Raw genomic sequence first — 72089 nt, forward strand, 5'->3', positions numbered from 1 at the left:
AAAGAAAGGATGAAATTACCTACCTGGGCTCCATCTTGGAGGCAAACCTCTCTGGTAACAAAAACGCCGAAAAAGTGATCAAAAATGTCAACCAAACAACACGCTATTTGTGGAGGATTGATCGTCTAGTCAGTAAGAATACTCTGAAGATTCTTGCAGGGGCCCTCATTCAAGGTCATTATGATTATGCATGCACTCACATATATATCACAACACCTCCAAGGCCTTAAAAACAAGGCTCCAAACATCCCAAAACAAACTTGTAAGGCTACTTCTTGGCCTTAATCACAAAACCCATCTAACCCCTGCTCATTTTGCTAGGATTGGATGGCTTAGGGTTGAGGACAGAGTACAGCAACTTGCTATGGGCCTGGTCTTCAAGATACACCACAACATTGGGATCCCCCTGTATTTGTCAAAATACTTCCAAAATGTTAATGAAGTCCATGATCATAACACCAGAGGCAGCTTCACAAATCATGTTCAACCCAGATTTGGCTCAACTAAGGGAATGAACTCGTTCTCATGCTATTCATCAAAAATGTGGAATGCCCTACCAAAAGGAGCAAAGGAGTGTAAAACCCTACTCACTTTCAAAACTGCCCTAAAGATACACCTTCAGGAGGCTGCAATTCGAAAATGGCCCCTGTCTAAGTCTTAACCTACCCCCCCCTACCCCCCCCCCCTCTTTCAGTTTCTTCTTTTGTATATATTTTTTTCTCTCTTCATACCAGTAACCTGGAAGCTGATTGTATGACATGCTGTATAGTAGTGTGTATATCTGTCTGTCTCTTATATATCATCATGATTTGTGTGCATGGGGTTCTCATCTTAAACAAGCTGCGTGCTTAACTGAGTCTTCCAGTTTAGTAGACCTTGTATTGTGAATTTGTACTTCCATGTACTGTGATTCTCATGTCTTACTAAATAAAAGTACATCAATCAATCAATCAGGTTTTGCTCTGGCCTCCAGGGAGTGTGTATGCACAGTTTGACGCTGATCTGTCCAACATTGCACGCACGCACGCACGCACGCACGCACGCACGCACGCACGCACGCACGCACGCACGCACGCACGCACGCACGCACGCACGCACGCACGCACACGGACAGGGATGACATAGTCTCGGCCAAGCCTTCGGCCTGGCGGAGCCAATTAATTTTGCAGAATAAAAGGTTTATTATTAAAACAGTATGAGTCTCCCCCCAGTAATCATATCAGTGATACTACTGTGTGATATATTATCACCATAATGTATACAATATGGTCATTGGATGATGTTTAGAGCATTGTAAAAGAGGAGGGAACAAAAGGCTTTTTAACTGCTACAACAAAAAATGCATTTACTATTGTAGGTCACTAGTGCCCCTAAAAGGCAGAATATCATCCATATAGACCTGCATGTTAGAATCAGAATCAGCTTTGTCACATTGTTTCATAATAGTTGGGGAGAAAGAGACACTCATGACGTTATGTTCCAGGCTGTGAATGTGATATGAATTTACAGTAAGCTTTCACAATTCTCTTCATTTGTGGTGTAAGGATATGGGGGCGTGGGAGTTGTGAGCTTGAATGCCTCCTTCATAGGGAACATGAACATTAATATAACGTTTCTAGTCAAATAGGACTAATGCAACATGTAGGACTACTGGGGAAATGCCACTGTACCTACTCGGATCTAAACATTGTCTACTGATGGGCGTTCATGTCATGGTTCATGTGGGAGGCTGCATTACCCCCTACAGACTCACTGACTTAAACGCACATTCATGTGAAGTCCGCGAGGGATTAGGGCTGTCAAATTAGATTAGATTACATTGTCAAAGTGCGTGAAGGCTCTGGTAGAACCCTTTATGCACCCTTTCCGCCTGCATAGGTGCAGAACATTGATGCCGACTTTGCGGGAATTAAGTATTTCTATTAGTATTTTTTATGAATCAGGCATAAGTATATCGTGGGAAATTATATTCAGATTAAGCCTAAATGAAAGAACATTTGTATGAATGACATCTATCATTGTGTTCATATTGATATAGCTTATTGGGTAACATAAATCATTATTCTTACTCTGACCTTAACTGGTGTAGTTGTATATTGACATGTACAGTATATAATTTTGAAACCTTATTGTTCGTGTGTGTGTGTGTGTGTGTGTGTGTGTGTGTGTGTGTGTGTGTGTGTGTGTGTGTGTGTGTGTGAGACACAGCATGTACAGGAAATAGGACAGCAATACAAGCAAGCGTTTGGTCTTCTTGGTGGCAATGTCATTCATTTGTATATCTTCAACAAACCATAAAATATATGCAGGTATATAATTTAGTAGCCTGGCTCCAGGCCAGAATATTGGCAATTAAAACAAAATGAGAAGAGCAACGTTGAAATGTGTTTTTTTATTATCAGTTCTACATGGGTAGCTACCTTCTGCCAGCACAGTTTCTGCAGGAGAGGGAACTAGATTATTTATTTCCCATGACACAAAACAACCTAAGGACCCTAGGGATAAAACTAATTCCCTAAAATACAGTAGGAGATACATTTCTTTTACTAAAACATGAAAACTGAAAGGTTTTGTCTTTGGACAAAAAAAATCATGCTTATTTTTGTTGAGCCTGTACAAAGCAGCTGTTAAATGACCCAATGACCCAAATGTATAAATTAGCTACTAACTCCCACCCCAATTTAGTGTTTAAAGAAAAATATTAAATGATTTAAAAATAGAAATAAATTATGAAGTAAATAAAACGTGTGACTGAATGTAAAAATTCTAATCTTACGAAGAACATTTAGCTGAGGAACAGCTTATAAATGGTTTGGTTTCTGCATTAAAATAAAAGACCATACCATAACCATACAGTATATAAACAGCAACCATGAAAAACATATCTGTAAAAAAAAAAAATTACGAACATAAATGTGAATACTTGATCATACCTACATTTTTATATATTAAATCAAATGTAATTAACAAGCTAATGTAAATGGTCATGTAGTCCAACATAAGCAAGTATTTTATGTTTGTACTCAAACTCCCTCATGTGTCTTAACTTTTATTGGCTAATCATGTATCTTGTACACTGTCAAAGTTGTCTGTGACCACTTTATTTAACACCTGTCCAGCTAACAGACGAGCCATCGGCTACAGTACACATTTGAACAATATACGGGCACGGTCACACATGCGCTTCATACACATCAGAAGTGTTGGCTCGCTTCCTTTCTAAGGGAGCAAAGGGATGGAGTGTCCCGTTGCGGTGCGTTGGCAGCATTGAAGCGAGTTAAGAATAATGCGTGTGAAGCTAAGAGTTCAACATTGGTGAACTTTGACCGGGCGCCAACCAAAAGGAAAGAAGCGCCATTGGCAGTCATTTCACCTGTAGTTTTCTTTCAGTGAGCCAACCACTCTAACGAAAGTCAAACGAACTACACACCAGAAAAGCGGCACTCTTGCCGACACTGCCCACAAATCTGCAAGACAACATTGTGAATTGACGCCTTAAGTCTCAAGTCTCAGCTTGCGTTGGCTACGACGCGTATCAAGCTCATGTGTGACCGTGCCCTAAATCGTGCACGTGCCATAGTGTTTAAGGGCCAGATCATCATCCAGGCAGAGACGGATGTAATGTCAGCAGTTCTCCACTAGAGGGCTCAGAATCCCACCCAGTCAGACAGCATTTTGGAGCTGCAAGGACATCTCCAGATTCGTCCATTAAGGCACTGGGCTTCTCTCACTGACCTCTTCAAATGGGTCTCCTCCGCTCTTTCAAAGGGTCTCCGTCTATTCTGGTGACTATAAACTCACCTTTCCAGAAGCCGTTTCCTTCTTTTGTTCCGTAAACCACATTCAAACCAGTTTTCTTTTTTCCTGAAACATGCTGTAAATTCTGTTCTGTTGAATAGAGACCGAGTATACTGCATATCGTCTTATAGTGTGGCAAAAAAAAAAAAAAAAAAAAAATATTCAACCATTCATTGGTTGAAATCCGAAAAAAATGTTGCTTGTGAAATGTTGAGTGGCATTGATCACTGCCAATCACTGAGCTCATCCTAGTTTCATGTAGGGGCTACATGTTGGCGGTAAGCATGTTGCGACTGGTCCTGGCATCAAGAGTCTTGAGTACCATTGGCTGGGTTGAGCAGAGGCGTGCGAGTCATCAGGAAGTGACAACTTGGACGTAGTTGGCAGGGTAGAGGCCCACCTGGCCATTGCTGAGCTGTCCTTTACACCAGCCCTGATCATCCTCCTCTCCCATCTTCAATAGCTCCTCTCCTGGACATAGGACGAGGGGAGAGAGAAGAAAAGAGAGATTTTTGAGAAGAGGGATAGGAGTCCAAGAGAGATGAGAAGAAAGGGGGGGATAAGACATGAGGATAATATAGTGCCATTTAACCCATTCAATCCGGGAACGCACCTACAAATGTCTTCTAAATCCTAACAGTTTTCCGAAAACCGTACGCATGTTGCTATATCAGTGGCGTGCAAACGTTTTCATGTCAAGGACCCCCAAAATTATATGTATTTGGCCGCGGACCCCCATCTGAAAATATTTTGTTCCAGGGACCCCCAGAAGCAAAGATTTGAGTCAACCCTTATATAATGTTCAAGATTTTTCTTGCCGGGCTATGAGCGTGTATATATCTGCTATTTTTTAGTATAAAACATGGATAAAGTGGTTACACAGATGCTTTCCCGGGTTGAATGGATTAACTCATTCACTGCCTGAATTATTTCTGGCCGCGTTTGCCCACTGCCAGAGATTTTTAATTGAAAAAAATAAAGTACTCAGGAGCCGAGATACAGAATTTTTAAGTTTTAAGTTAACAAGGAAGTGGATGGGAGTCTAGATCTTCGAAAAATCATATCTCCTTGGTCTTTGGGTCAAAAAATAAATAAAAAAATTGAAGCAATTAAAATTACGTTTTTTACGTCCTAGGCAGGTTTGGTAATTGGAAAAAAATACGTTTTTTACGTCCTAGGCAGGGAATGAGTTAATAATAGATTGCAAGTGTGAAACAATGATTCTTAAATAATGACCAAAGTGAGAACTGAGCTGGTTAACTTACTACTGTGCAACATCAAGACTGATATGGGCCTGTGAATGTGCTAAAATACACAAGGCCTGTAAACATCTCACTCTTCCTTTGAAAGAACAACAAAAGGTCACTATTGGGATGACTAAACTGAAAATGTAGTTTCTTTAAAAAAAAATATATCCCATGATTTTGTAACCCTTTTTCACCCGGTGCCAATTTTCTAAGTGATCCTGGGCGCTACACTCCCCCCACCAGCCTAGGGAGCCCAGGGCCGAGCTCATGCCTCCTTCAATGCATGAGAGCCAACTAACCTTCTTGTCACCTGACAGGGGGGAGTTTCCCGGGTAGGACGTAGCACGTGGAAGGAACACGTTATTCCAACCAGTTCCCTTCCCCTCCATCAGGCGCCCCGGCTGTCATGGGGGAGGCGGTATAGCGACCAGGATTACTGCATGTTTTTGTGAGGGTATTAACTACCCTGAGAGACACGGGGAGAACATGCAAACTCCACACAGAGTAGGCCCTTTCGCCAACCCCACCTAGGGTATGGGCACCGATGACGCGGAGGAGAAGACACGCCCCCAGCGTCCCCTGGGGGAAATGGAACCCAGGACCCTCTAGCTGTGAGGCGACAGCGCTACCGACTGCGCCACCGTGCCCCGAAAATGTAGTTTCTGATAACATTTTAGGTGAGAAATAGGCCTTAAGAGTAATCAAAAAATTTACAATTTGTATTGACAAACCACTTTTTGGAATAATAGTCTTTTCCTGTATGTTCACCATTGTGTATTTGACATACAGTACTGTAACCTCTATATTGTATATCTATTTACATAATTATATTTACATTCTTTCTTCAGTCTTTGCTCTATTGACTGTGGAGTTTGTATTTTCTTAAAGGCAAGCCTATAAATAGGTGAGTTGTGGTCCAGAGTGAGCTCAAGTAGCTCTAGTCAGCAGCCGTGCCCGACAGGAGAGCTCACAGGCGGGTAGGAGTGCAGATGTTGGTGTCCGTCTCTGATGGTTCTAATAGGTAAACACTTCTGCCCTCGGATTGTTCATTTCCTCGACTGTCTCTACTGTACTTGAAAGGTTTTGAATCACCTTTTTTTGTCACCGATTGCAGCAGTTTTGTTTTGTTCCTCAGTGTAGCCCAGCTACCATTGGAAATGAACGGCTGATGGCCACTTTATTGCTTAAAGAAATGCTCAAAATGGTAGGGTATCCTGCAAGAAAGTCATGATCTTATGAAGTGAAATTGTGAGTTATATCAATAATGATGGGATTGCAAAGCAAGTCATCCGTAAATTCTGACCTATTTGTGTGTGTGTGTGTGTGTGTGTGTGTGTGTGTGTGTGTGTGTTGCCATTTGGAATATACAGAAAATAGTGCTTTGAACATAAAATAAAGGTCATTTTTGGAGTGCATACTTCACCAAAAGACATTTGACAGAATGCATTAACCAACCAAAACTTTATAACGCCAGAGCCAACACTAAATGCTATTCACGAACCCAATTTTAGCCAATATGCCGATGAGCAATATGAGTTTGTAATCAGATTATCGTAAAATAATCAATAGTGTTAAGAAGAACTGCCAGAAAATACCATTTTGTCATTTAAAAATGGGTTTTGAATGTAAAAATATCCCCTAAATCAGGACGATAGACATTCAAAACAGATATAGATTCCAACAAGAACGCTCCTGGGCAAAGTTCCTCAGTGCGAGTGGTTGGAATTGACCAAACCTCTTATGAAGTTGATCCAATTTAAACTTGGAGCGAAATGGAATGGGGAAAAAAAGATGACTGAAATAAAAGCATTTTCCCAGAATAATTTCTTGTGAACTCAAGTGAGCATTCACTTGGCGACACCAAAAATTGGACTGGCCATTTGAAGCTGGAACCAAAATGCTTTTATTCTCAACTGAAACTAGTAGGCAACCACAAATATTGCCAAGTTGGTAATTCAACACACTTGGCTGGACTGTACAGTACAGTGCAAACAACTACAGTAGAGTTAAGAACTACACATGAGGGCCACATGCAAAGTCAGGCAGAATCTAGTGTGCGCTTATTGGATACAGTATTTTGTATGCTCAAAGATCAGATGTATTAAATTGACTGATTCATAGAAACACTGTCAAGAGTGTAAATATAAATCTATGTTCACACTCACTGACTTCATTTAAGTTTGGATGTTAACTAACCGTTTAACCTTTAACCGAAAATACAAATCTTGACCGATTAATCCGTTAAAATATAAAACTGAGTAAAAATATTAAAACAGTATACAAATGTCTCATCCCCGTGACACAGTCTACTTACTGTATAAACAAACCATCACCAAATTAGCACCATCATTATCTATCCACTATCAAGTAAATAAAATGTGATGGAAGTGATAAGAAAATGAATTGAGTCAATGTGAAACTTTTCACAAACATGAAACTTGACTAACATAGTAGTAAAAGAGTAAAAGTATGTGTGACTCTGAGGTGCATCACAGCAATGATTGACTATGAACGCAGGATTTTGTCTGCACAGATGGTGGAAAATGGTGATGGCTGTTGGACTTTTGACAGCGAGGATTCTTTTGTTTATTTGTATGACTTCAACGTGGTAAATTTTCGGCTACCGAGGGCCAGCTATCGGTCAGATCTTAAAAAAAAAAAAAAAGGTATCCTGAAAGAGTAGAAATATGCAGTGAGTGTGTGCTTACATGTGTGCAGGGTGTGGTTGAGTATTAAGCATTAGTATGGATTAATACCTCCTTTAAAGCTGAGCTCATCGGCCTCCTGGCCTGTGTAATCATACAGCGCACGGACGCGCACCGCCTCTACCTTCTCCTGCTCCTCCTCGTCATCCACGCCATTGACCGCCAACACCTTCTTGGGGCTGTCCTCGTCTGACCACTCTGAAGAATAGTCCTTCACCCTGGACAGAGACAACATACATAGAGAGGCATGAGGCCACAGACGAGTGCTCAGGGATTCAGCTCCATGTTTAAAGAGAAGTTGGTCAAAGTTTGTGGCCCCAGGATCCTTGAAGTGGTGAGATGAACGAACACACACACACACACACACACACACATACATACACACACAAACACACACCAGTGCCACCTCCCCCTTTTCTCATACTATGCAGTCATGCTTACTGTTTTAATTCAGTCTGCTTCTTGCAAGTCAGGGAGGTGTACAGCGTTGTAGCAATACAACTTTTTGCTCTAGTTGTTCTAGTTTGGATCCATACAGAGATATACTGGTTTAAAATACCATTTGTAGTTAAGGCACATCAATGCAAGGGAAATGTAATTTGAATAGCGCAAGGCAAATCAAAGCACACACAAGTCAGGTGTGTGTGGCAACTATGAATTAATTTCTAGTTTCTCTATGGAATGACAATGACCATGTTTAGGAAAATCAATATACAATAGATACAGTAAGATGTGTTATATTGCACATTCTAAAACAGATAGCTCCAGTGCTTGATTCTGATTGGCTGAGTTCTATGGTACAATACCATACTCAATATTCAACGTTACATTCTATGGATGCATTACCGTTCACAATTTAGCTTTTCACATTTGTCCGGTGTATATGCACGTTTTTACAAATCACTTTAAAATAAGGCAGATATACCGCGACGCATAACGCTTGGTGTGCTCCGGTACCTTCCATTAATTTGCAGTTTTGCACAACAACTTCCTGGTTTGTGCTGTCAGTCGCTGGGCTAGTTAGTCTTGTAGAGATGTTTTTATTTAAAACAGTTTTTTTCTCTTTCTCTGATGATCTTTTGCCACCAGCAGAGGGCAGCACCATGGCTGTTTACTGGGACATTATGGGACTTATTATTCACAAGAGCATGACAGGAGTTCTGCATTTGAAAAATCACACTTCTATTTTTCTCCACTGAGAGAAGAAAAATAATTAACTAATTTGGTGGCAAAAGCTTGTAATGAGCATTACAAGGAAATTGTATGTGATGCATGGCCAATAGCTACTAGACGACACACACACACACACACACACACACACACACACACACACACACACACACACACACACACACACACACACACACACACACACACACACACACACACACACACACACACACACACACACAGAGTGGGGGTACATTTTACTATTTATTGTAGCTGACATTTCTTTTGCTATAGTATGTGTAGTATTCATTAATTCCTCCACTGGGATTTTCAAACATTGCTGGTTTTTGGTCTCAATGCAGATGGAAACACTTGAGTTTAACTACTAGGCCTGGAATCTATCTGGATAATAAAAGAAGACAAAGCTGCTGGGTCATCAGTAGCCATGTTTTAAAGTGTATGTTGATGTACTGTATTGCACAGAAAGGTGAAGAGATGTAGATGAATAAAATGCTCAATAAATTATACTTAAACGAGAAAGGCGAAGATAAAGTATAATTTTAAAAATGTAGTGTACAAAATCCAAATGTAACTATACATTTGTACACTAAAGTTAAATTAACACTGCTGATTTTACTGTGTAAAGCCATACAGGAGAGCAGAGATCGCCACAGAAAAAGGTCAGTGACAAGCTGTGATGGTGGCTTGAGAGACGCTAATAGGATACCCATAAGGATGTGTTGGTAACTGTCTTAATTAATGGGACTCCATGGTACTGGGGAGGAAACTCTGTTAATGGGACTCTGTGGGACTGTGGAGGGAGGTGGCTCCATTTAGAAGCCCAGTTCAAATACAGTACACACACACACTCGCACGCACACAGTGAGGGAGACTTCCAAGGAGAGAACAGAGACATCTATATATCACACTGACTCTCACAATGCAAACACATATGCTGAGTTAACAATTTGGCCAGTAATTCAATGTGTACCATGCAAGGAACGGGATGTTAACTCCTCAGGGTGGCTGGGATAGAACAACAAGACTTAAATAGACACACACACACACACAGGCAGAAAAACACAAAAATACAGATAATTGTAGTCTACTATTTAGTCTGGCCTGAACAGCCCACGGGTGCATACTGTAAAATTAAAAGGAAAACAAGTGTGTGTGTGTGTGTGTGTGTGTGTGTGTGTGTGTGTGTGTGTGTGTGTGTGTGTGTGTGTGTGTGTGTGTGTGTGTGTGTGTGCGCATGCATGTGTGTGAGCGCATGCAAGGGTACTCTGGAGGTTCCATTTTCCCCCCTTTTACAGACAGACCCCCACAACGCCTGTCATGTGCAACTATGTCACTGCTCATGAAGACTCATCAGCAATGTCTTCAAGATCCAGTGAGGGTCTGGGTAAATTCATGATCTGATCTAGATCAGTGTTTTCCTAGTTGATCTAGATCAACTTTTTCAGCTCGAAACCCTAAAGATATATATTTCATATCTTCCCGTGACTCAAACTTACTAAAATACATAATGAATTAACCACTTAATTCAGGCAGGACATGCAGGACGAACCCAGAATAAGCATACAATGAGAACTCTTCCAGAACGTCTACAGTTTTCAGTTAATTGAGACCATCCTTTGACTGTGATAGACTGCTGCAGCTGTGCACTAAGGCTTGGCAATATATCAGTATTATATCAATATTGTGATATGAGACTAGATATTGTCTGGGATTTTGGATATCTTAATATCATGATATAGAAAAAGTGTTGTCTTCTCCTGGTTTTAATAGCTCTAGTATTATACTATTGTGATGAGCCTGTCTGTTATTTCTGCTATTTTTGAAAAGGTTTGAAAAATGTACGGTAATAGACATTATCACCACAATACGATATTCTCTTCAAAATATCCATATAGAGGGAATTGGCTAAAAAGTTTATATTCGATTGTGTCCATATCGCCCAGTCCTATTCTGCACATTCATTTGTAAAAGTGCAAAAGTGAATGAGAGCAAAAGTTGGCTTCAATAGATGGATGTGTGAGGTTGTACCTGACAGTGTCTTGGGTGGCAGGACTGGGAGGGGCCTCCTCTCCGGAGGAGACAATGTTGGTGAGGGTGACAACATTCTCCTCATCATGGCCGGCCTTCTCCTTCCTGCTGATAGAGTGGCTGGCCTCTGGAGACCACTCCTAGACACGCACATAATATAAAACAGTGATTCTCAACGTTTTTCATTTCATGGACCCAGTTTGATGTGCATCAGGCAACGGACCCCCATTTGCTAAAATGTTTTCTTTTCTCTTTTTTTTAAACCCTGGGACCCCAATCTACACAGTAAAATCTTCAGTGTTTATTTAACTCTGAGAGTAAGTACAAAACAGACCCAAAATTTTAAGCATAAACATATATTATGCAGATGATGGCTCTCTCTCTATGACCAGACTGTTTTACTGTAACGCAGTGTCCTGTGGTGTAAATAATCCAACAATCAATTCAGCCCACGAGACCACACCTAGACAAAACAAAGAGACAACCTTCCCTTCCCTCCATGCGTACACACCTCTGACATAATAACAGGGTGCTGACAGCACTAGCTGTGCCGGGATAGAGTTACCGCTTTGGCAGGGTCAGTCTGGAACACAAAGACATACAGGCCTGTGTGCGTGTGTGCGCGTGTGTGCGTGTGTGCGCGTGTGTGCGTGTGTGTGTGTGTGCGCGCGCGCGCGTGCGTGCGTGTGTGTGTGTGTGGGGAGGGGGGTGCCGGGACAATAGTTCTGTGTGTGCAACTGTGCATGTGAGGAGTGTTATGGGAATGCCAGGAGATTCCTAAGAGGACAGAGGAGATCTACTTCTCTCTGCCTGCCGCTCTTTAGAACTAAACTCCCCCCTCTCTCTCTCTTTTCAACTCTGTAGTCTCTCTTTTCAACTCTGTAGTCTCTCTTTTCAACTCTGTAGTCTTTCTATTTGTAACTCTGTAGTCTCTCTAGTCTTTCTATTTGTAACTCTGTAGTCTCTCTTTTCAACTCTGTAGTCTTTCTATTTGTAACTCTGTAGTCTTTCTATTTGTAACTCTGTAGTCTTTCTCTTTTCAACTCTGTAGTCTTTCTATTTGTAACTCTGTAGTCTTTCTATTTGTAACTCTGTAGTCTCTCTTTTTAACTCTGTAGTCTTTCTATCTGTAACTCTGTAGTCTCTCTTTTTAACTCTGTAGTCTTTCTATTTGTAACTCTGTAGTCTCTCTTTTTAACTCTGTAGTCTTTCTATTTGTAACTCTGTAGTCTCTCTTTTTAACTCTGTAGTCTTTCTATTTGTAACTATGCAGTCTCTCTTTTCAACTCTGTAGTCTTTCTCTTTGCAACTCTGTAGTCTCTGTAACTCTCTTTCATCTTGTAATTTGGCCTCTCTGTTACAGCCTTCTTTTGTTAACTCTCTAACAGCCTGCCCTTTTTGTAACCTCTTTTTATTATCTTTGTCTTTAAAACTGTGTGTTAAAAACTATTTTTCTTCTCTGCCAGTCTATTTCTGCCACACAGTGCATCTCTCTCCCTTGCTGTAATTATGTATATTATGTAAGTCACTCTTCTCTTCCTTGCCAGGCCTAATCAGCAGTTCCCATGGAGGCTGAGGTCTCCCTAAACAGGGACTGTCTGGTCCCCTGTGCAGCTCTAGCTACACACAAACATACATACAGTACTGTACATGCTTGCTTATGTCAGAACTTTTCAACTGGCTTCAACTGGAATTCAGGTTTGCAGTGTTCATGCATTCTGGATGCAATATACCGGTTATCAGTATTCTTTAATATTCTTCTTCTTCATATGTGAACCTACCAGGACATCTCAACACCCACTTTTATTCCCCAACCCACTGGATTGATAAACCACATGGAGGATAATTCCATGTTTGTTAATGGGAGGCTCCCATGGTTTGTGAACCAGAGCCAATGGTGGGACCCATGCAGATTAGAGTCATTAAAAGAAACCAGTGCATTGCTTTATCCTAAATGAACAAGTACTGTATGTTTCCCTGCTAAATCACAACAGTTTCCCCCAATGATATCATTATAAAAAACAATAACTAATGTCACTTTTCCATACATAGTCCCACTTCTCCACACCTAGTATACTTTACTCTGCTCAGTTTACTTTGGTTTTCCACTGCACTGGCCCCACTCACAGCACCCCCTCCTCCCGGAGGTGATCGTCATGTAGCAACAGCCCTTGAAAACTGCAGTGCATTTGAACAGTGCTAAAGCTATTGCAGTCTGGACACACATGACCACTTTAACTTTAATCTCTCAAGAACAGATTCAGACGCTCCGCTACTCAAATGCAAAAGTGAAAAAGGGGGTGTTTTTCCTTTTTATTTGACTTGGGATCCCAGATTGCTTTAACCTATACTGTACAACCTACATCTGGTACCTGACAGGAATGGAAAGTCAAAAAAGGAGGGTAGAGCCGTGGCGTGGCAAGCCGGGACTATGTAATGGAAAAGCGACATAAGTTGCGCTGTTGTACATGTTGTGTGAGTATTACAGAACCACCATACCAGCTGACTATCACCTGATCACTTAAAAACTGGAATGTTTCTTTCTTTAAGCCATCTCCACTAATGCGCTACTGTATATACCATAGTACATCAGTAAGTACTGCAACAGACATGCATTGATACTCTTTAGTTGTTCCAGTAGCTGCTGACCAGTTCTTCTTGGACTTTGTGAGACCCTGTCCCACTGAAAAGCCTTCAGACAGGGAACTCTAATTTTGAAATGTGTTAAAAGGCCAACCCACTTGCAGTACTACATCCTCTACTAACTTTAGTAGAGGATAAAAGTACTTTATGTACATAATGCTCTGACGTACAGTCTTACCTCAGTGATACATTTGGTCACCTTAATACTTAACACATTAACCGCCAAGAACGTAGTCCTACGGTCCGTTAAATCCAACTGTTAAGCGCCGAGACCGTAGCCCTACGGTCCACGGTCTTTTCGCGCAAAAAAAATCCGGGTGCACTTTCGGAATTTTTTTGATCCACTTCCGTTTCCGGTTTGATGACCGGAAACAGAATTATTTGGGATCCGGTTTTGACGATCACGTCCGCCCTCGTTCTACAGACGAAACTGAAACTCAATTCTCTTCCTGTAATTTTTTCTCCTCGCATATCACTGTTTAACGTAATCCGCTCTAACTACAACATGGATGCCCCGTTTGACACGTGGTTTTCACTGGGAGATACAGTGAGATGTCGCCGAAGTAAACAGACCGTGTACGGCTCAATCTTAAGGATTTTAACAAGATCTATGGCGACATGAAAAAAACAAAAAAACAACAATAACACCTTGGCACTGGTGAGTACATTATGAGATTAACCTCTGGCGGTCGATGTGTTAACACATTAACTGCCAGAATTATTTTCATATTTTTTTAGCCAGTGCCAGAGTTTTTCATTGGAAAAAAAAAAGTACTCAGGAGCCGAAATACAGCATTTTTAAGTTTTAAGTTAACAAGGAGGTGGATAGGAGTCTAGATCTTCAACTAATCATATCTCCTTGGTCTTTGGGTGAAATTGGAAAAAAAATACATTAAAAAAAGATCTACGCGATTGGCACGTGGCGGCTTTAAAGCGGTTCGCGTAGATCTACGTGATTGGCAGTCAATGTGTTGTTAACAGTGGTTCTCATTTAATTTCACATTGAATGAGAACCACTGAATATTTCCCTGACTGTGAAGATGGGTCGCAGTGTATTAAACAATATACTCCTCTATCATTCATCATCCCTGACCCAGTCAGAAAATCTTACACCCAACCCACTGATTCAGTAACGACTAAATTATCGTTGAGTATTGTGTGTCTGGCCTAGTCTAACTGTAATGTGAGGAGCATCATGTAATACCACAAGGCTCAACACACACACCTACAGCTTACCGTACTGCCCACCCACACTCATACACTCAAACAAAGCAACAGCTTGCCAGGCAAACAATACACATGATTGTATCTCTATTATGAGTCGACCATTCAGAGATCAGACATTTCTAGGACAAAAAGACACAATCCAGTGTTCAACAACATGATCCTGTTTCTTAGAGCTAGGTATCAGGAAGTGATGTGGGTGTGGAGATGCCTGCATGTAATCAGTGCCCGTGGAGCTCAACTGGACTTTTATTTAAATAGGTCTTTGCCTGAATAAAAAAAACATTCTCTGCATCTCTGCATCCCGCATCCTGATTCCAACGTGGGTATGAATTCATGATATATGGCCTTTGTTGCAAGAAATAGGCCCCACTCACACATTTGTGATGGCAATTACAGGCAAAGGGTATGGCTATGGAGTATCAATGGTCATTGTCACATGACTCATGAGAAAATGTGTGACTAATAATTCGGGAGCGTTCCCCGGGTTCTACTATGTTCCCCAGGTTCTATGTTCCCCGCTTACCTAAACCTAACCCTAGTGGGGGAAGATAGAACCCAGGGAACATAGGGATGACCCCAATAATTCTTCTCCCACAAACAGTGCCATTTGTGGCACCCCCTATGGGTGTAAGTGACATCATTTTTGTCTCTGCGTTGTTTAGAGGCCCCTCAATGTGCGATTCAAATTTGAGGCTGATTGGACGCTGCATGCTTGATTGGTGCCAGTATTTGCAAGCCGGGCCTCTCCCGCAAAACTTAATAGCCAATCGTAGCCAATCATAATGGAATATGAAACATCTGAATTATACATCTTGATCACATGATGTCAGAAATAATATGTTCTGATTTATGTGAGTTTTGGATCAAATCTGTAGGAGTAATAGCAAGAAGTGGGTTTTTAAGAAAAAGCAAAATATATATATATATGTGTTTTGCTGCTCACAGACAGATAAACCGAGAGACAGGGGCGAAAACACTGTCCCCGCCCCCAGCCACTCCAGCCTGGCGGAGATAAAAAGTAAAATATTTCAAAGAGTATGAAACATATCAGGGAGGTACTTCCTTTACCTACTGGCAGCATACACAAGAATTTTGGCACCGATCAATCGAATGGTTTGCGTTTGCGAGATTAGCCCCGGACAGATATACACACAGACACTCTTGTAGGGCGTCCGTAGATTTCCACTAGCAGCTAAACAAACCTTGCTGCTGTATGTGTATGAGTGTCTTTGGCTCATACTGTCATCAAACATTCCAGAGCCCACTGAGCTCTCCATTATACAACAGGGCATTCACTGGCAGCCTGTTTAAAATGCACTCCCTCGGTCTCTCATACGCAGACACACACCTCCTCCTCTGCTTGTTCAGTATTCCTGCACTTCATAGTACACGTGTAAATATGAATGAATTCATTTTTTGGAAAATCCCATTTGTGTATCAAAAACCCATATGGTGTTTGTAAGGATAAAACTAAGCCTGTGTTTTGTGTGTGTGTGTATGTGGGCATTTGACCGTACCTCAAACTGGGGCCAGTTCATGCTCATGCCAGGTCCGTGGGTGTTCCTCCACCACCTAAGGTCCTCCACATCATTGGCCAAATTGATCGTCTGACCCAGGTCTTGGTACAGGACCGTAAACCTATTGTACAAAGTCAATGTCAGTCATGAGGTGTGGTGCAATTCAGGTGTTATTATTTTCAACATCATAAACCTAACCCTTTAATTAACATTTGCAAACAATACAAGGAAAGAGAGGGTCCTACTACAGACGCTGTGCCATGCCAGATGCACTGTGGTGGATTCAAACCCCTAGACTCTGCAGTGGTGGAACAGCAGCAACACACTTTTAACCCTCAGAAGTTCACTTTGAAACAAAGGACTTTTGCCAATAGTGGTTCTATGGAATCAAACTAGCCACTGTTTTCTTTCAGAGGCATTCCTGAAGTAAAGTTCACATCAAAGACATTCCCATACATAAGCAGAGAACAGTAACTGTGCTAAAAGGCCAGTATCAAAGCGTGGGTAAATTCCACTTATTATTTGAACAGTGGTACTGCCATACCTTTCTGATCTGTGTTACCATGGTAACTATGAATTGTTTAAACAGCATGGGGGAGGACGAGAGGTCGATAGTTAATGGACAACGATACAAGTAGAACATTTACTTCTATGTACACACATTTATAGACACACAAGTTTGCACAAACGCATTGTGTTAGTGTATGCATGAGTACACAGACCCACACACACTTGATATGACATTTTTGAAAGCCTATGTCCTGACTCATAGCTAAATAGCTCACTCTCTCTCTTGTGTGTGTGTGTGTGTGTGTGTGTGTGTGTGTGTGTGTGCGCGTGTGTTTTAAATTTTATTAGAGATTTATTTTTTATATATATCGACGAGTAACCATTTAAGAGTTATTTTTTACTTCATCAAATAATGGTCGTGCAAAAATAGTGGAATAGCAGATTTACAAGCTCACATGCTGTTGCATCACGATGCGTTGTGAGCTTGTAGATCTACAATTTCAACAAAAAAAAACGATTTAGATTATTTATAATTTTTTGTCCTATGAACTGTTGCACCCCTAGTGTGTTTGTGTGTGTGTGCATGCGTCATATCCTGACACTCAGCCTGAATTTTCATTTTGTTTCACTCCATTATTCAGTCTGAAAGCCCTCTCAGTGCAGTTGTTTTCTGAGATGGGGGCGTGGCGAAAGTGGGACTATTTGGCGATTGGTTCATACTGGATTATCCCGATCGGATCGTTTAGATTTGCAAACGAGAAAACCCCGCCTTCTACAGCGTCACCAGACCCTGAATGCGAGGCTAGCGATTGCAGGGGCTTGAGCCAGGCTATTTTGGCCACAACTTTCAAGGACATGCCGAAAGTCGTCTACAAATGTCCTTCTAATATAGGACAAACAGTCCTCCCTAAAATGCCAGAATCCTCTTTTTTTTACTCAAATCCTCAAGGGCAATTACAGATGCACCCTTTGCGCACAATGCAATTTTACCACAAAGAGCCAGACTTTTGCGCACTCACTCACAGGTGTGATATACCTGCTTAAATACCCATGCGGTCTAGCATATGTTGGTAAAACCAACCAAGCGCTAAAAACGCGCATTTCGGAACACAGAAGCAGCATTCGCAACCAAGATCAAAAAAGCCCACACACATACACACACACATATCGAGTTTAGTTTGACCCGATGAAGAGCCTTGGCTCAAAACATTGTCATTAAATTACATTGGAGCAGATGAGTGTTCATAATTTTTCTTCATGATACTTTCCAACCCAGCACCTCAACCAAGTGATGTGCGTATTCTATTGGTTTTTGCGTGCGTCATACCCATCTTTGCAGGACAGGTCGATGTGCTTGTGGATGTCCAGGAGGACTTCTTTGAAGAAGCAGAGCCGCTTGCGCTCGGCCTCCTGGGTGAGGTCAAACACCTGCTCCATGTCCTCCATGTAGCGAGGATTACAGCGGTTCAACTCCTCCAGGGCCTTTTCATAGTTCTCCTTAGCCTGGAGCACACACACCCACACAGTAAACATCACCCCCACACACAGACATTAATGCTTATGCAAGAATGCACACAGATTCATGTGCAGGCAAACATAGACCCACAAACAGTCCTACTGTGTGTACAGGACTGTTGATTTTCATTGTGAGACTTGAGCACTATTCTGACAAGCAGTGGTGGACAAAGAACTTAAGTCAAAGATACTCTTGGTCGAATGTTACTCAACTGTGAAAGTTGCTCTGCCAAATTTGTACTTGAGTTAAAGCACTGGAGTAATTGAGTTAAAGCACTGGAGTAATTGCTTTTAAAATGACTTAAGTATTCAAAACTACATATTATTATTATTTTTTAAATCACTTACAGTACAGTACTCAAGTCAATGTATTTACGTTACTGTCCATCACTGCTGACAAGTTCCTAAATGGTGAATCAGTGTGCTGACAATCTTTTATTCTACATTTGCCACAGAGACAAAGGCAGAAGGGCACCCGACAAATAAAATGTCTCTATGAATGTTAGACCAGTGCTTTTAGTATTAAAAGGGGCAATTTTGTACCAGCAATCACAATAATGAAGCAGTAGAAAAAGGTCTGTTGAGGTGGAACTCAGAAAAAAACGAACATCTTGGAAGGAAGCAGAGAAGATCGGCCAACACCGAACCAGCTGGAGGAAATTCATAAATGACCTATGCTTCCCAAAGAGCAAAAGGGTTTAAGTCAATCACAATAATTTCACCTGAAAAAGTAATTTGTGATGATTAGTTTTTAATTTATTTTGAGTATACTAAATAAATACAAAATAGTATCTCAAGTGTTTGAGATCAGTTTCATAATTTGAAACCCATACTGGTTTCGTCACCTGAAGAAGTTTGTCAGCCCCCGCATTCTCAGACTGTACTACAACAGCTGCATTGCAAGCTGTCAGGCTGTGTTATTGCGTGGTACCGAAACTGTACTGCATGAGAAAAGAAAAATCTACAGCGGGCGGTGCGGTCGGCAGAGCGCATAATGCGAGGCGAGCTCCCCTCACTCCAGGAATTGTACAAGAAGAGTTGCATAGTCAAAGCTCAGCGCATCATCAAGGACAGGCACCACCCCAGCCACAATCTGTTCATACCCCTACAACAACTGCGGCCAGGCAAGGAGGCCTACTGTAGTATCAAGGTCAAGACCACCTAGCTACCATCAGACTGTTGAACAAGGCATGACCACCGCCTGTCATGAGGCTGGTCTTTGACTTTTGCTTTTCCTCATGGACCTACCTGTGGATTATACCAGTGAAAGTGACCTTTTGTGGACTATGTGGTTGAACTTGACACGAGTTGATACTCTGCACCTTATCTCATGTACAACGTGCGGCTACTCTTCTTGCACCTTCATGTCTATATCATGAACAGTATATACCAGCTGCTATGCTCATGCACCTTATCTCTAAACCTCATATACTGCACAAATGAATATGCAATGTGTAAATATGTAGATAACTTTTTTATTTTGATTATTTCTTTCTTTCTTTGCCCCCCCTTCTTTTAAAACTAATTTCACTGTGTTAAACCTTTTTGATTCTTTCTTTTTTTTTCCTTGCCCCCCCCCTTCTTTTAAAACTAATTTCACCCACTGTTTTACACCTGTAAACTTGACAATAAAGATGATTCGGATTTCTTCCTAGACGTGTCACTGAATCGAGCTTTTTTGTTTCCTTCTCAGGATATTTGTCTTTTTTTCATTATTTCACTGAGTTGTAGCAGTGACTAGCATCCTCTTCCTGTTGACAAACCTGGAAGAGCAAACTTAAAACCCTGATCAAATCTCTAGAACAGGAAGTAAATATAAGTGAAGTGACATGCATACAAGTTCATTGTTGCTGGAATGTACCTGAGATTATAAACTGAATCAGTTGTGTGTGTCAGTGAAATGCCTGTACAAGTGATTTTTTTCCCCTTCTATTTAGACCCTGCTGCTCTTTTGGATTTCACTGGCTGCACTGTAAAATCTTCAGTTTAACACTAATGAGAGTACAAATGTACTGTTGATGTTACTGTGTTTATTTGAGGAGCCCAGAGCAACTGCTGCTCCCAGTACTGACACGCCTGGTCATGTTGGGCCCATACTGGACCCACAGCACACAAGATGCTGGAAGTTAAGTAGGGTTAAGGTCACGCTCTGGGCTGTGTGTGTGCGTGTGTGGGTGTGTAAACTTGTGACCAAATAAGTGTGTCTGTGACATTAGCTATGGAAATTACAGGTTTGTGTGTGTGTGTGTGTGTGTGTGTACCTTCTCAGACTCCTGGTTGCAGCGCTCCACGCGTGTGGAGAACTTGCGGACCTCCTCCTGGGACTTGGAGGGGTCTGCTTTGGCATGCGTCTCCCTTGTAAGTGCCGTCCGCTCCTCCTTCCTGGCCTGATGATAGCTCTTCTTACTGGTCTCCACCTGAACACCACACACACACAGGTTTGTATAGTTTGTATAGCCATTAGCCAAAACCAATTTTTAATTAACAATTTTATTTTTTATATTTTTTTCTACCTTAAATCTAATACCAACCCCCAATCCAAATTATTATATTAACTCTCTCAGTGCCACGCCCCGAGATATCCCAAGTTTTTCCCGAGTACCCTCCGTGCCAGCACGAGAAATCCCGAGTTTTTACTTTTGACTGTAGTCGCTCTATTCTGTTTATTTTTCATGATCACTTTCGCTTCCTGACTCCTTCAGACTCATTGGGTTCCGGTTTCATAACGCAGATTCCGTTTCCGGTTCTCATTTTTTTCCCGCGGTCATTTTCGGCCAGAATAGGGAAAGTCACGGTTTTTCACACGGTATAAAAAACGAACGGAGAGGTCCACGTCTACTCTCTTTGGTCTGGGTGACGATCAGTCATCGTAGTCGTGTATCGCATCGTAATTTAGCCCGATCAACGATTGTCGAAAATGTCAACATCCGGTTATGACCGGATGTGATGTGAGCCTGTTTGGGAGGGGGCGAGTGAGCCAGCGAGGTCATCAATGTGTCGATTTGTTGCTCTCTACTGGTAGAACTGTATTATGGGTTTAAAAACCCAATCACATCATTTATTTGAATGAAAAATTACAAAACTGGGGGAGTACTTTATGAAAATACTCTTGGCACTGAGAGAGTTAATTAACTTGAGATCTAAAAATATTTCTAAGCAATTGAAATTTCCCTCATGGAGACCTGAGAAATGTCCCCATGAGGTCAGGGTTGTATGGTTTTACTATCCTTGTGGGTTCCCACGTGGATGTGCACGTGCACACACACACACACACACACACACACACACACACACACACACACACACACACACAACTAAATACAGCAAAAAAAAGCCTAAGGAAACCCAACACAACAAAACAAAGAAAGATCCATGAAGTTGGTTTATGACCCGTTTCAATCCTCTCCTTCCTGTCTCCCTCCACTGTCTAATAAAGCAGAAAGGCCCCTAAACACAGGTTTAAGGCATCCGGGAGGCTCAGACCACATAACATACATATGTCTTCCTCATAACCTGTGTCACCCCCCTGCACCGTCTTATCTCTCTCCCTCCACTGCACTGTCCAACAAATGTCAGAATAATTCAAATCATATTTTAGAATGCATTCAGACAGCGCTCACCTCCTTCAGCTTGCGGACCCAGGGTTTCTGGGCCTTGCGGAAGCCGTCGTCAGCGTCCTTGGTCTCCCTGAAGCCGCCCATCATCTGCTTGTGGAAGCCGTCCTTCTGCCAGGAGCGAATCTTGTCGCTGTCCTCCCCCGCCAGGCGCTCGCGCAGGTCCAGGTGCAGCTCGCTCAGACGCTCGGCTGCCTGCATAAAGGCGTGCCAGGCCTTCTCCAATGTGCCGTATTGAGGACCTGAGAAGAGGGGGGGGAATGGTAGTGAGCATGAAATTAATTTAAGGACCCCAACGGAAACAAGTCCGCAAGGGCTTTTTTGGTCGGACCTTTTAGACAAAAGTATTATAAATGTAACTGTGTTGTTTTACATTCTTTTGCCTAATAAAAATGTCAATCAATCAATCAATCAACCCAGAGAGTGGACGAATATAATTTGTACACTTTTCAATTAACAATGAGGATTTTACTGTGTGCGATGACAAGTGTCACTCTCCTACCCAATCCCTCCCAATCCCTACCTGTCACCAGCCTAACTTACAGTTGGGTGAATGACTTGTTATAAATTATATCACATTTTCCACTCAATGTGCATCCAAATATATTGCATGTTTTTATTACACATACATAAGATTACTACATATTGCGTGAAATGCCTATCAGCAAAATGCTAAAGTCAAACATAAATGGCAGAAAAACAACATACCATTTAATAGCTATAAAAATGTTTTAATGATCTGATTCTGGGGCACCCTAGTGACTCAGTAGCCTAATGTCCATACCCCAAAGGCAAAGATCTAATCAGGACACTCATGTTTTGTATTTAGCTCATGGACCTGTGTCCCATGCCATGTAATCCCCTCTCTGTACTCTATCTTCCCTGTCTATCTATTCCACAACTAATAAGCAGAAATACCACAAAAGGAAGACTCTGTATCCCTTCAGAGTCTGGACATATCAACAACCTGTGTGTGTGTTGATAATACCTTTCTCCACGGTGCTCCTCCATTTCTTGGCCCAGTCACTGAGTTGGACGGCGTAGCTCTTCTCTATCTTGGCTCTTTCCTGGAAGCAACTAACCAGCTCATTACACAGCCGGTGGCCGTCGTCCACTCGCTTCACTGTCCGTTTGTAGTTCCCAGGCTACACACACACACACACACACACACAATGTGAAAAAGAGAGAAATAAAAGAGAATTTGACACATATATACGAGATACGAGAGCAGAAATACTTGAAAGTTGAAACTACTATAAGGAGGGTCGGCTGTAAAGTGTGTGTGTGTGTGTGTGTGTGTGTGTGTGTGTGTGTGTGTGTGTGTGTGTGTGTGTGTGTGTGTGTGTGTGTGTGTGTGTGTGTGTGTGAAAGAGAGACAAACATGTGACTCGCAGACCACAGCGAGAAAAACAAAAAAAGGACTGTAATAAAAAGGTAGATGGAAATATTGACAAAGTGAAAAGAAACAAGAGAGGGAGAGAGAGAGGCTAAGAGTAAATGTGTAGTTTTTCAGCAGGGACTCATTACATGCAGGTGTATCTATTTATACACCACACTAAACCACATGACATACCAGAGTCTGCTTTATCCAAAAATACACTGTTTGCTTCTCCACCAAACACACTTCAGAAGTTCAACTTATTCCATTTTATTTGTTATAGGCCTTTGCGTGTGTGTGCATTCCTACCTCCCAGAAGCTTTCATGGCTCCCCAGATCGCTGAGGTCTCCATTAGAAGACATATTGGGGTCTGACTTACAGCACGGAATGGTGGCGGTTAAAGAAGAAGCTGCAGAGGGAGAGGAGGAGAAACATGGTAACACGAATTACAATGTATTCACACTATGACAAAAAATATATATATATATATATGTAAACAGAATAAACTTTTCACTGTCCACAAGCAGTCATTTGCCTTTGTCTGCACACTGTGCACAGCAGGAACAAATATATAATCCAGACACGGTACGATTAATAATCAAACACCAACACAATAAATAGGCTACTCTAAATATTTCCGGTCATATTAACTGTCCAAAACGTGCAACAGCTGACGGAGAAGTGGTAAAGATTCATGTTAGGAATGAAAAAACATGTCCAAAAGGCTGTTTGTCCGCCAGTAGTTTGCCAGCTTTCCAGCACACACACACACACACACACACACACACACGGGTCAGAGACAGACAAACAGCGCTGCACTGTCACACACATCCTCTCCATTACTAGAACAGGAATCCATGTCATCACGTCCTAGCCATACACAATGGCCTTCATTCATGTAACCAGACACACAAAATATTTGTACAGAGTCACTGATAATAACTCTTTTCATAACAAGCCAATAAAAACTGTAACTGCAATCTAGACAGTATTAAGTACGTATTGCATACTCTTGATTCCTTTATACTCCAAGTATAGACGGAGACAGAGAGACAGACAGAGACAGAGACAGAGACAGAGAGAGAGAGAGAGAGAGAGGGAGAGAGAGAGAGAGTAGTGTCCCCTAAGGCCTGACCCACTGGCTGAATGGATTGCAGCTCATTAACGTACATGAACAGACATCAACCAGATCCCTTCCTTCCTCCATAAACCATGCTTAGAAACGTAACCACATAATGAAGTCCTTGCCAGTAAGACACACATAGATATCCTGTGATAGCGAATCAACTAAATGAGTTAACTGTGGATTGTAGTAATTAGTTAGGGCATAAAGCGACACACCAAGTTCAACTAGGTTAGCTTATCTGTAGGTACTAGCTAAAGGCCAAGTCAAAGGGATGAAGCAGCTAAACCCTACAGACAGTGTGGCACTGTGAATGCCAGATACACTACCTGCCATGATGGGATAATTCAAAAGCATGCTCTGGAATGACTTACAACAGTGGTTCTCAAAGCGGGGTTCGGAGACCCCCAGTGGTCCTTGAGGGATTTCCAGGGGGTCCCCAGCTAAGTTGTTGATAGTTAGGATGAACAAAATGGACCTTTACAGATCTATAACTCAGAGATTGTACAAGTGGAACCAAATGGACCTGTACAGGTCAGTATGACTTCAATTGCTACGTGCTACGCATCCACTTCCTCTGCACCAAGGCCAAACAAGTTTCTGTCCCCAGACACAACAACCTGGGAGGAATCTGCTATGCAAGACTGTGTGTGTGTGTGTGTGTGTGTGTGTGTGTGTGTGTGTGTGTGTGTGTGTGTGTGTGTGTGTGTGTGTGTGTGTGTGTGTGTGTGTCTCTCTCGCGCTGTCGTTTACACAATTTAACCCCCTATCAAAGTTTTGCAACATTGAAATATTGAGCCTAAGCTGGAAATGGAGTCTTAAATTGGACCAAAGATGTAAGCTGAAAGGAAATTCCACTTCAGACTCTGAGCCATGTTCAAATTAACACACACACACACACGCATCACGCAAGTGTGCGCACACACAAAGCAGAAAACAATTAAAGTGGTGAAATATCACGGCTTGGTTCATCCTTATTTTGTTTTAGTTAATGATGATGAACATTTTATTGCTCTTGTACTAGACTTGAGTATAGACAACTCAAGGTAAATAATATTGATCATAATGTATGTGTTCTATCAAATAAAGTAGATATGCCTGTAAAAGTAATCTCTAAAAGAAACTATCAATTTATAGCCTATCAACTACTAGACAGTAGACACCCTATTGCCCAATTTATACTCGGTTGCATGTCATGTCACACACTGAAAATAACAGATCTAAAAGCTTATGAGATGCGCCGTGACACAGTGTGAGCTTGTAGATCAGCTATTTCCTACACCGGTGCCCAACTAACTATAAATCACCCTTAATTGGTACATTACTGTACAATGGCTTGACATAGCTAGCGGTGTGTCAACACGTGTGACCATAAAAAGATAATGGAAAGTACTAGCCGATGACGCACTTTCTTCACTGTAATAAAGACTGCCAGTGAACCCCAGTTAGCACTATTTCTCAATGGGTTTCACACTGTGCCTCAAATTGTAGCATGACCCCCCATCATGCTTAGCCAACCTAATATTCCACTGGTAAAAAGGTGTTTGTGTACTGCTGAGAGTGACAGAACATCTCATGATTCACTTTTGAATCCCTTCCCTACCCACTGGTTAAGGAATTCTGTCTTAGAGTAAGTTAAGCTACAAATCTGCCATCTACAATTAACCTATACTAATTATTAGGAGGACAGAGAACAGAGCAGCGCCCGGGGACCAACTCCCCTTCTAAGGCCAGTGCCATGCTCATCTTTTGGTGTGGCAGCAAGCTGGAGGAAACCCATGTGACAACACAGAAAAGCCCCATAACCCAGGACCTTCTTGCTGCGAGGCAACAGTGATAATCACTGTGCCAGTAAACGACACGGTTTCTCAACCATTGGGTAGACATCTCAAAAGTGATCTATGAGATGGTCATTATAAGACAGTACAGTACTAATACACGATTAACAGCATGACCGAACAGCCAACGGAATTATAGAAGACATCTGATATAGTACTTGGTACTGCACTACTGGCCAACAGTAGCCTTGGGTGAGACCATGGGTACCGTGTGTATGTGTGTGTTGGGTCTGAGGGAGTGAGTCATAGCTGCAGGGACATTCCAAGACGATTAGCCATCCCTTTGCAACATAATATTACACCTGTTAGGCAGCCATGCTTCTTCAAACAGCTCAGACAAAGATCAAATTATTTATTCTCTCCGCAGCTTAATACAAGTGTAAGGGACAAAGTAGTGTACAGTGAGTGTGTGAGAAAAACAAGCCGAAGACCTTGTGCGTACAGTATGTGCGTGTCAGAGGTGAGCAGAAACTATGCTAGCAACGAAGGCATCTGCCACCAGCATGCTAGAACAGGAGCGAGTATGAGAAGCTCACTTCACTAAGACCTGCTAATTACTGCTCCTACATCCCACAGGACAGCATGGTCTGTGTGTGTGCACAGTATGTGAGTGTCTTTGGAAAATAAAAACTGGACTGCTTTCCATCAGTGTTACTTATCTTTTGAACATGTGCAGAGAGACTGGCCATCAACGTCAGCTAGGACAACAGTGTGTTACTACTGGAAATGAGACAGCTAGCAAGTTCAATACACGTAGCATACATTACACACATGTACAGGCACATACTCATGATTTAGAGCAGCTACAAGTAGGCTCCACACAATAATGTGTCTGTTGTGCATGTGAGCAGTATGTGACATGCGGTCAGACAGAGTGAGTACAGCCTGAGCGGCCCACAGTAGGGGGATTAGGCTGTGATCATAACAGCAGACAAACAGACATAGCTCATTATTCCCTGGTCTAGGTCAGACATTGAACTAGAAACTGTGCACCGTCCTACAGGCAAACACCATTGTGGTTATAGGACCAGTAATGGCTACTATGCCAAACATTGCATACTACAATTCATTGAACAGGATGAGCAGATACAGGCTATTTTCATATAATATACAATCAATAATGTTGAATACCAACGTTATCTTTCATAATAATTAATTTGATGTGATTGTGAATTTAGCAGAGGAAATCTTCAGAATGTATAACATTTAGAATCACCAGGCTCTCCTCAAGACTTTGGTTATAATAACCTTGGTTAAGGTAGGAGAGTAGATTCATTTTTAATGCTCCATTTTTCTTTCATGACTCTTGTGGCTTGGTTCTTGTCTAAGTGATACTTATGTGTAAATAAATAGAGTTTATAGTCTTTTTTTGAATTAATGTTACTTGCTCAGGATCAAGACTCTGGCGGTTTTGCCCATGGACTACAGGGATTTATACTAGCATATGCAAATCCCGGTCGGTCCAAGTGCAGACGGACAGATAACTAACACAAAAGGTTTCAGGCAAAAACACAAGAACACAATATAAAGGAATCACAATAAATACAATAGCTGTAAAGTAGTGCAAAAGTGCCATTGGCATTTTAAACATATTTTTTTCCTCCTTACTCTTATGAAGATGTAGTGTCAAACTTTTGGGTGTGCTTGTTTGCACATGAACATTTTTCCCCTCCTAATTTAGTCACTGCTAATTCTCCCAGGTTTATAAATCACTGTCACTACAGATCCCTACAGTTGGTCTTTGGGAGGGTGTAGACAACCACATCTCCTCTAACACGTGTTACAGTAACTCACCAGCTGCTTCTTTTCAGCTGACAGTAAGGAGTTTCACTGTAAGGATATAATATGTGTGGAGGTATCCCTAACAGTTCTGCTCCTAATTGAACAGGCGCCCCAACCTGTAGCTGTCTCTAGTAGCGAAGCAACAGAGAAGAAACGCTCCCACCCACTAACATGGCTAATTGTTGGACTTCCTAGTGCCCACTGCCCAGCCAAGCCAGAGGCACCGTGGAGGATTCAAACCCCAGTCATCATGGTGGTGGACAGGAACTTTACCGCTGCACCTCCTCACATTAAATATACAAAAAGAAGGTCTGGGCCAGGATTCTGGTTCAAGTGCGTCTCTCCATAATCATTTTAGACGACATAATACAATAATAATTTGTCCAATGTTCAGACGCATCATTTGGTTTAAAAGGCACATTAGCACATAATGTATGACTGAGCGGCATGCACAGACACAGCCAAGTTACAGCACAGCCTTCTTTTGCAACCCTGCTACTCTCTCCATGCAAGCGTTGACCACCCTGCATTATGGCCCAGTGCTGGCTAGAGATGATGCATCATCTCATTTTAGGACATTAAGTTCATCTGCCTACAATTACACAACTGGCTGAAAGGTCATTGTAGGAACAGCAACATCTCAGACAGTATGTGGACAATTTGAATACTTTCCTGAACTGGACTTGCATGATGGCCTCCACCCAAACCAAGCAGGGTCACATCTATTATCCAAACATTGAAGTAACACTACGCTCCTGGCTGCAAAAGTGACATGTAGTAAGTGCTTTTATAATCATGTGCCCCCATTACTACATACAATGTACATTGACAACTGAAATATAAAGACACTGGCCCTCATTTATCTATCTAGTGTAGAAACCAGGGCAGATCCGACAGCAGGAATCATCGAGTTCGGGTTCACATGTGATTTATGAAACGGTCATATCATGCCTGTCACAGCGTAAGAATGGTCGGATGTTGATAAATGCTCAAAATGATCACCATTTAAATATCATGTCCTTGTTTCAGAGGCCTTGCCCCCGAGTTTATGACATGAATAAATGGATTACAGCCAAGAATAGAAATTTCTCTGACGTGGAGATAAATATTTTAATGTTGCCAAGTCCAACTGTACCAGCTAAAAAGTGTCACAGGAAGTCAGAAGAAAATACACTGAAAAAAAACATACATGAGAATCATAACCCTTTGCCACATACCTTATTTTTGGCAATACATCAAAATCAAGTGCACAAGTCCCATAGACCTGTCGAGGGAACCAGAAATATGCTAACTTCCTCCTTCCAGCTACAGAAATACATCATCTCCTGACAGCTCCATTACATAATATATTATGTATGAGTTATTAACCCCTTACGAGCCTGTCTGCAGCCTGAGGTCCTCGGGAGGGAAGCTGCTGGTTGTTCCTGAGTCTCTTTGCTGTCTTATTAATTACTTTTATCAAGGCCTTTCCATAATTTAAAGTTTTGCTTGCTTCTCTCAATGTTTTATTTTTCACTACACTTTATTTCATACATATTATCGCGTTTGAATTTTTTTCCATTCGGTTGTTGATTTTAATTTTATTTCTTCATTTTTATGAAAAGCACATTGTAACCTTGTTTTATTAAAGGGATATTTCACTTTCAAATAAAATAAACATTAAAAATAAATATTTTAAAAAAATGAAATAAGTTATGGCAAAATCACGGCCCCCTCACACATTAGTAGGACACTCTAATGCGTGAGGGGGCCGTGATTTTTCCATTACTTTTTTCATTTATTTTTAATATATTTTTTTAATTTTTATTTTATTTGAAAGTGGAGTATCCCTTTAAGTGCTTTATAAATAGTTAGTTTTTTATGACTATCGCCTTTTTTCTCACTCCTCAACTTTCTTAATACAACATGCATCAGGTCAGAAACATAACATACTGTAACTGACAACAAATCCCCTCCCCAGCCTAGCCCATTAAACACTATGAACTCCCCACAATCATCCTTCTATTTATTATTCTTCACAACACACCCCAGTCCCACAGTTCATGAACTCCTCTACTTTCTCAGACAGCCAGTCATCATCATCCCCCACTACCTTTTCAATCAGCCTCTTTTCCCATGTCAGTTCCATAGTCTGGATGCGATCAGAACACCAGCAAACAGATGTTAGGTTAAAAATGTTCCGTAAGCAGATACATCAGAGTGTCGTCCTTGGTTTAATGGGAGAAGAAATGACCAAGCTGAGTGTGTGTGAGTAGTTACAACATGCCCATCCAGACTGAGAGAGCCCTCCCACCTGGTGTGTGTGTGTGTGTGTGTGTGTGTGTGTGTGTGTGTGTGTGTGTGTGTGTGTGTGTGTGTGTGTGTGTGTGTGTGTGTGTGTGTGTGTGTGTGTGTGAGGATGTTGACGTTTACTCGGTCAGTGACCGCGTACTTGGGTTCAGTACCCTCAGCGTTAACCCCCTCCCCCCCACTGAGCAAGACCTCAGACCACCCTGGAAGACAAGGTCCTGCTGGTGGAGACAGGTCGAGGCATGGGAGGGGAAGAGCAATATTCTCAAAAATAGAGCATTTAGAGCTTCAGTGGTTCAACATATGTGTATATAATAGGGGGATTTATTTTGTGCCCCTGATTATTAGTAATTATTTCTAGGCTTGATATTTGTCACTGACAAAAATACATCCTATAATGTGGTTTACTTGTACACATCTTTAATTACAGTAGCATAAATGGACCATGAAGGCTGCAAAGGTTAAGCCTAATAAAACTATTAGGCTCAAACTATTATGTGATGTGTAGTTGGTTACAAAAAAATCTCCAATTAATTTTATACTTTCTAATGTTTTTAAACTGCTTTTCGATTATTCCATTAAGCAAAAAAGCTGTAAAATTAACAGTTACAGCTAGGGCTGTGAATCTTCTGCTATCTCACGATTCGATTCGATAACGATATTCACGATTCCTTTTTTTTCCGATTTTTTTCAAAACAAACAATTCTCGATTAAAAAAAGATTTTTTTCCGATTCTAAAGCGTTTTTTTCCGATTCAAACGATTCTCGATTCAAAACGATTCTTGATTCAAAACATAGGATTTCAGTATCTACTCCAATCTGCTGGCATGAGAACAGAGTACATTTATGTAGCTTTTATAATTGTAAAGGTTTTATCAACTGATAATAATGTAAACACACAAAGGTAAATCCAAGATCCTCCCCCCCAAAAAAAATCGTCTAACAGTAGAATCGCGATTCGTATTCGAATCGATTTTCTCCAACACCCCTAGTTACAGCCTCAGTCTCATTCTCAGTCCATCTGAATGAGACATTCAGGTAACTGTTTAACCACTTAAACCCTATATACTTAGTTGACTGGGATCCTCAAGGGCTCTATACTTGGTCCGCTCTTTTTTTCCCTCTACAATCTCTTCGCCGAAAATAGCCAAACTACAAGCTCACAACGCATTGCGTTATGAGCTTCACTGTAAAACTTTACTTAAAGGTCGGCTCTATAATGCATTATATTCACTTTTATAATGCATTACAATGCGCTTAAAGGCATTTATAATCATGAATGATAGCTTATAACAACGTTTATAATGTATAGGGGTCATAATGCATTATAGGCTCAGTGGAACAGCAAATTATACTTATAATTAAACTTAGTTAGTTATAAAGTGTCTTTGTTTTAAGTTGTTATACATAATTATAAACATTTATAACGAGTGTTATGAAGCATTATAAGTGCATTATAATGCATTAGGATGCATTATAATGCATTATAAATGTGATTATAATGCATTAATTCTAGACCCAACCTTTAAGTAAAGTGTACCTGGTAGTTATAATGTGCTGTTCCACTGAGTTTATAATGCAAGGCGTCAGGAGGCCTGAAAGCTACAGTGCTGTTCAGCGTTCAGCCCCATCCCTATCACTATGACTGGCTGAGACAAAGCTTCCATTTCACTATCACAATGGCGATATGGATATTATTAAATAGTCTCAAAATAATCTTCTAAAAAATCTTTCAATACACCCAGACACACAAACGGTTCAGTTCAAAGCAAGATCATTTGTTTGATGGGCCATATGTTTAATTAAAACGGGGGGAAATTAATACCACAAAATAGGTATTCCCGTACAGTATTACCTCCATACACATACAGTGAGGCGTTTCACCCGTACCAGTAACGTGTGCAGAGAAACATGCCATCTCTCCCAGCTACAAACACTTGCTAGTCCATTAATGACCTGAAGCCATTCCGGGGTAAAACAGGCACTCTTGAGTTGAAGACCCTGGTTGAATCTCCGGCCACAGCTGGCTTTGATATGACCTGAATGCCATAGGAAAGTGAAGTAGGTACTCTCTGTGTCCAGGACGTGAGACAGAAAAGCTCACTAGAGGCCAGTTAGCTGTCAAGCCTGATTGACAGAACACAACAGCGCTACTGAAAAGGGTAAAGAAGGGAGGGAAGGAATGTCATGGGGAAACTAATATCACGATGAATGAATCAAACAGAACGGATAGAGCAGGGGGTGAGTAAAAGAGGCAGAAGAGAGGAGGTACACAGAAGGGATAGGGTTAAAGAAAGTGGTCGGGTAGTGCTTGCCATCTTTTCACAGCCATGTCTGTTGTCTAGCAGGGAAAGGAACTTTATGGAACAGCGGGGAACTAGGGAGGTATAGGGCTGGATAGCACATGGCACTACATTCACAACCCATTACGTCAAACAGTACACATGCACGTACGCACACACACACACAATAACCTTCTCATGTGGTTCCTTGGGCACAGCTAGAAAGCATGTGGCGCTGGTTTGCATTGCTTACAGATTTACACACAAACAAAAACAGTTGTTGACGGGCTGTGAAATATACTTTCGCAGAAATCCTCTATCAGAAGACTGACCGATTACATAAATGCTGACAGTTCCTCCTGACTGATTCAACACAATCTTGAATCTACAAGAGAAAGTCAGTAACAGAGGGATGGGGACACAGACAGCGACAGGGGGAGATTCTAGCTGTGGGTTTAATGCAGAAGTGGGTCAGGGCAAGCAGGGTGGGGGAGGAGACAAAGCAGAGGAGGGAGGAGAGAGACAGATAAAGAGGCAGGTCCAGACCTCATAAGCTCTGCTGGAAACTCACGCTCATTAATCTGATTAATGTTCTCCGACAGTTTTGCTGCAGCTATAGGCCTATGCTGTAGCTTTTAGCTTACTAAGGTTGTAATGCCACTTGCACATAGGTTCAGCCTACCTTCTCTGTTAGATTTGAAGTGGTAGTCCTTGTAGAAACCCACTGTTTAATATACTCGGCATTTACCAAAGCATCAGTACTGGAACTTTTTAGCATGCAATAGCTTGGGAAATGTCCACAACCCATTCACAAGCTTTTTCCATACCCAATACCCATCCCATTCTAGTGCTTGGAATACAACATGGAAATAGTATTTGATTCTTAATGCTTTTCTGGCTCCAGTGTCCTCAATGAGCCTTTAAGAACACACCACATACTGAAGAAGAGGACTGAAAGAACGGCCCTAACCTTATCACAGCAACCACCAAGGCTTCTCTCACACAAGCACAAAGTGCTTTATTATAGAAAAGATACTGTCCTGCCACTGGCAGCTGAAATGACAACACAATTTTGGCTCATCTGGACTACTCACAAAAATGGTGTTACATCAGATCACTATGTGGCCAGTCGTCATTGTCACAAGACTGGGTCAAACCCCAGTATATGGCTGGAACTGATGTGGGCAATGTGTGAAATTGCAGGCAACTGCTAGTATTAACTGATGAAAAAACAGCCATTAGCAATAATATAGAAACATATTGTATATTAGTATTGAATCAAATCACTAATCAAGTCAAATCATGAGGCCAATGGAGATTCACACCTCTAGAATGTTCTAGGCCAATTTCCTAACTTAGAGGAAGAAATTGGCAGAGCGTCGTTGAGGGAGTCCAAACATGTTATTTTCATCTAAACATAGACTTTCACCAACTCTACATGTCCTTGATTTCAAGATGGTGCTGTATTAGTGCATGGAGAGTTGGAGACACATACGCATCAGAAGCATCAGCTTCCCTTTCACTTCCATTCAATGGTTGTGAAGGGGTGGAGCTCCCCGTTGTGTTCGGAAGGAGAGAGTGTACTGTTCTTCCGGGCCAGTATGTACTGGGTGAGCAACTTTGAATTGAATAGGTGTGGGAATCCGTTCTCTAGTTTTTATATAACTCTATGGTTAGATGTTAGGCCAACTGAGGATAGACTAAATCCCATAGCCTGGAGGGACAATTACTCTGCGACTGCCTAGTTCGTTGTTGGGCCAACCAATACCGTCTGTCTGTCTGTCTAACACTCACTCATACTTGCTAATAAAGTAATCAATCAATCAATAAGCTCAGATCTAAAGGTTGATCCTTCAGTTACAGCCTATTAAGTATACTACAGTATGCCTGCAGGTGATCCTGTAGACTAAATCACCAGGCACAAAATACAGAAACCAAGTCCATCACACATTAAATGGTGAATCCAGCAAGGATGTTTACCATTATGTAATGGACATAGGGTAAAAAAAACATATATTATTAACAAGAGCAGAAACAGGCATGGCATTCCCATCTAGTTAAGATGCAACCCAAAGATATACCCATGTTTAAAGCTAGAGCCCAAAGTGGCAGTAGAGACTTACCTTATCAGAGATGAAAACACTTGGACAGATGTCCAAACGGAAGACAGGACGTGACTCCAGCAGCCTGAGCGAGAGAGAGAGAGAGAGTGAAACAGAGAGGGAGAGATCAAGAAAGAGACAAGGAGGTAATGGATAAATGTAGGGAGGAAAGAGTGAGGAAGAGAGAGAGAGAAACAGAAGGAGAGTTGTTAGAGAGAGGTATTAGTATTAGCCAAGCCGCATGTGGTTAGTTCCCCCTGAAGCTCAAAGTACAGGCAGACTGATGCTCCTTCACAGTCCTTCCTCTGTTCAAAAGCCTCCAGGCAGCCTTGGACCACTTGCCTTGTTATAGGGCCGAGAGCAGCTAGGTGGCACATTCTGGATGTCACATCGAAATGCCACACATGAACTGCCTGTCGCGAGAGTCTAATGAGGGGGCAGTAAACCAGCAGCCCCCATGTGAGGAGGTCATAAGTGTTACCTCACACCTCTAAAATTACCTAGCAAGGAAATTTGTCAGATAGAAGAGGGATAGAGGATGAGTCACTACACCGAGTCAAGAGTTAAAATTCAGAAAGTAACACTTCCTGGTCCAAGGAATAGTCTAATTCAACCTTTCCAGGTTCAACAAGTCTCAGTTACAATTACGATTAAGGCATTTAGCAGACACTCTTATCCAGAGCGACTTATAATAAGGAAATTAATCACATACATAGAATGCAGAGAGAAAGTGTAGTGCCTCAAGAAACTAGGATCCCAGGTAAACCCAGAAATTTGCATCAGTCTAAACGATATACTATCGAAATAACAATCTGTACACTGAAACTATAGGATACCAGATAAACAATGAACATAGCATCTTTTTAAATAACATGTCAATAAAAACAAGCGTAAAAAAAAAAAATGAGAAAGAATGACCAAGAATGACCCTTGGTCAATCACTAGCATCGGTCAAGGCAATCGAGGTCTCAGTCTCTAACTCTAATACAGTCATTCTAATAAAAAGTATTTAGAATTACTTTATTTATTCATGGGGGGGTCCTTTTTGTTTTTGATTTTAGACATTTCTCAGGGAACAGGTTATGTAAACAGACTGAAAATCACCACAAATAATCTGCTGCTAAAACAAAAATAGCCTCTATGCCCAACCTACACACAGTCAAATCTTGAGTGATACTTTTACTGAGGGGGGTCAATGTTTACACTCTCCGGTTTAAATTAACACTGAGAGTTTTGCAGTGTAGGTGGTGGGAATTGTTTTGGCCCTTCAGGTGGTATGGCACAATCATTCTGGAACAATCTACCCACTGACATACTGTAAGAGCGTCCAGCTGTACACATTTCACGTCATTTAAGGTCCAACTTAAAAGAATTGATCATGGACAAACACACTTTTTAAATAGGCTAAAATTAGGTTTCTCTACTGTTCACCTTGTAGAGAAAAGTGTCCTTCCTTGTGTTTTATATCTTTAATAGGTTAATAATTAGGCAAATTTTAATGTTATTTGTTTCTCTCCTTTGTTGTACTCTATTTTGTTTCTTGTAATGTTTGCTTGTTTTTATGTATGGGACTGTTTTTATGTATGGGACTGAAGGGATGGAAATTAGCATTCCTAGTAAATCTGATATATTATTATTACATTACGTATGTATTATTGTTTATTAATATGCCCTGTCCCATCCAAATAAAGTAAGTAATGTGATATCTTTATGGACAAAAGTGTTGATATATTATGTGTCTATTTTGGTGACTTATTTTCCTGCCATCAGTAAATAAAATATTATCAATATGATTTTTTTCATATTGTTTATTTAAACATATTCATCATATAAAAAAAGTAAAACTCAATATACTGCAGACACGCCCAGCAAGACAGATGAAAGTTGACAGTGAGGTCAGCGGTCTTCCATGGCAGATCTCTGCTGCACCGTTCCCTGAATGCTGCTAGAGCTGGCACTGAGCTAGCAACCTGCTGGCACACAGGGACAAAGACAGGCCTGTTCCTCAGCCACTGTCCTTTCAAATCAACCTTCTGGAAAAGGAAAACAAAACTGAGCCTCAACTCAGGTTATATTGTGATATCACATACAACTGGAATAAAGAAAGTAACCCAGTCTTATTTTAAGTCATTGTGGATGTGAAATGAAAAAAAGTCTGTGTAAAGCCTCGCTCTGACCATATTTAACTGGTAATAACAGAGGAGAGGAGAGGAGATGGAGAGTCAAACAGAGGGACAACTCAGCCTTATGGACAGCTGTACTCCTACAGCCAGAGACTCTTATTTCTATTCTAAACCACATGCTGGGTTCCTTGCCAGCTCACCAGGCTTTAGATAGAACAGACTGCGACACTGGTTGGGACTTGACTTGGCACAATCTGTTGCTGGCTGTGTCGAGTATTTGCCAAAGATTAGTCTTCAACCTACTGTCACTTGTTCTCACACACACCAAGCCCTACCTTTTCTGTGCACTGCAACACAACACACACAATGTGTACCCAGTCCCACTAAGGCTACCATAGTCTTACTGGTCTACTGCAGTGGTTCCCAACCTGTGGGTCCCCACATGATTTTGGGGGGGTTCCGAGATGACAGTGAAGTGACAATTTAAGTACTTTTAAGACCTTTTTAATACCTAAAAAAAAGACAAGAAAAAAAAAACAATTACTGCATCAAAAGTGATCAACAAACTATACTATAAAAACTGGTAAAACATTGGCCAAATTGTCAAAATTGTGAAAATAGCAGCTCTACAAGCTCACAACGCCTTGCAATAACTGGTCTGCTGCAAAATCCTGTGCAGGCATTGCTGAAGGCAGGACCACTCTTTTTGCAGTAGTTTAATCAAATCATATTAAGAGCACATGAGGTAGCCTATAGTACTAGGCTACATTATTTAGTTTTTGCCTCCAGGTACATGGCCTACTACTGTAGATGGAAATGGTTCACAATGGTCATTCAGACCTTTTAGTTGTACTTGTTCATGTCTAATAAGAATAGTGTTAACAAATGCTTTAAATTAACATACCATTGTGATTAAGCAGAAGCTTGTCACTATGAAATGTCACTATGAAAATCCACTTGCTGAGTGGGATCAGGTACTGCCAATGAATGAACACACACACACACACACACACACACACACACACACACTAGTGTTGCTGTCAACGCCCTGGCCCCAAGGGCTACAGTACCGCTTGAGCTCAAACACAAATTATACAGTTAGAATATTGTCACTGTCAGCCAGGTTGACATGTGATATTTGCAAATATTTGCATCCCCTACCAAACATTACAGTATTTTTGTTTCTTCAGCAAACAGCTACAGTGTTGTATGGCTGTGTAGTAGACTGTAGGAGATGCAGTGTCATCCCCTCATCACCCCAGCAGCAGCAGCTAGAAACAGCTCAACATAAAGTGTGTGGTTCCAGTGGTGGAAGAATAAGTACTCATATATTTTACTTAAGTAGAAGTAGCAATACCACAATATTAAAATACTCTGTTACAAGTAATTAAGGCCTGCCCTGTGCTCAAAATGTTACTTGGGTAAAAGTACCAAAGTATTGGCATCAAAATATATACTTAAAGTACCAAAAGTAAAAGTAATACAATGTTCAAAAATAGCATATCTACAAGCTCACAATGCATTAATGAGCTTGTAGATCGGCTATTTTCAATTAGCCTAGGTATAAAATAGGGCTTAAGTGGTTAATGTATGTTTTATAATACAATCATTTATATCTGCAAACTAAGTAACTACTGTATATTTGCCTTTGAGATATACTGGAGTAGAAGTAAAAGTACAGACATTTGGAAATACTCCATGAAATAAATACCTCTAAATTGTACTAAAGTACAGTACTTGAGTACATGTACTTAGTTACTTCACACCACTGCTCATCACCCCAGCAGCAGCAACCAAACAGCTCAACAACATGCAGTGTGTGTGGTGGTTCCTCCTCCACACATTTACCTGTTGCTTGTCCTCCGTGTCTCTCTCTGCTCCTCCTCAGAAGGAGCAGCCCCCAGATCGCTGTATGAATGATGCGACACTCCTTTTTTTCCTCCAGCGGAATAGCGGTTAGAATCAAATACAAAGTTGTGGATGATTCAGTTGTCGTCGTCTTCTCCCCGGTTGCTTTGGTACAGTTTGCTGCTGCACACGATCTTTAAACAACGCAACGCAAAGACGTTTCGCCTCCAAAGTGTATTTCCAAGTCAACCGTGGGCCCGTGTATGTGTATGTGTACAACAACACCCCCTATAAGCCATTACAATGAAATTATCCAAAACAACAAACTCTCTCAGAAGAACCAGGTCCAGTCGGTGATTTATCACACACAAAAAACCGAATTAAAAAGTATTATTTTGCATGGAAAAATTAGCGTTCCGCTTCTCGTGAGAAACAAACGATTTGGCAGGTAAATAAAGCTGCTGCCCACCGATACGATACTGGCGTCGTTCTAGAGAGGTCTGTGTAATCAGATGCTGCTACACCACCAGCACTGGTCCGTCAGGAGAATAATCTGAACACACGCGTCAAACTATAGCTGTTTAATTGTGTAACTTCCGGTTGTTGGACTTCAAAATAAGAGCAATTCAACTACAGCGCACGCAAACAGGTGTGTCACCCGGTTCGTTTCTTGATGAATAACAAATACGGAGCATTGTAGAACACTTATCAGGAATATGTTGAACGGTAAATAAATTGTATAAAAAATAAAATAAATAAACAAGCATTTTAAATTGACCGTATAATAGTCAGGCTCAGGCATCTATCTATAAATGCACGGAATCTGTGTCCAGAATAAAACACCCACAAGTCTCTGTAGTATCTATCTGTCTGTCCATCTGCGTCTGTCTGTCTGTCTGTCTGTGTCCCATTTATGCAACATGATCAATACAATAATATGCAGAATATTGCAGTACTACTGCATAAAATAAAATAAGAAACAACAGCAACGGGGAATGTGCAATGGGGTAATATCACAGCTAGGTCTCTCCACCACTAACCTCGGAAACCCATGCCTTTTTACTCCACCACTGATGCTGAAAGAAATGTAGTTTCAGTTTTCAGCAAGTGGTTAATTGGGTTAGGTGACAGCCAGCTCAGATTTGGAGGAAGTACTTGACTTACAGTGGCTTACAGAGGACGAGATGTTATGTTGTGCACTGTCCTAAACAACTACAACAATGAATTGGTAATTGCTCACTTTATTTACCATATTTTTTATTCATCAAGAAACCTATAACATCTTAGTCTTATTTTGAAGTCCACCAACTGGAAGTTAAATCCATACTTAAATAATACTTGACGAGCATGTTAAAATTATTTAAGTGACGAAACTGGTGCTCGCGACAATATCCATTCATCCTATTACAGACTTTAACCCTTTACCGTCTGGACCCTGTGTGGAGCAAAGGCCCCAGTCGAGTTCAACCATACTGCAGTATGTTGTAGTTGAGACTGAGGCGACCACCGCGGTGTAAAGTAACTAAGTACATTTATTTACTGAAGAACTGTACTTAAGTACAATCTTGAGATATTTTTTACTTTACTGGAGTATTTCAATTTGTTTGTACTTTTACCTCTACTCCACTACTGTACATCTCAGAGGCAAATATTATATTTTTACTCCACTATAATTACTTGACAACTTTAGTTACTAGTTATTTTGTAGATTTCGATTATTATTACAAAACATACATTGACCACTCCAGCCCTATATACATACTTTGGCTATTTGAAAATAGCCGATCAACAAGCTCACAAGTCACAACGCGTCTGTGAGCTTGTAGATCTGCTATTTTCTAAGATTTTAATACATTTTAGACTTATGATAACTTTGAACTACTAACTACTTTTACTTTTGGTACTTGATGCCAATACTTTTGTACTTTTACTCAAGTCAATTTTGAATACCGAACTTGTATTTGTAACAGACTATTTCTACAATAGGGTACAACATTTGAGTACTTCTTCCATCACAGTCTGAGGCTATGGCACCAGAATAAACTGACAAATTGTAGTCAGAGGAAGACAAAGAAGAGTACAAGAAGAAAGAAGTGGAGGAAGAGGAATAAAACATAATCTGTGAGGTTATGAACAGGACAGGCTGAGCTTGAGCTAACTGAATGTGAACAGTGGTATTGGATGTTTTGCAGTGTATTTTATGAATGACGAGTCATAGGAAACAACAACATTATATACATTTGTGTATGTAGTAGCTGAGCAGTTGTTGGTGTTACAACCCGCACTTTTAGGTGGGAACACATTATTTTTTCTACATTTCTGCTTCATTTAAGATAGTGATAGTGAGAGAGAGAGAGAGGAAATGCGGGAGAGAAAGAGGGGATGACATGTAGCAGAGCCTCAGGTCAGATTCAAACCGGATCAGCTGCGGAAAGGACTATAACCTTATTTATATAGTATGTGCTCTTAGCAGGTGAGCCACTGGGGTGCCCCATGAAGCTGATATTTTTAATGAATTTTCAAAGTTTTCATATTGAGATGGTTGGCTATAGCGCCAGGAGCCTCTAATAATACAGAGAAAAACAAGAGGGACTGACAGCTTCCTTACAATATGAAGTAGCCTGCATATTGTACGTATGTTGACAAAATATCCAAAATCATCATAGACATTGTTAGGTTTCCTCCTGTTAATCTAAAGCTAGTTTATGTATTTATTCATTTATTGTACCGCACATCAGATTAAAGTAAATGGAATACAGCATAATAATAGAACAATTGAGCAACAGGCTGCCAGAGCCTGTTTAGTTTTCCACATTGGGAAAATCCATACATTTGTCTCATTGCATGAATGCTCAGGAAGACAATGGTCACAGCGAAGCAAGATCTTTTACATCGTTACCGCACCTCTCCTAGAAGGGATCTGAAGTTCTTCAACTCTCTAATGCTGGTTGATATCCTGGGAGATATTAATGGAGAGATACAAAAAAAAGTCATTTATATGGATGTGAACATTGTGAACCACACTTGCAAAATGGTGGTTTCCTAGAATGGTGACACATTTATAGTCTGTCAATTTTCTTTTAACCTTGTTTTAACTTTTAATTGAGAACGCCAATGTAACTATTTATCATAATGATATTGTACTTAAATTAAACTGTGCAGAATTTCATGCTAATCGCTTCAGTGCCTGCTACTTTAACTGCCACTTACTGTTGTACTGCTACACCATGTTCTGCTTATCTCCCAAGTGAAATGAATTTCAGGTCACTGTGCACTGGATTGACAATGAATGAATCTGAAATGAATTGAATTGAAAGTGTCTTACCTCCCAAAGGCATTAAAAAGGGAGACGATCTCCTGGCGACTAAGCTGGAAAGTGGGCCATTGGATGTTATATTTGGACAGAGCCTCAATCTGTTGTTTAGAAAACAGGATTTTCAAGGCTGTGCCTAATCCTTGCATCTGAGATGAAACAGAGAAACACACACAGATGACATAGAAAGTTAAGAAATGCCATCATTTTTGCTACTACTCCTCCAGATTTTGTCGAACTCTCACTAAATCGGTACACATTATCTCTGGAGTCATATGATCAAGATGTATCAGTCAGATTTTCCATATTCCATTCAGATTGGCTTCTTTTGTCCTGGCGGCTGCAACCCACAACTGACACAGCCCTGGGTAGACGACTCAGCCTGGCAGAGATCTGCGCTCCAAGGAGTGCACTTTTCTATTTTATACTCTGTGTCAAGCCAAAAATAGCCGATCTACAAGCAGGGTTCCTACACATTTTCCATTTCAAAATTCCATACTTTTCCATACTCAATTTCCAGAATTCTCTGTCAGTTCAGACCACATATGACATACAAGTATTAATAACTACATGTACAATAGATGCTTATTATTTAAATATATAGTTTTAAAATCCTACTGTACTGTATGTTACATTCCGATTATGTATAGCTTACTATTATGTTGCCAAATAATTGCAAGATTGTAGCTAGGTACAATAGGCTCATACAAATCAATTAAGCACTGCTTTATGAATTAGTAGGCCTACTTCGTTGTATGGCTAATTTTGAGAAGAAATTAGAAATTATTCAAAACATTTTGAAAATGTTTGCCTATAATGACATGCCATAAATAGGTACGCCACATTGGAAGTGGTTAACACTAAACCCAGGTAATGCTAAACAGAGCAATGTTATTGAGATTTTATCATGTAAATTTTAAGTAACTGTATACCTTCAACCCCTGTAACAGAATGGATGTTCATGTACAATTCACCAGTAACTTAGAAAGGAGAACTAAAGTCTATGGACTTTTCTTTATTGGCTGTTAGATTAGGTAAATCATACTTGTAAGCACAAAGTACTATAACTAAAGTCACTGCTACACAGAAAGATTTACGAGTTTCCACTGTCAAACACTCAAAGATGCCCAAAGAGGGCACTAACCGGTGCAGTACCTACAGTATACTCATTATTGTCCCATGACCTATTGAATAAAAATATATATATTATTGACCCCTCCATATTTTTTGTCTCTTTTAAAAATAAGAACCAAAAAATGAATTGGGGAAAATCTCTAAGACTACGCAGCACAGTCTATTGAAACGAACGCAGCCAAGGAAAGGATAAGGAAGCCATATGGTTACCTTTAGCCTTAGATCAAGACTCATAGATTTATTTGATCATACAGCCTTGGACACTTCCCCAAATAGTATGGAGTTCCGTGTTTAAGGCCCGTACATCTCCATGAATTTGTACATTTATGGAGATGTACGGTCCATAAACATGGAACTCCAAACACTATTTGGGGAAGTGTCCATGGCTGTCACTCAATTGTCAGAATCGATACTAACCGAACCCTAAATATATGACAGTCTTGATCCAAGGCCAGGTTTCCTTACGCAGAAAAGAAAGCCTGTTTACTTTTCTGATAATTACGTAACTCAGATCTAGTCACGTAATTGTGTGACTGCATGAATGTTCAAACAAGTTTTCGATTATTTGTGTGATGCTAGTATGTACGTATATGCAATTCTGCAACAGCAGGAAAAACACAGCTTGTAAGATCTAAATTTTATATTTTAGAAACAGAATAGGGGCTACAGTCTGGAAGCATACATGTTTTCTCATACTCTCTTTTATTTTTTCCATACTTATCCAGACCTGGAAATTACTCAAATTAAATTCCATACTTTTCCATACTCTCCGTACTTGAACAAGCTACAATGGTCTACATTGCGACGTGTTGTGAGCTTGTAGATCGGCTATTTCCGGCACCCACCAAAGTATCAGGTTTTAAGGGTCCATCCAGTAAGTGGCATTAGATCACTCACCTGGAGCTTGCCCCATAGTCGACACTTGAAGCAGCCCATACAGTCCATGATGCTGGAAATGTTCCTGAATGTCAGCCTGATGTCCTCCTGAGGTCGCCCACACACAGCGCAATCCACATATTTTCATGTTTGAGTAAAAAACAAACAAACCAACAAAACAGCAGTGAGCATAGTTACAAAAGGAATCCAGTGATGGTACATTGGACCTCAGACCCTCAGGTAGTGGTACTCACCTCATAGTGCAAAACACAAAGTATCAGCAACAGTTCTGAGTTTCTCTTGCCTTGTTTCATTTAAAGTGTTTAATACTGTACTGTATGTCCATGTACTTTTTCTTCACAATGAGTGGCAAAACATATTCTTTGTATGAACCTGATCTTGTATCCGAGTTCTGAGTAAGCGAATGTTAAGAGCAAGGAATCTTTCCCTCTCCCTGTGGCTTCTTTGAAAGCAGGTTTTACTATACTTCTGAAGTATTCAGCATTAAACAAGATATTAACAGTAGACAATTCTTCCACTGCCAGACTCAGCAGTGGTTACAGACCTTAAGCTTGGCAGCCTCCTCTTCATCTCCAGCAAACAGCGAGGTCTCATCAAAGTGCAGAGGGAAAGACCTGGAGGAAGGTTGAGATACAGAGAATTCATTATAAACTGCTGTTCCGTTAAATTTTTTACATTACCAAGCAGGCAGGATCTCTGTCTTGCTCAAGGACACTTTAACAGGTTTGAACCTGGGATCTTATACCATAATAGGACGATCACTAGGCCCTCTGTCATGATCTGATACTAGACTGAGGTAACTGCTATTGTTGAAACAGGGAAGTGTAGTGGTATTGTCTTTTTATTGTAGTACATAAACTTGGCCACTAGGGATCACTGCCTTCATTTAGTTACAGTTTAATGTAGTGTAGCTGCAGCAATTTAGTTTTCTGTAATACTTTGCTACATTACTACTGTGCTGTTACAAACTCGGTCCTATTTTCAGTTACAAAAAGGTGCATAAAGTGGTCTGGCAGAGGTAGAATAATCTCGGTTTTGTGTTGCAACAAGCCGAGTTCTATCTACAACCTTTGTTGAAAAACATTTCAGTCGCTATTGTGTGGCTAGTTGAGGATACTACTGTATACACTATGTAACCACGTTCTAAATCGGCTAGTCCGATCTGGAATCCTCCAGATCATTTTCAAATCAATCTTTTCCATGTCATGGACCACCAAATTTACTTCCATTAGGCAATGGGCATGTATTAAAAGATGTTCTAATTTATGACAATAAAATATCAACATTTTACATCAGCAATAGATTTATAATGGTGATGCTGAAACACATTGTTAGAACAGGCACTCTCATATACATTCTTGTTTTGTCATACTTTGAAGTTAATTGAATTATAGTGAAAATAAACTACTAATTTGGAAAACCAATTGCTTTATATCATTGCCATACCCAGTATAATCCTCAATTTGAATGTATCCATTTGTAGCTCAGAGTGTACAAATGCAACCAAATGGACCCTTATGGCTCCATTTGGTTACATTTATATTCTCTGAGTTAAATGAACTCTCAATATGTATACAGTGCAGTTACTAACAGAGCTATGATGCTTTCTTTCACATAAAGTCACGTTCTGTATTCTGCCCAGGCTTACTTGGCATCCTGAAGGATGTTGAGGAGTATCTCTTTGTGCTTGCGGTCCTCCTCTGGCCTGCCAGTGTAGAGCTGGAAGGAGGGCTGCTGGAAGAACGGCAAGGCTTTGGCCAGGGCGCGCAGCTCAATCAGATAGAGGAAGTAGAGGTTGCGTAACCTCTTGGGGCCCTCATTGTTTGTCAGCTCTGAGTCAAAGCGCTGCTGGAACTCTGAGATGTTGTGACCCCACTTCTTCTGAAACCAGCTGTCTGAGGGAAAGAGAGGAACAGGGAAGTTAATCAAAGGATTTAATGAACGTAAGTGCAGATTTTTCAACCAAGACATTCGTCGTTCAAGACATAATTTACCATCCAGTAGATATCTGGCACTCATTTGGACAGTGATGCTGGTGTGGAGACCAGAGATGAGTCTATAGAAAGCCCTCTTTTCCACACACTGGCCTGGAGGAGAGGAGAGAGAGGAGAATTAAGAAGGTGGGATAAAGTAGTAGTAATTCTCAACTGGAACTAAATGAACAGCAGTGAAGTTAGTAATGATATGATCACTGTAGATAATATTGTACTTTATTAAGTATTAAGTATTTATGATAATAATTCAAAACAAACATAACATAAGGACTGTGCATTGATAACCTACTGTACCTTCCAGCCACCTGTAGAAGGTCCTTACTGAAAACCAGATCATTGATTTAATCAGACAGACAGACAGACAGACAGACAGACAGACAGACAGACAGACAGATTTGTTGTTATTGTCTTATTAAGGATTGTTTTTAAGGATCTTTTGTATAGCACTTATAAGTGTTTTCAAGTGCTAAACCAATTAAATGTATAATATCATCATCATGATTATCATGATTATCATGTAATGAATCCTCACCTTCAGCTCCTGTATTGCTGTAGAACGCAGTAGGATTTAGGGGTCTCTTCACAGTATAAGGTCTGCAGGGTGATGAAAGTCACTTTTCTTTAATCTTTCTTTAGATCTGTACATTGAAAAATGTCATCTTCAGGCTTATTCTTTGTATTGTTCTGTCCATTCTACTATTCTCCTAAAGCAGAACCATTTATACTAGGTACAGTGTTGTATTACTTCCTATACAGTATAATTTCTTTATGTATACTATTTTTCTTTTCTTTTTTCTGTGAAGCACATTGGGTTAAGTACCAGTTAGTGTGAATTACACACCATGGGTTGAAAGGTAACTCAGGGCCTGTGTTACATTTCATTCCCTCTACCCTCTCCTTCCTTCCTTCCTCCCTCACACTGTACTGCCTTCATAAATCATCTCAAACTAAAGTAGTACTTTACTTGAAGCAGTTTTCCTCATAGATGCTGTTCCAGATCTTCCAGGCATCTGGTCCTTTGTAGCCCGTGTAGCGTTCAGGGTTTAATAGCAGGTCAACGTACTGAGAATCTGGAGACTCCTCATCTGTGATGCAACAACATGAGTGTCACTCATTGATTACAGGCTCATCTACAGATAGATCAGTATGAACTATTTAACGACCAGAATTCCATAACCACTAGATTAGTCATAGCTGTCATTCTGATTGTTCACAAAGTATTTATATATCATTTCCATAATCAATATAAAAAAAGAAAATGAATTGATAGGATAAGACATTTTTATTCTAAAGAATGTGAAATGAATGAATGAAACCAGAACCACTGAGGAGGATCACTGTCACTAGTATCCCTTCCTGGGGAGAAAATATAAGAAATACATTTTAATCACGTGGGAATGGCCTGGCTCCAATACAGTATATACTGTATGTACATATATTCGATTCCAGCTCAGGTTGGTGCAACATTGGTGTCAGAAGCGGTAGAGGACCGGTGGAGCGTGCCCTTGCGTGAGGGACGTGAGGGACTCGAGAAGTGAAGCGTGAAGCGCGAGGGCGCGCTTCTGAAAGGAGGGGGTAGTGTAGCGACCCCGCAAAAGACCCGGCCGTAACTTGCTCCTCCAAGGGATCTAGCTATCTTGGCGTTGCTTGTTACCTGCCGAGGTGGAGACCGGGGTTCGATTCCAGCTCGGGTCGCGAAACGCTGTACTGTACCATACATACACACACACTATACATACACTATCAAAGCTGTGACATTCCAAAATGTTTTCTAAATGACTGTCTTAGTCATTCTAGTGTTAACGGAAACTCTGACAGGGTGGGTGGCCTGATTCATTGCAATGGAAGATAGTCACACGTTTTTATTATTATTATTACACCAGAAAGGGAAATTCCTATGTGTAACAATAACTTCCCAATTTCATATATTCAATTTTATTTTATATTTTTGTATGACCGGTAGCTCAACCAGTTCACTTACCACAAAGACATACAGTAGAGTCAGACCTACTTGCAGTCGAATGTTTGAATGTGAGTTACAGCCTATGTTGCGTGCCATCCCCTCATTCTAACCTCTCTTTCCACTCACTTTCCACTGTACTATTCAATAAAAAAGTGGTACATTTCTCTTAATAGTAATACAACATTTGCCCTTTGGCCAAATTATGTGGGTAAATGTCTGTAAATTTTTTAAATTAACAAATGGATAGATGAACCGTGTCCTACCATCAATCACACAGAAGCGCTCTGCCTCATCATCATGCTTGTTCCACTCCAGCAAAGCCTCTCTGGTCTTTTCACTGATGAGACAGAACCAGAATTACTTTTATTGGTACAGTACATTTGCCCATACAGGGACACTGACTCAGTGGTTGCTTGCATAGAAGCTGAATATCTCAAAACTCTTAAAATAAAATAAAGATTGAGTATGATAAATAATATACAATAACAGTGATTTTCGTTAGAACTTAACCCTATATGTCCAGCAGGGGGCAACATCACAGTAAAGATTAGTCTTGTCATAAGTCACAATATTCATAGCAGACAAATCATACTGAATAAATCTATTCCTCTGTCCAGTTTACAGAACAAATTTGAGACAGAAAATGTTTATAATAATATAATATGATTGAATAATTAAGTTATGAGAATATTGATGTTTTTCTTAATGTTCAATTAAAGTGTTGGGAGATATGTTTTTTTTTATTCATTTGCACTGATATATTTATTGTATGTATCTTCAAACAAGACTTACATGCCATTTAAGTGACTCATGATTAAGCATTATTTCATAAAACCACCACACCTGAGAGAAGAATCGACCGCTCCCAACTGCTCCACCTTCTCACAGTCTTCCATCTGCTCATTGGCCTCAGCTGAATACTGGAACACACACACACACACACACACACACACACACACACACACACACACACACAGTATGCAGACACGGGAGAATTTAGGTAAAATATTGACTATTCACGTCTAATTGTATTTGTTAAAATATAAGTATATCATACTTTAACTAGTTTACTTGGTTATCGCACAGTTTGGATGGAGGAGGGATTTGTTGCAGCCATACTGTATGAGTAATACTTGTGTCCCTTCATAAGCACTAAAACATGTCACTCAAAGTCCATGTAGCCTACTGTAACACTATTAATATAATGATGAACATAAACAAATGTTCAGTGAAGGCATTCACCTTGTTGTGACTGGACTTTCTGATTCCTTCAGGAACCTCATTCTGTGAAACACAAAAGTTTTGACAGAGCAGATTTGAAAAGAGCTTTGATTAACCACTGATCTTCGCTGTATGACGGTATCACACAGCGAAAATAGCGCGATGCACAAGTTCACAACATTTCGTAATGTGAAACATTGTGATGTTGTAGATCTGCTATCTTTTGAAGATTCTCTTTTTAAATGTTTGCTAATAATGACATGCCAGGGATACCAGGTTGAAAATGCTGGTAGGTTTGTCAAATGAACTCACAGGAGAGCAGGGCTTCACAGCACAATCCCTTAGACCACAGTGGCTGTTGTCTGTCCAGAAGGGACAGGGTTTATTCAGGTTTGCCTAGAAACAACAATAATGGTAAAACAAATATTGAAGGTGTTCCATTAGAGTAGCCTACAGTTAGCCTGACTAGCTGATTCAAAGCATTTTCTTTAAGTGTGTGTGTGTGTGTGTGTGTGTGTGTGTGTGTGTGTGTGTGTGTGTGTGTGTGTGTGTGTGTGTGTGTGTGTAGGATATAAGGTCAGGAAAATCCTGGAAAGTGAATACATTTTTCTAATACTCACTTTTCATCAGTTTACTTTATGGATGGGGCTCAGTTTTAGGGTGAAATAGATGTTAGGTTAAGGACCCTCTACATGGGCGTGTAGAGGGCAAGGGTTTAAGTTGGTTAAGAAATGAATGTGGGTGTGTTTGTGTCTATATTAGACTAGACCTACCTGATAGAATCTGAAATAGTCAGACTCCAGTAGATTTTGAAGTTTGGGGTAAAGAAGGTCATTGTTGAAGGCATCGATGGTCTCAACATCACAAGTGCAATCATCAAGGTTACCTGTGACCTGAAATATGTCAGACATAACCTACAGTTTATCTTGTGTTCAATGTGCAAAAATACATCTCTATACTCTAAACAAACATTGCCTTCCTACTAGTACTACTAATACTACTACTATTAGCCTACTACTACCATACCAGGCACTGATGATCCACGATGATGATTATTATAAATTCAATATTTAGTTTGACATCAGTAAAGCTGCCATAGGATAACAAGTTGACTAATGACTTCCAAATTCCAAAGCTCATTCAGATCCACTCAGCAATATTCAGAAACAATAGCCTTACTGTGTGCTCCCAACTAATTAAAACTGTTAGAGCGTATTGAAATGAACAGTACAGTAGCCTAGTGTAAATGGCAGATTATGTAATTATGATAAACTTTATAACGCGCTTTTCGAAACATGGTTACAAAGTGCTTAACAAAGTGCTTAACAGTCAAAGACAATATGGTAAGATAAACAACAATAAAACTATCAAAACAAAAAATACAATAAGATCAAGAGAATAATATAAGTAACCTTTATGAGTGTTGTTGGATACATTATGTCATTTCCTGTGGTATTTTATTTCGACAGATTGTGAGGGGGGCACACTCACAAAAACGTGTTCACAATGCAAATCAAGATGCAACCAGAAATGAAAGGGATTTGTCAGCATTGTGGAAGGTATAGATCTATCAAAGAAGCAATAATGTAGCCTAAACAAATTATAAGCAATGGCAAAGTCCATCTGAGTCGTTCAATAAGAGATGTTAGACACCAGTGGTGTAAAGTAACTAAAGTACATTTACTCAAGTACTGTACTTAAGTACAATTTTGAGGTATTTTTACTTTACTGAAGTACTTTCAGTACTTTTACTTCTGCTCCACTACATCTCAAGAGGCAAATATTGTACTTTTACTCCACTACAAGCTCACAATGCACACATTGTGAGCTTGTAGATCAGCTATTTTCAAAAGATTTTCATACATTTTATACATTTGAAAACTTGGGAAATGGGACATTCTGCATAGGCCTAATGAGTATAGCCTACTTTCTACTTTTGGTACTTTAAGTGCATTTTGAAAACAATACTCTTGTACTTTTACTCAAGTAAATGTTAAATTCCGGACTTTTACTTGTAGAGTATTTCTGCATTGTAGTATTGATACTTTTACTTAAGTATAAAAAATGTAGTAGCCTACTTTTTCCACCACTGTCACTCAGTCAGTAAGCAAGTTCCCACTCACCTTACAGAAGCACCTGTCCTGTGCTGCTGAGCTCTGGCTGCTTGATACCCTGATGAAGCCGACCAACACAACTAAGCAGAACATACTTAATGTCACTTCATATCGCACTTTTACAGGACTATTCTACTGGAAGCACAAACACAACCCGAAAACAAGCATCCGTTGGCGTTCCAATTAGTCATCTGCTTCCTGATGTGTCATTATTGCAACAAACCTACGTGACATACGTGTGATAAGTCTCACTTTGTAGTCACTTTTGGTTATTGAGTGACCGTTAAATGAATTACTCTTGTTTCTGATTCCTTTTAAGTTTATCGTGTGGTTTATTATATAACTACAGTAGAATCACTCGTTATTAGGCTATGTGTCATGCATTGACGTTAAATAACCACAGGGTGGTGCTAAAATCTTAAATTATATGCTGTGGTTGGTGTCCCTGGATGGGGAGGGGTGGGTAAACTGTTTTACAACGATGTAATGAATGGAACATAATAAAAACAAAATGCACTGAATCTGTGCACAGAAACCCAACAGTGATGAATCAAGTCATAGGCTTTCTTGGGTTTAAAATCCTCTTAGCAGACCTTGTATTGAACTGTACTTTCCTGTACTTTTTTTTGCAAACTGCTAATAAAGTATAGCCTGGTGAACCCCCCCTTCCAGAAATCTCATTTGCATTAAATGAGATTTCTGGAGGGAGGGGTTTACCAGGCTAAATAAAGTATTCAATCAATCAATCAAACAAACATATCTCTAGAACCATCCAACCAATGAATTTTCAACAAGTCTACGGCATCTGTCACTGTCAGTCTGTGTCTGTCATGTCTGTCCCTCCTATGCCCATATATGGAGTTCCCTGATGTCATCAATATCACAGACTGGCCTCAAAGTACTGTGATAAGAGGTAGGCCTACTGCACTAATAGGTACTCTTTTTTATTTTATTTATTCACCGTGCACTCATTTTGACGACTCAAATATTAGACATTCAATTCTTAATACCATTTTTTAATTCACTGTGTATGACAACTCAAGTGTTAAGACATTCAATTCTTAATACACCCCCCCCCCCCCTTTTGAGTTACCCAATGGGCTTTCCAAGAAAGACAAAATACATGCTGTAGTGTATACAGAGCAATGGGCTGAAGTGGAGGACGACACCACATTTAGCACGAGCACAAAAAGAAAGCCCAAAATCATCATAAATAATATCATTAATAATATTATTATTATGCTTCAAGTACTCTGAGTGACCACAGGTACAACAGATATTGCATAACCAAGGGGCATCCATTCCCAATCGGAAGTGTTCCCAACGGGCATCGGCCTAGTAGTGTCCAATGCTAAAGTTGTAGCTTTGTATGATTAATTTCCCTATTTGTGAATCGTGATGGAGGCAACTGTTACTGATATTCTTGAATGTGATATGTCTGAAATATGCATGTTGGCCGCAAAAGCTCCTCAATAGGCTTTTTTCAAGAATCAAGAGGGGTTTATTTGTCACTCACTCATAAAAGCAGGTAAGGTAGCAAAATGCTGGTGTGACATGGTCCGCAAGACTATGCAACATCAATACAATATATAAAATAAATAAATTATACAAAAAAATGTATATAGTTTATGAAATAAAATAAAAGAGAACAAGCAACAGGAAATGTGCAATGAGGAAATATCACAGGTCACTCCACCACCAAAGCTCAAAGCAGAACAGTTTCAGGTTTCAGCAAGTGATAAATACATTTACACATTGGATATGACAGTCAGCTCAGATTTTGAAGAAGTAGAGAAGCTCTCCAACTCGGTGTTAAAATAAAACACTCTGTATACTATACTTTAGAAGTCTAAAGAAAACAATTATGAAAACATTTTCTATCACTGTCCAGACACCGTAAATGAACTTGACTTACAGTGGCTAACAGAGGCTGATGAGATGTTACATTTATTTATTTACCATATTTGTTATTAATCAAACCTAGAACACAATAGTCAAATAACTCTTATGTTTAAGTGTACCAACCAGAAATTAAACGCATAACCAAGTTAGACAAAGCTTGATGAGCATGATAAAATTATTAAGTGTTAGAACTCCTGCTTGCCATAATATCCATTCATCTTATTGGAGAATTTAACCTTTACCGACCACCATTTTAGACTACATTTCGGTGTTCGTTGCTGTTGTTTTAAAAAAAACTTTATTTACTAGAGAGAGAGAGAGAGAGAGAGAGAGAGAGCGAGCGAGAGACCTAGCGAAAAAAGCCGGGATAGGAAGAGGGGGTGACATGCAGAAAAGAACCTCGGGTCAAATTCAAAGGGAAGGACCTCATTTATATAGTGTGCTCTTAGCAGGTGAGCCACTTTTTCAACGTTTTCAAATTGAGATTGTTGGCTAGAGTGCCAGTAGCCAGCCAGTATGTGTGTTGACAAAAACAGGTCCAAATCATCATAGGAAATTGCACAGGTTTCCTGTTATTCAACTTTTTCACTTTTTGCTTTGGTACCAAATCAGATTAAAGTAAATGGAAAACATCATCATCATAATAATAGTACAATTAAGCAACAGGCTGCCAGAGTCTGTTGAACAGGTCTGCGGTCAGCCAACTTTATTTTCACAAACAGCAACATCATTTTAATTTACAAACAAATAAAAAAGTGTCAATTGACAAACTGTAACAAAACAAGAGCCACCAATATTATTGAGACTCACTAGATTGTAGTTTTTGTATTAAAGAATATTTCCTGAGCCATATACAGTAACAAGGATAGCCACCTGGAAGTAGGTTGAAACTACCGGTACATATTTGCATAGCAATCTCAAGCACATTTCAATAAAAGCAAGCCAATTTGGATGATTCAGTGTTGGCTACGATAGCTACACATTTTCCCATTGAGAAAAGTTACACATTTTCCCTATTGGGAAAAGCCATCCATTTCCCCCATTATTCTCATTGCATGAATGCTCATGAAGACTAATGGTCACAGATCTTTTACATCGTTACCGCACCTCTCCTAGAAGTGACCTGAAGTTCTTCAACTCTCTAATGCTGGTTGATATCCTGGAAGATATATTAAAGAATATATGTTAAAATCAAATTTCTATGGATGTGCACATGTGTTATATAGAGAGAACTACACTTGCAAAATTGACACATTTATAGTGTCACCATATGTTTCAGTACCTGCTACTTTAACTGTCACTTACTATTGTATTGCTGCCCCATGTTGTGCTTTTGTCCCAAGTGAAATTATTTTCATGTCACTGTGCACTGGATTGACAAATAATCTGAAATGAATTGAACTGAAAGTGTCTTACCTCCCAAAGGCATTAAAAAGGGAGACTATCTCCTGTCGACTAAGCTGGAAAGTGGGCCATTGGATGTTAGATTTGGACAGAGCCTCAATCTGTTGTTTAGAAAACAGTATTTTCAAGGCTGTGCCTAATCCTTGCGTCTGACAGGAAACACACACAGATGACACAGAAAGTTAGTGGTTTGCCAACATTTCCCCATAAGGAATATCACATTTATTTATTTTACTCTTCCATTTGCAAAGCACTTAATGCTTAATTTATAGACTACTCTTTTGTGTGCTGAAAGTTACAGACTCACAACACGATGCAATGCAAGGTGTAGTGAGCTTGTAGATTGGCTATTCTCGGCATACAACAAAATATCAGGCTTTAGCAACCAGAAAGTGGTGCCACTCACCTGGACCTTGCCCCATAGTCGACACTTGAAGCAGCCCACACAGTCCATGATCCTGGAAATGTTCCTGAATGTCAGCCTTATGTCTTCCTGAGGTCACCCACACACGGTGCAATCCACATATTTTCATGTTTGAGTAAAAACAAAGAAACAAAACAGCAGTGAGCATAGTTTCAAAAAGAATCCAGTGATGGTACATTGGACATCAGGCCCTCAGGTACTCACCTCAAAGTGCAAAACACATACAGTATCAGCAAGAGCTCTGAGTATTGCCTTGTTTAAAGTCTTTAAAACTGTACTGTATGTCCATGTACTTTGTCAATGTCAATCATTGTAGTTTTCTTCATACTGAGTGGCGAAATATATTCTTTGTATGAACCTGATTTTTGCCCCAAAGTGTTTCCGAGTTCTATGTTATGAGCAATGACTGAATCTTTCCCTCTCCCTGTGGCTTCTTCTGAAAGCAGGTTTTACTATTATATCCTTGGAATTCCGCTTTAAACAAGACAAATCTTCCACTGCCAGGCCCAGCAGTGGTTACAGACCTTAAGCTTTGCAGCCTCCACTTCATCTCCAGCAAACAGGGAGGTCTCATCAAAGTGCAGAGGGAAAGAGCTGGAGGAAGAATGAGATAGAGAATTCATTATAAACTACTGTTCCATTACATTTTACATAGTTGACATTATTACTCTGAGCGGATCATATTAACCAAGCAGGCAAGATCTCAGTGTCTTGCTCAAGGACACTTTAATGCAGGGGTTCCCAAATGTTTTCAGCTGAGACCCAAAGATAATATTGTTGTCTTCCCAGGATCCACACTTAGAAAAATACATACATACATATTTATAAGAAGCCCTATTTCAAAAATAGTGAAAATAGCCGATGTCCAAGCTCTTTCTTTGTATTCATTTGAAACTCAGTATGTACAAATGGACCGCTATGACTCCATATCGTTACATTTCTACTCCCCGAGTTAAATTAACACAAAATTATACAGTGTAGCTAAGATAGTTGTACTACTTTCTTTCACATAAAGTCACAATGTTTTAAATTTGGCTTACTTGGCATCCTGAAGGATGTTGAGGAGTATCTCTTTGTGCTTGCGGTCCTCCTCTGGCCTGCCAGTGTAGAGCTGGAAGGAGGGCTGCTGGAAGAACGGCAAGGCTTTGGCCAGGGCGCGCAGCTCAATCAGATAGAGGAAGTAGAGGTTGCGTAACCTCTTGGGGCCCTCATTGTTTGTCAGCTCTGAGTCAAAGCGCTGCTGGAACTCTGATATGTTGTGACCCCACTTCTTCTGAAACCAGCTGTCTGAGGGAAAGAGAGAGGAACAGGGAAGTTAATGAAAGGAAAGATCTAATAAACTAAAGCGCAGATCTTCAACCAAGACATCATTTACCATCCAGTAGATATCTGGCACTCAAGTGGACATTGATGCTGGTGTGGAGACCAGAGATGAGTCTGTAGAAAGCCCTCTTTTCCACACACTGGCCTGGAGGAGAGCAGAGAGTGGAGAATTAAGAAAGTGGGATAAAATAGTAGTAATTCTCAACTCGAACTAAATGCAACAGCAAGTTTTTTTTGTAATTATATGATCACTGATAAGTTTATACTTGTATTTATCAAAGAGGAAAACTGCAATGTTACAAAGTTACAGTGACATGAAAGATATGTACTACAAAACACACGAGTGCAGTAACAGCATTTAACACCATTTGAATACTGTATAAAATAAAACCTGGTACTATTTATAACAATTCAAAACATACATTGAAATGGGAATAAACCACTATATAAATATACTGCAAGGACAGCGCATTGATTCATGTATTATTCTGTATCTTAGCAACTTACCTTCCAGCCACCTGTAGAAGGTCCTTGCTGCAAATAAGACAATTTATTTAGACACACAGTCAGATAAAGCCTTTTATTATGTATTAATATAATGTGTTAAAGGACGATTTCCCCTATTTTCAACTTATCTTCATATAACTGGTGCTCACTAATGCTCATTATAAATTATGGTACAATTTTTGTCTACCCCGTGTCTCAGAGGAGGGCTGTGGACAGTTCAGAAACCCGCCTACCAGTGACATCATCGATGGGGAATCCTAGCTAATAGAAACGTCAGGCTTTCTATTCCTGGACAGTTAGCATGTTATAATGAAAGCCATTATTCTCGCGTTAATAAAAATGGGTGAAGTTGTCCTTTTTTTTGTTCTGTCATTTGTATTCTATTGTTGTCTTATTAAGGATTGTTATAATCTTTTGTATAGCACTTTTTGTAAGTGTTTTCAAGAGCTAAATCATCATCATGTAATGAATCCTCACCTTCAGTTCCTGTACTGCTGTAGAATGCAGTAGGATTTAGGGGTCTCTTCACAGTATAAGGTCTGCGAGGGAAAATGTTTCAAGATTTGATTAAAGCATTTAATTGTTTTGTTGATTGTATAAATGTTTTGAAGTAAGACAACTTGTCATTTTGGTACTTTACATAAAAACATGTCACCTTCAAGCTTATTCTTTGTTTTGAATTAGAATTTTACTATTCCTGCCGGCGGGCTGACCACCATGTCACCATGACTCAGCCAATAAGGAGTTCCCAATGCAGCTTCGCCCAAATATGAAATGTGTTGTCTAACCTAAATGTGTCCTCATTGCATCAGCAAACAAATCAGTCAGCTCCATATATGGGCACAAAGGCCCATATGAGCATATACTGATGACATCAGAGATCTCCATATATGGGCATAAAAGGGACAAGGACTGACTGATACAGAGATCTATGGGTATAAAAGGGGCTATCCATATATGGGCATAAAAGGGACAAGGACAGACAGATACAGAGTTCTCTAGGTCTAGACTGAGGTTCGGACAGCTACGTGGCCCGAACCTCTAGTACGGTATAATTCCTTTATGTATACTTTGATTTATATAGTTTTTTTTGCACTATTTTGTAAAACACTGTACTGACAAATGAAACAGAAATGCTTTCATAAACAATCTAAAAAATAAAGTAGTCTTTACTTGAAGCAGTTTTCCTCATAGATGCTGTTCCAGATCTTCCAGGCATCTGGCCCTTTGTAGCCCGTGTAGCGTTCAGGGTTTAATAGCAGGTCAACGTACTGAGAGTCTGGACACTCCTCATCTGTGATGCAAAAACAGATCACAGTCTCATCTACAGATCAGTATGAACTATTTAACGACCTGAATTCCATAACCACTAGATTGGTCATACTGTAGCAGCCAGTCATTCTGATTGTTCACAAATTATTTGTATATCATTTCCATAATCAATATAAAACATATAAGACATTTTAATTCTAATGAATTTAATTAATTTAACCAGAACCACTGAATTGGTCTCGGTCTTTCCACTCACTTTCCACTGTACTCTTCAATGAAAAGTGGGACATTTCTCTATTTAGTAATACAAAATGTACCCTTTGGCCATATTATGTGGGTAAAGGTTTAACTGACTGATTAATTGAACAAATGGATGAACCGTGTCCTACCATCAATCACACAGAAGCGCTCTGCCTCATCATCATGCTTGTTCCACTCCAGCAAAGCCTCTCTGGTCTTTTCACTGATGAGACAGAACCAGAATAAAGCCCAATGCATACTACAGTAGGAGAGCCGAAAAAGGTTTGGTTTGTCCCACACTACAATATGACGTCATTCAGAGGTTCGGGTGGGCGGATCCCGAGCTAAATTCGGCTGTTCGGTGCGTCTTTCCTACTGTAGCATGCATTGGGCTTTAGTTTTACCACCAATAATATAAAAATGCACGTACGTGTGTGAGTTTCACACTATGTCCAGCAGGGTGGAACCTCACACACTAAAAGTTGGGCACAAAATTCATAGCAGACAAATGAAACAAAATAAATCTATTCCTCTGTTCAGTTTACTGTCCAGTTTGGACTGGAGAAAATGCTAAATATATACCATAAGTAATTTGTATTTTTATGGATAAATAATGTGTGTGGTTAATAAATACCCGAGCAGAGTAGTTATGAGAATATGGATGTTTTTCTTTTTTTCTTAATGTTCATTTTTTTAATCACACCTGAGAGAGGAATCGACCGCTCCCAGCTGCTCCACCTTCTCACAGTCATCCATCTGCTCATTGGCCTCAGCTGAATACTGTAACACACACACACACACACACACACACACACACACACAAATTAAGGTTGAACATTGACTTGTGAAATGCCTAATTACTGTTATGTATATTCGTTGAAATATTTCTTAGCAAAATGCTTTGGTTATTACACATCAATCATTGCTAATTAAGTATAAATAAGTAGTAGTCAGGTGATGAAGTTTGGGTGGAGGAGGAATTTGTTGAAGAAATAAGAGTAGAATGAAAAGGAAAATCATAAAACGTCCATGTAACATTAATCATCATTATGAACAAATTCACCTTGTTGTGACTGGAGTATCTGATTCCTTCAGGAACCTCATTCTGTGAAACACAAGAGTTTTGACAGAGCTGATGTGAAACGAGCTTTGATTAACCACTGATCTATATTTCATTGTATGACGTGTCGTGCAGCGAAAATAGCCGATCTACAAGTTCACAAGTCATGACGTGACGCATTGTGATCTTGTAGATCTGCTATTTTGCCCCTTTTTTATATTAGATTTTTATTAAATGTTTTGCCTTCAATGACATGCCCAAAATAGGGACACCAGGATGAATGTGGTTAATGCTGGTAGGTTTGTCAAATGAACTCACAGGAGAGCAGGGCTTCACAGCACAATCCCTCAGACCACAGTGGCTGTTGTCCGTCCAGAAGGGACAGGGTTTATTCAGGTTTGCCTAGAAACAACAACCACCACATCAATAATAATGAGTGTGTCCACAAGAGCAAGGGTCTTCAAGGTTTTTCAGGCCAAGGACGCCTAGATGAGAGAGAACCGAAGCAGGGACCTCAGTCCTCACTACATATATTATGTATATCAAATTGGGTTGCAAATTCAACTTTTTTTGTTCTTCCATGCAACTTGATAAGAGGCGTTTTCAAAGCTAGCTCACCATTCATATTTAACTGATTCTTTTATCAATTAGGGCTGTGAATCGTCTGCTATCTCACGATTCGATTCGATTCCGATTCTTGGGGTCACGATTCCGATTTTTATCGATTTTTTCAAAACAAACAATTCTCGATTCAAAATCATTTTTTTTCGATTCAAAAGCGTTTTTTTCCGATTCAAACGATTCTCGATTCAAAACGATTCTCGATTCAAAACGATTCTTGATTCAAAACATAGGATTTCAGAATCAACTCCAATCTGCTGGCATGAGAACAGAGTACATTTATGTAGCTTTTATAATTGTAAAGGTTTTATCAACTGATAATAATGTAAACACACAAAGGTAAATCAAAGATCCTAAAAAAATTATAATAATAATAATATTTTTTTCTTTTTGGAAAATTGATTTTTTTTTATGAGAATCGATTCTGAATCGTCCAACAGTAGAATCGCGATTCGTATTCAAATCGATTTTTTCCAACACCCCTATTATCAATGTCTGTTGATCGTTCAGAGATTTGCTTGGAAGTATTCCAACGTTCTTTTGGGATGTCTCCAAGCGAAGTTGCAGCTTTGATGGCTTCATAGATTCGTTTGACAGCACTTTGCTAATAATGTTGGATTCATTTTAATGTGTATTTTCAGACATTGAAAAAAGAAAGAAAATGTTCCAATCACAGACAAATATTGGCAACCCCCTGTAGGAACTCTGAGGACATTTTAAAACATAGGGGTCCTGGACCCCCTGTTGAAGACCCATGCTCAAGTGGATATAAAGGTCAGGGAAATTCTGGAAAGTTAATGCATTTTCTAGCACTCAGTTAGAGTTAAGAAATTAATGTGTGCGTGTTTGTGTCTATGTAGTAGACTAGACCTACCTGATAGAATCTGAAATAGTCAGAGTTCAGCAGATTTTGAAGTTTGGGGTAAAGAAGGTCATTGTTGAAGGCATCGATGGTCTCAACATCACAAGTGCAATCATCAAGGTTACCTGTGACCTGAAATATGTCAGACATAACCTACAGTTTATCTTGTGTTCAAAGTGCAAAAACAATGGTCCTCTGCACTCTATACTGCAACAGCAACAGCAACATTGCCTTGCTACTATAGTACTACTATTACTAGCTTACTACTACTACTACTACTACTACTACTACTACTACTACTGATGATCATGATGATGATGATGACGATAAAGATCCATGGCACAGTTAAGATGGACTTCACAGTGAAGCTGTCATATGATACCAACAAATCTCCTATATTTTTATATCCAAAGCCCATTAAGATCCACTCAGCCTACTGGACTAGTGTATCTAATAGCAGGTTTAATTTAGCCTAACTGAGTGTTGTTGGATAAGTTATGTAATTTCCTATTGACAGTTTTACTTTTTACATATTAAATATTACCATGTACTTATTATTATTATTATTATTATTATTATTATTATTGTATCACTTGTTTACTTATCCCAAATTGTAGAGTGGGCACACTCACAAAAACGTCATCAAATCAAGTATACAGGAGTAGTAAAACCAGACATGGCATTTGTCAGCCTTGTGGAATCTGGCTTAACAGTCTATCAAACAAACACCAATATAAATAAATTCCACCCGAGTCGTCCAACGTTGAGATGCAGTGATGGAAGAAGTACTCACATGTTTTACTTAAGAACAAGTGTCAATACTGCAATGTAGATATACTGTTACAAGTAGAAGTAAAAGTACAAAAGTATCGGCATCAACATATATTTAAAGTACCGAAACTATTTGTGCAGTTTAGTAATAATAATCAAAATCTAAAGTTTAATATAATTGTAGTGGAGTAAAAGTACAATATTTTCCTCTGAGATGTAGTGGAGTAGAAGTAAAAGTATTGAATTTTAAATACTGAAGAAAGTAAAAATACCTCAAAATTGTACTCAAGTACAGTACTTGAGTACATGTACTTAGTTACGTTACACCACTGTAGAGTCTAGAGATGTTAAAGATGTTAGAGATGTTAGACACTAGGCTACTGTAAGACTACTGTAAGTGACAGAGCAGCAGGTTCAGTTGTTCACTCACCTTACAGAAGCACCTGTGTGCTGCCGAGCTCTGGCTGCTGGACACCCTGATACCGACCAGCACAACTAACACATGGAACTTCATATCGCACTGTTATGGCGACTATTCTACTAGAAGTCCAGTTAAATACACACTGCATGTAAGGCGGTGGCCAAACAAGCAACAAACACTACACTACGCCCGATAACAAGCATCCGTTGGCGTTCCAAATAACGTCATCTGCTTCCTGATGTGTCATTTGCACACATGGGCGACGTGAAATACGTGACAATGAGAGTGATACGTTGATAACTCTCACTTTGTAGTCAGTGTATTGTTATTGTGAGACCGTTGAATACATTAGGCTACTCTTGTTTCTGAAGTTTGTCGCGTGGTTTTGTTTATTAAATATAACTACAGTATCGTTGTTTATGTATCATGCATTGACGCTAAATAACCACATGGTGGTGCTACCAGCGTAATCGTCTGAAGACCAAATGGTAAAAGGCTGCAAGTCTGAACTGCAGTTCACACATGTGTGTTCACAACTTCTAAAAGATTGTCTAAGCACGCTTCTTTCACCATTCATTGTGGGATATATTTCACTACGTCTAAATGTATTTACCCTCTTTTATTTCTAAATAAGATTAAAGACTGCACAACCTCCAAAGTCGACTCGAGGGGCAGGTTCAGCCAGGGTGCAAAGACAGTATGCTATTTGATTTGACATCTATTAGTCTAATGTCATGTTTTTATTATAATTTACGTCTGGTGCTAATACACCCCAGTTAGGCAGGTTATGTTGGGTGTAGGCCTATCTATTTGGTGGTAAAAATAGGCTATTGTGTTTACTTTCATTGGCTCATTAGAAATTATATAGTATGGACACCTGCTGCTGTTGGTACTTCTAGAGCTACATTGTAGCTGCTCCAAGTAACTACATTTGGTATTATTATTTATATACTATAATGATCTTAATAGTCCAAGACTTGGACTACTCTCAGCATAGAGTTATGGCTCTCAGGCTCGTCTGGTGCATACATGGTTGGCTGTTTCAACCTAAGTACCAGGTGGGCTGGTGCATGTTGGCTGTTTCAAACTATAGAAGTACCAGCTGGGCTGGTGGCTGGTGCATGTTGGATAGGCTATTTAAACTATACAAGTAGGCTACCAGTTAGGCTGGTGGCTGGTGCATGTTGGATAGGTAAGTACCAGCTGGGCTGGTGCGTGTTGGATAGGATAGGTAGTACCAGCTGGGCTGGACCAGCCCAGCTGGTGCATGTTGGATAGTTAAGTACTGGGCTGGTGCATGTTGGATAGGTAAGTACCAGCTGGGCTGGTGCGTGTTGGATAGGATAGGTAGTACCAGCTGGGCTGGTGCATGTTGGATAGGTAGTACCAGCTGGGCTGGTGCATGTTGGATAGGTAAGTACCAGCTGGGCTGGTGCGTGTTGGATAGGATAGGTAGTACCAGCTGGGCTGGTGCATGTTGGATAGGTAGTACCAGCTGGGCTGGTGCATGTTGGATAGGTAGTACCAGCTGGGCTGGTGCATGTTGGATAGGATAGGATAGGTAGTACCAGCTGGGCTGGTGCATGTTGGATAGGTAGTACCAGCTGGGCTGGTGCATGTTGGATAGGATAGGTAGTACCAGCTGGGCTGGTGCATGTTGGATAGGATAGGTAGTACCAGCTGGGCTGGTGCATGCATCATGCATGCTTGGCTGGGCTGGCTGTTCTCAGCCCTGCTCGGCAGAGCCCCGCCCCTTTCCTCTCCACTCCCTCCTGCTAGAGATGCTACGAATCCCGGGGAAAACATTCCTGAAGGAAAGGGAACCGGGCGACGGAATAGCGGCTCTTATAAAAGACATTCCGCGGAGGAGGAGATTTTTCACTCTCAATTCGCACACAGGGTATGTATTCCAGTGTTGTATTTTTATTTTATTATTGTTTATTAATTTAAAGCTTGGCTGATAGTTTCACCACAAAGCCACTGCTTTGCAACACTGGTGTCAAATGACAGACAGACCCAACAACACGGCAGAATTTCATGCAAGAAAAGCATGTCTGCTTCTTTCTTTTCTACTAGTCCCTGTGTCTATAGTATAGGGGTTTCAGTTTAAATATAGTGCTGTATGATGAGAACTTCAAATAGACACTTACTTTTATTGCTTTGTCAACGATCTCAGGAACTGTTGCAAAAGGCACTTTTAGCTTTTGCTATGTAGGATACCTTGAAGTTGGCAAAATAGAATTATTAACATGTCGATTTTTTTGCAAGTGTCTGATTGTTTTAGCAAGCAACTGATATATTATGTAGACGTGAAATCAACGAAAAGCATAGCCCGTTCAGTTTAACTATATCGATGATGCTGCTGCCGAATATTTATAAGTATAACGTGCTTATAGGCTATATGGTGTGATATTGAAAACTACATCCAATTAAAACAAATAACCTGAATCGGTTGCTACTACCACACCATAGAGTTAATGTATAATATATCGTACCACACACCGACACACATCTCACTGGCTGGGATATCAACCTGGGCAGATGACCTCTGTGACATGGAAAATGTGACCCAGTGCACAGGACACAGTCATCATGAGTGGCACGATTAAAAAGAAGATACAAAGTATTTTGCACACTAATGTGAGGCTGTGTGTGTGTGTGTGTGTGTGTGTGTGTGTGTGTGTGTGTGTGTGTGTGTGTGTGTGTGTGTGTGTGTGTCAAACTCAGGTCATTGGAAACACACACACACATACACACACACACACACACACACACACACACACAAAGGATCGGAATATTAATAATGATTATGTTGAAATGGAATCCAAGCCGTCTGAGAATGCAACTGCTCTGTTGATATAAGAGAGTAAAGTACTGCAGAAGACTTATTAACATATTTGAAGACTGACTGGGAGAGACCCTGCCTATGGGATCATGGGGGAAGTCCCTGTGTGTCTCTGTATGTAGCTTGTTGCCAATGCAACCTGTTCAGTGCTGGAGATTAAGTGTTTGGGAGATTTTTCATAACGGCCAACATATGTCTTCCTCCTACTCCTAGCGGCTACGTTTATCAGCTCAGACTGCAGACACACCAGCATGCACCACACAGCTATAAAGCTGTCTGTTTTTGCTCTTGTTCTTGCGTACTCTGTTTCACTCTGTCATCAATTTAATCAAATTCAGTGTGTTGTATTGGCCTCGGTGTTGAATAGAATATCCATCTCGCACACAAACACACATGTGCATGGCACAGGCACCGAGGGATGACTTCTGTGTGTGGTTGTCATGGAAACAAAGAGTTTTCGAAGGGGAGGAACGAGGCCCATCTTCCTATGCACTGCAAGTGCTTGTGTAGATGTGTCTGATTATATCATTGTTAGTTTGTGTGTGTGTGTGTGTGTTTGTTTGTAAGAGATACTTTTGCTCATGTGTGCATGTGGGCACTCACACGTTTGCATGCCCACATCAATTATGATGAGCTTATTGTACGATCTGTCTCACCCTTACAGGTCTATTTGGTTATATTTGTAAACTCTCATTGTTAAATGAACACTATTCTTAGACTTTACTGTGTAGACCATGTCTGTGGCAGTCAGAGCTGTAAGTCCTTTGTCTGCCTTCCTGTGTGGAATAACAACATCCTATGTTTCTCTCTCACTCTCAACTCTTAGGCCATGATGCCCAATTCCTTAAGCTCTCCTTTTCTAAATTTTAACGAGATCCCACTCTCCTTCTATCCATCTATCAGACTCTCATCCCATCTGATCAGTCTCTCCCACCACCTTACGAATATCCATCAATCTTCATGATCCTCCTTTGCATTTCTTTGTGTCTCTCTCTCTCTCTCTCTCTCTCTCTCTCTCTCTCTCTCTCTCTCTCTCTCTCTCTCTCTCTCTCTCGCTCTCTCTCTCGCTCTCTCTCACAATCTGTTATATTGCATTACAAGCCACACCTAAGTACACCAGTCTGGTCGATCGCAGCTTAAACAGTGAGTGTAATGTTCCATATCTGACCATTAAACTGAATAGGTCTGTTGGTCTGCTTCCAGCTGGAAAATGCCCTCTATTTGTTTTGGTGCAATCAGAAGGAATTGGTATGTAGCCCCTCAGCCTGTGTGCCAAACTGACAGTGTACCTCCAATCACTAACCACATTCCATCCACGCACACATACACACACAGCTCTTAACACCCTCTTCTGGCTGCTTACTTTTCTTTCAACATACCCCTTTCGTTTCTGTCAATTTTTCCCATCTTTCATTTGCCTGGCTGTGTTGCCCTCGGTGCCTACCTCTGCCTTTCTCTTGTTTCCCCTCTGTCTCAAGCCTATTTTCTTTAGTGTTCTGTTTCAGTTTAACTGCCTCCCTCTTCCTCTCTGTTTTCTTTCTTTCTTTATGTGCACCTCTTATTCTCTCTCTCTCTCTCTCTCTCTCTCTCTCTCTCTCTCTCTCTCTCTCTCTCTCTCTCTCTCTCTCTCTCTCTCTTTCTCTCCCATTCTCTCTCTCTTTTCCTGACCTTTGCTCAAGTTCGCTGACTGATGCGCCTCTCAAAGGGCTGAAAAGTCAAGTTGCCGCCAGCATGGGGTCTCCAAATGATTTACTTCATCCTGCTCTGAGCTGTGTGAGTCACCCACACTCCAGAATGTAACAAACTGACAGTCCTTCGTCCCTGGACTCTCTGCCATCACACTGACACTGAGAAAGGTGTATTGCCGGGATAGGCAATGATTTTGATCGGGCGCAGATCTTTTACTATTATGTGTACGTTATGTTAAGTTATTATGGTATATCCATGCCTAGTTTACCCTTATTTTGGTCTCAGAATGGCCCCAGTGTTATCTCCTAATTAGCTAATGATATTTGAATGTTTGATACATTGTAACAAATTCTAGACATGGGTCTAATTATGTTTATTTATTTATGGGTGGCATCAGCCTCAACTGTAATGTAACGTCTTTTTAATGTGACTGTTGACTGTTTTGTGGTGATAGACACATTAGCTGAGGGAAACACTTAATGTGTGTGATTTAAAGGCCAGTGAGGTGGAACCTCCTGGCCAGATTGTCTCAGGATAGTTGATGTCCTGCACTAATGATATTGTTAATTGACTGCCTGTACAGAGGCAGTAAACTAGGAAAGTGGTGAGGGTTGACTTGCTGTCTTGTGTGCACCCAAATAATTAAGCTCACTTTATACGAGCAACACAGCTCTACAAAGTGTGAATTCGAAATTAAGACAAGCCTTTTGGTCACCACTTTAGGTGTGACAGTGTCAACACGGCGGTCGGTAATACCGGTTTGTTGATATTAAATTACCGACCAATTTAAAAGTTTAGTCGCACTTGATATAGATTTTTGGGTGCATGTGCGACCAAAATGGTCGCAATCTGGACTGAGGCCGGAAAGCTCTATAATGTGCACTACTTATGGCCCACTCGTGGAGCCCCGTAGCAATGAGAGCGGAGATATTCGTTTGCATCTCTATCTATGTTTGCTCACCAAAACGTTGCTCTGTGCTCCATAGTTATCGTTATGGATACAATATGGATTGTGATATAAAGATAAGATGATAATGTTAAACGGAACATGATGCTGTGACACGTTGCACCGTACAGACACTAGATTTTAAAACAAAGTTGTTTGAATAGAGGAGACATTGATAATAAAAAATATAATAAGAATATTGTTTTATTGTTTCACTGTTGACATCTGGGTAAAACCCATAATATTCCCAAATACAAGAGGTTAGCCTTTTCTTTGAAACTTACCATTCGTCCATGCAGGACAATTGATTTCACAGATAAGTAACGTAACTCCATCTGTAAAAGCTTATTTAGACCAATAATGGTATTTTATTAAACTCTCTCAATAATAAGTTAACTCCAAGTCTCAAATAAGTCTTTCCATCTCTGCAAGCAATAGGTCCAACTTCATCTCAAAACCAAAACAACAGGCGATGCCTTCTGAATTACCATAATTCCTCTAACCATGTGCATGGTAAATCTTTACCTTATATGACACACCCTAAGCAGCAACCCCTGGCAATCCTTATAATGTATCACCGATTTGTAATGGCCACAAACCATGATAGGAAAATAGCAAGTATTGCCCAAGCCTAGTTGGTGGGTGGATGGATGGATCCCTGTGGGGACTTGTCTTGTGTAATGTGTGAAATGTGAAAACCATGCATATATAAAAGTCAAATCGGGTCATGTAGGCATAATGTACTCACCCAATAAAAAGGACTATTTCATTCTTGAAGGAATTGGTGAGTTTCCGTCTGTGTGAGAGAATGTGTCTGTCTATGTTTAGCTATGTTTGTTTAGGACTTGGTAATTACCGTTGGCAGTGGAGTTTGCATTAGGGGATGATGGTGAAGAATGCCTTTGGTCTAGTGCTCTTCAATGGAGCTGCACTATCCAGATTTCTCTCGGGCTACAGGTCTCACAATAGCCCTCTTTAATTTCTGTGTGTGTGTTTGTGTATTTTGTTGGTAGGTTTATTTCTATGAATGTGTGTGTGTGTGTGAGTATGATTTATTTACATGTGTTCACATTCTTGATTTGGCTGCAATCACGCTGGTGAATGTTGACTTCCAAATCCCCTTTCCAAGCTGGGAAATACTCCCTGCTGTCTATACCAGGAAACAGCTATAAGTCACCCTGTAACAACGTACACACACACACACACACACACACACACACACACACACACACACACACACACACACACACACACACACACACACACACACACACACACACACACACACACACACACACACACACACACACACACACACACACACACACACACTCTCAGCCTTCCTGTCGGAGTGAAACCACTTAAATGACGTCATGGGCCAGTTCTGATGGCCTCTCAGTGAGCTGTCCTCCAGATGTAACCAATGAGAGCAACAGATGCTCGTGGTGGGAGGGGTCAGGAGACCTGTAGTTAAGTGTCAGAAGTCTCTCCTGGATTACTTATCTCTGTCTCCGAGCCCTTGCTTCCTGTGTGCAGCATGTCTTGGTGGTGGCCGTTCACTGGTTTGAGGCTAACTGAGGTTTCGTGCCCGTATTGGTCTATGTTCGTTAGAGCCCGAGCGATATGAGATTTCAGGGTCTGATCAGGAATCCTAGACCACTGGTTGGTTACCAATGTTTTGTCTGCTGTTGTGTTCAAATGTGCAAGCTTTTCTAATCAATTTGAACATTTATAAGCAAATTTAAAATAATAATAAAAATAGATTTTGATAGATATATAAAGTAAACACATAAATGGAACTTTTATTTAAACACTTAAGACATATTGAAAAGATCTGCAAGCTCACAGCTTTTAGATCTGCAATTTTTTCTCTCAGGCTACAGGTCTCACAATAGCCCTCTTTAATATCTTTTGAAAATGTTCTCCTATAATGACATTCCGAAAATAAGGACACCAGGTTGAAAGTGGTTAAAAATCAGGACATTGGCTGATACCCGATGTCGTCAAAAAAGTCAAATAATGGACGATTTATTAGCCAGACCGATATGTCGGTTGGGCTCTAACGTTCATGCCTTTATTTTGATTAAAATGCTAAAACAGCTCCTATGTGGATATAGTAAACGGTGGTGTTTCTAAACATTGGCTTTATATTGGAGCATGTTTGGGGTGAAATTGTGCCTACAGTACCTTATAAAATCATTTATATCCCATTTTCTCTTAACAGTGGTGGCGGTTTTATTGCAATGGCGCCCCCCCACACCACTTCTGAATGCACACAAGAGGAAACATTGTGACACCATTAATTGAGAGTGCTAACTTCAAGCTCCTTAGCCTTGTGAAACTGAGGCAGTAAAATGGTACGTAGGCCTAAATCCACTCCAGTCACAACTTGAAAGCGAAATATTTCTGGATCATTTATTGTAAGACATTCCTCCTCGGCTGCTATGATTGCCATTGGCCTTCTTAACCAAATGCTAATATTTGGCGCCAGTGGAGCCATTGCTGGTGATAGAATATGAGGCCATAAATCTGCTATGCTTTCTTTCACAATCCCCATACTTCCACATATGTGTGTATTAATGTATTTCCACACAAGTATTGTGTGTGTGTGTGTGTGTGTGTGTGTGTGTGTGTGTGTGTGTGTGTGTGTGTGTGTGTGTGTGTGTGTGTGTGTGTGTGTGTGTGTGTGTGTGTGTGTGTGTGTGTGTGTGTGTGTGTGTGTGTGTGTGTGTGTGTGTGAGTGCGTGCGTGTGTTGAGAGGAGCACACAGAGGTTTTTCTATGAGGCTGGCATCAGGCAGCTCTTATGGTGGATTTATTCATGTCTTTATTACACGTAGGGATGTGACTCAGGGCTGCATACGGGGCTGATATGGAGGTTGGCTCATACTGTATGCTGAAGTAGACATAATAGGCTAGATAGTAAGTTTATTAAATTAGATTCCATATGACTTTGTTATTACGCTCTGCTTACTTAGACAAAAAGACATGTGGCAAAGGTCATGAGACGGAGACAGACAACTGAACTGACCACACTACTACAGAGTCAGACAGAGTACTCTGTGAGGCTAATGTGTTGGAGTAAGCAAGGTTATAGAAAAGTAAGGTGTTAACCACATCTATCATTAGCCAATGTTGAGACGGGCTACTCAGGTATGTTCATTCAAGATTCAATACGTTTTATTCCTCAAGTCTGTATGTGCAGTGAAATGTTGGTGTGGCATACTCCACCCGACTGTGCTAACAATGGTGAGAGAAGGGGATAAGCAGGTATGCTCATCTTATGATGGTAGAAATTAATCCTTTGTCAGAAGTCATTCCTTCCTTCTCGGCCTATCTGTATAAAATCGAATAATAGTGTGGAAATGTCAAAGATAATGAGGTGGACATGAAGCAATGGTGGTGGTGTGACCACCAAGACACCTAAGATTTTATAAGACAATCACCCCTGTCCTGTCCTGTCCTCTGTGTGTGTGTGTGTGTGTGTGTGTGTGTGTGTGTGTGTGTGTGTGTGTGTGTGTGTGTGTGTGTGTGTGTGTGTGTGTGTGTGTGTGTGTGTGTGTGTGTGTGTGTGTGTGTGTGTGTGTGTGTGTGTGTGTGTGTCTGTGTCTGTGTGTGTGTGTGTGTGTGTCCGTGCGCGCACACTACCAGACAGATTTACTAGGCTTTAACGCTCAATTGCTTCTGTTGTTTCCCCGACAACGCCGACACAGCATGCCCCCATGGACACCCTGTATCTGCCCCAGAAATCAGACAAACAGCTCTCATTGAGATCCCTAATCAATTACTACTCTTTGCAGATAAGACAATCTAAAAGTTCTTCTTCTTTATGCCTGGAATCAATTTGCCACGTGCTGCAGATGTAACCATGTTCGTTTTCATGGCTATTCAGTGCATAGAAGCTAATGGTTTCTGAATGTAGAGTTTAGTAATCCATACTGAAAGCAAAGCCTTGCGGTTAGATAGTTCCACATAATCATCCTGATAAGTCTGATTAGGGGAAGCCATACATTTTATCTTAATAAGGTCATGCTGTAGTTCATACTGTATTGTTGTTGCAAATCAAATAGCCAGTAGTTGGGAAACACAGGGGACCACAACGGTGTTACAAAGAAAATCGAACAAAAAAAAAAGTGCTGGTTGTCTGTTTTGCATAATAAGAGATTGCCTAAAGCCACACAACACAAATTGATAAAGAAGATGGTTTAGATATGATATATCATAAAATTCGTATAGTCTGTGACCACTTCGCTGAGCCTTCACACTTAGCCTGAGGGTTTATGGTATGAGGTGTGGCTGTATTTATTTAAATAGGTATTCCTGCGAAGCCTTTCTATGTGATGACTGGATTGCATCCAGACGATGTAGAATTCCTGATGACTGTGTGCCCCACCATTAGGCTAAGG

The 72089-nt window shown here is 40.4% G+C and overlaps 4 protein-coding genes across 7 annotated transcripts in view; 1 reads left to right on the forward strand and 3 right to left on the reverse strand.

Annotated features, from left to right (window-relative positions):
* Window positions 1–2390: 2390 nt before the first annotated feature.
* Window positions 2391–39243, reverse strand: pacsin3 (protein kinase C and casein kinase substrate in neurons 3). 3 transcript variants are annotated; one of them, XM_080426630.1, is made up of 11 exons: window positions 38762–39243; window positions 34812–34875; window positions 23683–23783; window positions 22984–23140; window positions 22002–22237; window positions 20643–20798; window positions 18194–18369; window positions 16357–16477; window positions 10970–11109; window positions 7802–7968; window positions 2391–4269 (listed from the first exon to the last, which is right to left on the reverse strand). In XM_080426630.1, exons 3-11 carry the CDS (start codon window positions 23734–23736, stop codon window positions 4154–4156), a joined length of 1323 nt encoding a protein of 440 aa, XP_080282756.1. In that variant the 5' UTR covers window positions 23737–23783; window positions 34812–34875; window positions 38762–39243; the 3' UTR covers window positions 2391–4153. The 3 variants fall into 3 exon arrangements, with proteins under 3 accessions (XP_080282756.1, XP_080282757.1, XP_080282758.1); XM_080426631.1 differs by lacking the exon at window positions 34812–34875; XM_080426632.1 differs by lacking the exons at window positions 34812–34875; window positions 38762–39243 and adding an exon at window positions 30210–30315.
* A 2352-nt stretch (window positions 39244–41595) lies between these two features.
* Window positions 41596–51490, reverse strand: LOC308088528 (ERO1-like protein alpha; the record flags this gene model as incomplete). Its single annotated transcript, XM_080432999.1, has 15 exons — window positions 41596–41717; window positions 42087–42223; window positions 44106–44192; window positions 44650–44719; window positions 45754–46000; window positions 46100–46192; window positions 46394–46420; window positions 46632–46693; window positions 47064–47184; window positions 48326–48399; window positions 48906–48982; window positions 49305–49346; window positions 49596–49679; window positions 50057–50176; window positions 51407–51490. The coding sequence occupies 15 exons, from the start codon at window positions 51488–51490 to the stop codon at window positions 41657–41659; spliced, it is 1386 nt and encodes a 461-aa protein (XP_080289125.1). The 3' UTR covers window positions 41596–41656.
* Window positions 51491–53949: 2459 nt separating this feature from the next.
* Window positions 53950–62406, reverse strand: LOC308099822 (ERO1-like protein alpha). The gene is made up of 15 exons (XM_080448633.1): window positions 62214–62406; window positions 61025–61144; window positions 59848–59931; window positions 59533–59574; window positions 59173–59249; window positions 58619–58692; window positions 58131–58251; window positions 57435–57496; window positions 56958–56984; window positions 56503–56595; window positions 56168–56414; window positions 55652–55721; window positions 55110–55196; window positions 54716–54852; window positions 53950–54458 (listed from the first exon to the last, which is right to left on the reverse strand). The coding sequence occupies exons 1-15, from the start codon at window positions 62295–62297 to the stop codon at window positions 54398–54400; spliced, it is 1386 nt and encodes a 461-aa protein (XP_080304759.1). The 5' UTR covers window positions 62298–62406; the 3' UTR covers window positions 53950–54397.
* A 1595-nt stretch (window positions 62407–64001) lies between these two features.
* ccdc102a (coiled-coil domain containing 102A) overlaps window positions 64002–72089 on the forward strand; it is a 78902-nt gene continuing 70814 nt past the window's right edge. Inside the window, exon 1 of one of the 2 annotated variants that reach the window (XM_080426430.1) lies at window positions 64002–64104. The gene's annotated coding sequence lies outside the window, so the exon portion shown is untranslated. The remainder of the gene's footprint in view (window positions 64105–72089) is intronic. The other variant, XM_080426431.1, reaches the window with a different exon arrangement.

Source organism: Gymnoscopelus braueri (assembly GCF_963280865.1).
Source record: "Gymnoscopelus braueri genome assembly, chromosome: 1".
NCBI classification, from domain to species: Eukaryota; Metazoa; Chordata; class Actinopteri; order Myctophiformes; family Myctophidae; genus Gymnoscopelus; species Gymnoscopelus braueri.

Excerpts from the sequence above, each read along its gene's own strand:
- LOC308099822 (XM_080448633.1), bottom strand. The coding sequence starts at position 62,297 with ATGAAGTTCCATGTGTTAGTTGTGCTGGTCGGTATCAGGGTGTCCAGC. Across the intron at positions 59,250-59,532 it reads GATACTCCAGTCACAACAAG|TATTCAGCTGAGGCCAATGA; the intron begins GTGAATTTGTTC and ends TGTGTGTTACAG. Across the intron at positions 57,497-58,130 it reads TATGAGGAAAACTGCTTCAA|ACCTTATACTGTGAAGAGAC; the intron begins GTAAAGACTACT and ends TTTCCCTCGCAG.
- pacsin3 (XM_080426631.1), bottom strand. The coding sequence starts at position 23,736 with ATGTCTTCTAATGGAGACCTCAGCGATCTGGGGAGCCATGAAAGCTTC. Across the intron at positions 20,799-22,001 it reads GGGTCCGCAAGCTGAAGGAG|GTGGAGACCAGTAAGAAGAG; the intron begins GTGAGCGCTGTC and ends TGTGGTGTTCAG. Across the intron at positions 16,478-18,193 it reads GACCTGTCCTGCAAAGATGG|GTTTACGGTCCTGTACCAAG; the intron begins GTATGACGCACG and ends TTTGTACAATAG.